The 72,089-nt window shown below is 42.2% G+C and overlaps 2 protein-coding genes across 3 annotated transcripts; both read right to left on the reverse strand.

The window, feature by feature from the left end:
• Positions 1-16,385: 16,385 nt before the first annotated feature.
• Positions 16,386-16,887, reverse strand: sf3b5 (splicing factor 3b, subunit 5). Its single transcript, XM_072580102.1, has one exon. It carries the CDS (start codon positions 16,680-16,682, stop codon positions 16,422-16,424), a length of 261 nt encoding a protein of 86 aa, XP_072436203.1. The 5' UTR covers positions 16,683-16,887; the 3' UTR covers positions 16,386-16,421.
• Positions 16,888-33,448: 16,561 nt separating this feature from the next.
• oprm1 (opioid receptor, mu 1) lies at positions 33,449-44,556 on the reverse strand. 2 transcript variants are annotated; one of them, XM_072580279.1, is made up of 3 exons: positions 43,705-44,556; positions 38,256-38,608; positions 33,449-37,581 (listed from the first exon to the last, which is right to left on the reverse strand). In XM_072580279.1, the coding sequence occupies exons 1-3, from the start codon at positions 43,977-43,979 to the stop codon at positions 37,049-37,051; spliced, it is 1,161 nt and encodes a 386-aa protein (XP_072436380.1). In that variant the 5' UTR covers positions 43,980-44,556; the 3' UTR covers positions 33,449-37,048. The 2 variants fall into 2 exon arrangements, with proteins under 2 accessions (XP_072436380.1, XP_072436381.1); XM_072580280.1 differs by lacking the exon at positions 43,705-44,556 and adding an exon at positions 39,163-39,209.
• Positions 44,557-72,089: the final 27,533 nt, after the last annotated feature.

The following is a 72,089-nucleotide window of genomic DNA, read 5'->3' on the forward strand; positions in this document are numbered from 1 at the left end:
AATTTAAAAGTCAACCTGGGAATCTGGTTGTAATTCAAAACAGTTCGATGATTACAGCCAGATGACTAGGACTATGTCTATAGAGCTTGACTGTGTTTGTAAATTTAGGAGTATCTGGAAGGGCTTGTTTGCTCTAGTCAGTGGTGTTTCCATAACACAAACAAAATGGAGGAACACGCAGGATGTGAAGGTGCTGACATTTGCAGAATTTGCACAAATAGCAATCACTGTATCGGTTCAGTCTTCTCACTCATTACACACAAAGAAAGGGCCAGATGTTCATGATCTCACGATATTCTCAAGCAATTCTGGAGTTTATCCCTATTATACTGTAGGAAATGCAGCAGCAAGTTAGGAACATAGGAACAGGAATAGAATAGAATAGAACATTCAGCCCCTCGAGCCTGTTCTACCATTCATTAAAATCATGGCTGATCTGTGACCTAGTCCCATAAACCTGCCTTTGGCCCATATCCCTTAATGCCTTTTGCTTAACAAAAAATCAACCATCTCAGATTTAAAATTAACAACTGATCCAGCAGCTACTGGCATTTGTGGAAGAGAACACCTCCCACCCTTTGTGTGTTAAAGTGCTTCCTAACATCTGAACAGTCTGGCCTGACTCTCAGACTATGCCCTCTCGTTCTCAAATCTCCAACCAGTGGGAAATAGTTTATCTTCACCTACCCTGATTTTTCCTGGTAATGTCTTGAAGATTTTGATCGGATTACTCCTTGATCTTCTAAATTCTAGAGAACAAAGGCTGAATTTGTGTGATTTCTCCTCAAAACTTAAACTCTGAAGTCCAAGTGTCAGTCTTGTTAACCGATATTGTTCTCTCTCGAAGGCCAAACTTTTATACACAGCCAGCTCTGACAATGAGATAATACTTAGATGGTTTGTATTTTGTGAAGCTTGCTGAAGGATAAGAACTTATTGGGATTTCAGGGAGAATGGCATTGCTTTGTTTTAACAGAGGTGTCTGCTCCAATGACCCTCTGTTGCAGAAGGTAAGAGGGTTACAACTGAAATCAAGCTTAACTCTTCCAGTGAATATCCAATTATTTAACATGCCCTGGTTATTACCCTATCAGATGCATCCATTATACCTCATGAAGGTAACTTCCTCCTATAACCCCAAAGGATTGTGTGCACTTGTGTCAAGCAGGAACCTATCAGTCTCCAAAACGAATAGTGTTACAATTGGAGAGGGCCCACAGCCTGAATGTTCTGAAGCAGGGTCACTGAACCTGAAACATTAACTCTGTTTTCTCTTCAGATACTGACAGATCTACTGAGCTTTTCCAGAAATTTCTGTTCGAATCTTTTCTTTACTTTTCGTGACAAGGGAGAAAGCTATCTCAGGATCTTGAGCCTCAGAGAGACATGCCACTAAATTGTACACCGATCAAAGTTGATCACAGTGAATATTGTAATTGTTATTCGGTGACTCATATGTTACAATGATGATAAAGTTCTTCACAAGATGTTCTGGACACCTAAACTTGTGAAGACATCTATCAAAATGAAAATTTTCTTTTTTGAAGCTTTTTAAAAAAATTCTGTTGATAATGGGTAGGCGTGTTGTGGGTGGTAATTTCTGTCAATTTGTCCCTCTGGGTGATATATTTTTGGTGTGCCCCCTGTCTTTTTTTTAAAGGAACACTTTCAAGGAAAAGCAATTGATAAATCTATCTCAGGCGAAAGGGAAAAGAGGTTTTTTCACTCTTCATCAAGTTGTCCTGCAATGTTTGCATCTTGTATACTTAAGACTAAATTAAAACAGTACTAATTTCACACAAGATGTGCACTGATATGTTGCACAGGAGAGTTGATTGAAAGCTTCATCAGCAAGATGGATTTAGGAATATTTAGATTTTTATTGTTCAAGAGGTGTGGGTGTCACTGGCAAGGTTAGCATTTATTGTCCAGCTCCAGTAGCCCTTAGACTGATTGGCTATAAAGGCTGGCTGAATGTTAACCAATGGTGTAAGGTGAAGAGAAGATTAAGAGTAGGCTGAATTTATCAATAGGAGTCTCATTGTCAGGGGAGCGGATACATTGAGGAATGATGGAGTGGATATGTGAGAGAGGCATGGAGGTCCTGAGAGTGTGGGGAGGAGGGAGATTGGAGAAAAATGAATATTGTTATGAAGTTGAAGGTGTGTGCTGTACCTTTAAGTGAAAGAGAATGCTGTTCTGAACTGAGAGCTTACAAGCACCTGTGTACATGACTAGACAGCAGAGTGTCCTGGAAATTTGAAAATATCTAACATTTGACTGTGAAATGGATACCTGAGTATTGATTGTTGTTTTAACAACAATTCTAATTTAACCAATCAGTTTGAATTATGCCCGAGGATACTAAAACCCAATCGAGTTTGAATTTGTTGTTTTGTCAACATTGAACCAATGAGATGATCTGATGTTAAAAATGCAGACATTTTGAAAATTGGTCAGACAGCAACTGTCATAGAGAGACCTAATTGCTCATCTAACATCTTGCTCTCCAAAAATTATGAAACACTCTATCAAAAGTACCTTTTCATGTGATGTGAGCATAAGAGGTATAGTTAATAAGTTTGCAGGTGACACCAAAATTGGAGGTGTAATGGACAGCAAAGAAGGTTACCTCAGATTACAACAGGGCCAATTGGCTGAGAAGTAGCAGATGAAATTTAATTTAGATAAATGTGAGGTGCTGCATTTTGGGAAAGCAAATCTTAGCAGGACTTATACACTTAATGGAAAGATCCTAGGGAGTGTTACTGACAAAATCCCCAGTTCAGGTTTCTATTTGACAACAAGAACCCAGCGCATGTATACTATAGGTTGAAACTGTTTTCAATTCTGCAGGTAAGTAAAAATTAAAAACAAAACAAATTCCATGAATTCATTCAATGTAACAAATTTTGTTTTAGTAGGCTCGATTAACAATAAGTTAGCTTCACTTAATTTTCATCTGCAACTGTTCCATTCAGGGAAAATAGAACACATTGCTTATATATTTTACTAGTATATTAAAAGGTAACTAAATGCTGGATAAGGAATTATTTAATTTACACCAGCATTTCTTTTGAGGAGTTTAATTTAGAGAAACGTGAGGTGCTGCATTTTGGGAAAGCAATCTTAGCAGGACTTATACACTTAATGGTAAGGTCCTAGGGAGTGTTGCTGAGCAAAGAGATCTTGGAGTGCAGGTTCATAGCTCCTTGAAAGTAGAGTCGCAGGTAGAAAGGATAGTGAAGAAGGCGTTTGGTATCATTTCCTTTATTTGTCAGAGCATTGTGTATAGGAGTTAGAAGGTCATGTGGTGGCTCTGCAGGACATTGGCTAGGTCACTTTTGCAATATTGCATGCAATTATGGTCTCCTTCCTATTGGAAAGATGTTGTGAAATTTGAAAAGGGTTCAGAAAAGATTTACAAGGATGTTGCTAGGGTTGAAGGATTTGAGCTATAGGGAGAGGCTGAATAGGTTGGGGCTGTTTTCCCTGGAGCGTCGGAGGCCGAGGGGTGACATTATAGACATTTATAAAAGTATGAGGGGCATGGATATGGTAAATAGACAAGGTCTTTTCCCTGGGTGGGGGAGTCCAGAACTAGAGGGCCTAGGTTTAGGGTGAAAGGGGAAAGATATAGAAGAGACCAAAGGGGCAACATTTTCACGCAGAGGGTGGTACTTGTATGGAGTGAGCTGCCAGAGGATGTGGTGCAGGCTGGTACAATTGCAACATTTAAAAGGCATCTGGATGGATATATGAATAGGAAGGGTTTAGAGGGCGATGGGTCAAGTGCTGGCAAATGGGACTAGATTGGGTTGGAATATCTGGTCATTATGGATGAGTTAGACCGAATGGTCTGTTTCCATGCTGTACATTTCCATGACTCTATGAAAGAGAGCTTGGAGTGCAGGTTCACAGCTCCTTGAAAGTGGAGTCGCAGGTAGATAAGATAGTGAAGAAGGCATTTGGTATGCTTTCCTTTATTGGTCAGAGTATTGAGTACAGGAGCTGGGAGGTCATGTTGCGGCTGTACATTGCTGAGGCCACTTTTGGAATATTGCATGCAAATCTGGTCTCCTTCCGATCGGAAGGATGTTGTGAAACTTGAAAAGCTTCAGAAAAGATTGGAGGACTTGAGCTATAGGACAGGTTGAATAGACTGAGGCTGTTTTCCCTGGAGCATTGGAGGCTGAAGTATGACCTTATAGAGGTTTATAAAATCATGAGGGGCATGGATAGGATAAATAAACAAGGTCTCTTCCCTGGGGTGGGGGAGTCCAGAACTAGAGGGTATAGGTTTCGGGTGAGAGGGGAAAGATATAAAAGAGGCAGCTTTTTCACGCAGGAGGTGGTATGTGTATGGAATGAGCTGCCAGAGAAAGTGGTGGAGGCAAGTACGATTGTGAAATTTAAAAGGCATCTGGATGGGTATATGAATACGAAGGGTTTGGAGTCATATGGGCCAGATTGGGTTGGGATATCTGGTCGGCATGGACGAGTTGGACCAATGGGTCTGTTTCCGTGCTGTACACCTCTATGACCCTATGACTCTATGTGAAACATACATGCAGTAAAAAGAAAGAAGATGATCCAGGGAGATCAGCCAGAAGAAGGAAGACACAGAAGAAGACAGAGACTGTGTAGTTTTGAAATTAAGTTGATGTAATTTTAATAAGTGTCTTATTAGAACAACATATTGTTATAGAGTTGGAAGCAGGTAGTAAGCAGTTAAGAGAAAGTGGGGCTTAGATTTGTGAATAGTTTTTGTTTAATGTTTACTTTTAGGGTTAGAAAAGAAATTGCTGTTATTTTAATAAATAGTGGAATTTTTAAGTTTTCTATCACTCAGATTTTAACAGATTACGAGGCGAGATGAGCTTTTCCGGGTGTTTGCTTTAATCAACAGAAAAGGTTCGCTTCTGTGTTGTAACAATATCAAGATTTAAAATTCCATTTTCTGTGAGCTAGTGCATACTACTGAGATATCGTGGACAGACAGACCGTGTTAAACATGTGCAATCTAATGCTCCCCAACATAGTCAACAGGAAGGTGAGATCCTCAATTCATTAGCGTTCTTCACAGGAAATTTGGGCTCAAGCCTCACTCCAGTGACTTTATCATTAGCTCCTGGCTGATACTCACTCACTTCGGTTTGGCAGCAATAGAGTGCTGCACTGTTGGAGCTGCTATCTTTCAGATGAGAGATTAAATTAAGTTCCTATCTTCCAACAGTGTAGTAAAATAATTCCATTATCAAAGAGAAGCAAGAGAGATCCCACGAATACATAATTCTGAATGAAATTGTCTGCAAATTCTCCAGGTGCAGTCTCAGTAATGCCATGATTAGTTGCAGCAATACCTACTTTTATACTCCATTCCTTTAGCAATAAGTGCTGAAGTTCTATTTGCCTTTCTTGTTACCTGTTGTATCTGCAGACTAGTTTTCTGTAATTCATATACAAAGACACCCGGATCCTTTTGCACTGAAGCACTCTGAAGTTTCTCTCCATATGGATAATAATTTGCCTTTGTATTCCTCTGAACAAATTGGATAACCTCACACTTATCCATGTTAGACTTCATCGACTAAATTTTGGCCTATTTACCTAATCCATCCATATCCACTTGTAAGTTTATTATTCCTCCATTGCATCTTACTTTCCCATCTATTTTAGCGTCATCTGCAAATTTAGCTGTAGCACTTTCTATGCCTGCATTTAAGTTAATATAGATTGTAAATAGGGTTTAATCTTCAGGTCTCAATTTTGACACTCCATTAGTTCTGCCTTGGCTAACCAAAAAAGTCTCTTTTCTCTGACTCTGCTTTCTATTGGTTAGCCAGTCTTCTAGCCAAGCTAATAAATTAGCCCAACCCCATGTAAACTTATCTTGTGTGCGGCAGCTTATCAAATGCTTTCTGGAAGACCAGACATGCTACACCAACAAGATCCTTGTTATCCACAGGCTGGAGACTCTAGAATTGGGCAGCTTAGTCTGAGAATTAGGGCCAGAGCGTTTAGAAGAAATGTTAGGAAGCTCTTTTACACACAGAGGATGGGAGAGGTTTGGAACTCTCTTCCACAAGTTGCCAGTTGTTAATTTCAAATCTCAGTCAAACAATTTTTTGTTAAGCAAAATTATATTAAGGAGTATGAGCCAAAGGCTGGTACATAGAGTTAGGTCACAGATCAACCATGATTTCACTGATAGAACAGGCTTGAGAGGTGGAATAGCCTACGGCTGTTCACAAATTCCTATTTCCAGGATGGTGAGTGGCTTGCAGAGGTGCTCACAGGTGGTGCTATTTGCACTCTTTCAAACACCGATAATTTTAAAAAAACAGCTCTTTTCCATTTCAGTCGTCAGTTTTAAAAAAGCACAAAATTTTAAAATACCACAGTCCTTTATACCAGGAATTGATAGTTAAGGAAGGCGTATTTGTAATACAGTGCCGCTTCGACTTACGAACTTAATCCGTTCCGGGACCCGGTTCGCGAATCGAAAAGTTCATGAACTGAATCAATTTTTCCCATTGTTCGGATAGTGTTCACAGCGCACGCTCCGAAGACGAACTGTGCATGGTCCAAAGACGAACTGCTCGTACCTTCGCTCGTACCTTGAATTTTGTATGCATGTTGAAGCAAAGTTTTATGTACAATGCTGTTCGTAAACCGATTTGTTCGTGAACGGGGTTGTTCGTATGTTGAGGCGCTACTATATAGTCAAACATGAAATTGCTCAATTCGTATATGCTGCAAATAAAATTTGCAAGCAATTTCTCTATGAAAGACCCTTCACCACACATGTTTTGAATAAGTTTTGATCTTATACAGAGTGAGATGAGGTGAATGTGACTGCCCTTGACACCAAATTGACATTTGACCATGTATGGCATTAAGCTGCCCTGAACAAAACTAGAGTCTGTGGGAATTTAGGGGAAAATTCTGATTAAAATCATACCTGGCACAAAGAAAGATAGTTATAGTTTTTGGAGACAACTCGGCTCAGCTCCACGATATTGGTGCAGGGGTTCTTCAGGGGGGTATTCTAGGCTGAATCATCTTCAGTTGCTTCACCAATGCTCTTTCCTCCATCACAAGATCAAAAGTGGATGTTTGCCAATTATGCAATATGCAGCACCATTCATGACTCCTCAGATACTGAAGCAATCCATGCTTAAATGCGACAAGAGATTTAAATAAGTACATTAATGGGAAAGATCTGGAGGGATATGGGCCAAGGAAAGGCAGATGGAGCTAGTTTAGTTTGGGAATACAGTTGGTGGGGACTGGTCAGACTGAAGGGACTGTTTCCATGCTATATGATTGTATGACTCAATGACTGCAACAATCCAAGAAGGCAGCTCACCATCACCTTCTCCGCAGCAATTAGGGATCGGCAATAAATGCATGTACATCTCATGAACAAACAAAACAAAATCTTGACAGCAAGACTGATGCATTTATTCCCTACACCACAAAGATCAATGGCATGTGGTAGGGAAAACTCCTGGACCACCATCTGCTGGAAAGAATGTTGGAGCCTCTGCCATTAATATGCTCCTCTAGACCACAGCATGCGTGTAAATGTGTACATTGCTACAACAACCAAGGACGTCTTGAGGGCTGGTTGTCTCATTTGTCTGAACAACTGCTGTGGATCAGACTGGTACCAACAGCACAGGGTTCAGTCTCCTTTCTGGTTGGGCTGGACTAGACCGGTCTCTTTGCTCCCCCTGTGGTAGAGACTACAATGCTGTGGGCTAATGCTGCCTTCAGGGAGTGATCTCAAAAAGAATTTCATTTCATTTCATTTGAGGAGGCACCAGCAGTGGTTTACAAGACAGCTATTGAAATCAAGACTGATCAGTGGGGCTGTTAAGTATACCGTTAAACAAATGATTGGTACAGAGCATCGTTACAGGCTGGTTAGGAAAGGGTTAATTAACTTGCCAGATTGATGCAGAATGGAGTGAATGCCCTATTTGTGAGTTTCATTTATTTTAAATCAGAAAGAAGCCCGAGCTGAAATTAATGCTTCATCATTCTTTATCATCAGAGGCACGTTAACGCTTCTATTTTGCTCCTTTCCTAACTGCAAGAGGATTTATTCTGCTCCATGTTTCCCCAGCTGTCAATCATCCTTGGGATCAAGCTCTCCTTTCCCTAGGGAATGGCTGTTACTATCCAGAGGTTTGAATGAACCAAACAGACCCATTCAGAGCAGTGCTGCCTGTCTGCATATTTGTAGCAGCTCCATCAAGAGCATGTGTGACCCAAAAACGTACTAAAACCACATTCACATCTGTATTTCATTCCAAGATCATCTATTACCTACATTCAGCACTCATATTGAATTCCATAATACATCATGAAGCATTTACAATGGAATTATCCCTTAAATTGTTAGCTGCCAAACTACTGAAATTAACTTTAGTCAGATTATTGGGTAAATTCAAGGAAAAGCTCACAAGAATCAAGAGCAGGAGTAAGCCATTTGATAAGATCATTGCTGATTTGATTTTAGCCTCAACTCCATGTTTCTGTCTGCTTCCCAATAATCCTGTCTTCTTCATCGACCAGAGAATGTCAACCTCAGCCTTGAACATATTTAATCATCCTGCCTCCACTGTTCTCTGGGGAAGAGAATTTAACAAATCAAAGCCTTGTTTCAATTTGCCCTCAGACTACAATTTCATGAATTATATTTGATGAGTAAGGGGCTAGATAGACTAAATACTAAGGCTATCTTCAGTTCTGTCAATTTAAGACTTTGAGAACTTCTTGTGCAGTTTTAAATATGTGGAATATGCTCTCAGGTAAAAATGATTAGGAATGATCAACATCTCTGGCAAAATAGATCACAAATTTCAGGTTTGGAAAAACAATTTATAAGCATATAGAGAGATTTTACTTTTATTAATATACGTGAAAACAAGGTACAGGAGCAAATTATTGCAGATGCTAGAATCTGTACTGAAACAACAAATGCTGGCGATCACAGTGGGTCAGGCAGCATCCTGCTGTGATTGCTAGCATTTATTGTTTTCAGTATAAATTACAGTATCTGCAGCAATTTGCTCCAACATTTTGTTTAATCGACTACCACATCTCTTCGAGGAATGCTTAACCTGAAGAAGTTTTGCTCTTCCCATGAAAGGATATCCTGTTGACACTCAATGTCAGCTTGCTCTATCCCCATAGATGCTGTCTGGCCTGCTGTGATCACCAGCATTTGTTTTCAATACATTAAAACAAGGTTTGGAGGACACATTGAAGTGTGTGATACTGACACAAGAAAGACAAAGGCAAAAACTGAGAGGAAATTGGTCAAGGGATTGGATGAACACCAAGGAGACTTACCCACACTCTTCTTTAGAATAATGAATCTTCTCCATCAACTTGAGAGGGGGGAAAATGGAGCATTAGTTTTATATATATATAGCTGACAGTATAGCACTCCATCACTAGTGCATTGGGATTGTCAGCCTGGATTTCATCCTCAATTTTCTCGGGTGGATTTTCTGAATCAACTCGGAGGTGAAAGCATCTCCAACTAAGCCATTCCTGGTTATATAATCAGCAGGAATGAGTGTGGTCAAGGACAAGAAAGATCTGTTTGGAAATTTGTTTTTGTGACTAAGGAATTATGTACACATTACCATGCGAAGCCACTATGACATGCAAAGCTGGAAAATTAGAGCACTTATTAAGATGTGTGGTGAAACACAAATGCTTCTAGACCATTTCAAATGTATTATTAGACTTCCAGGAGGGCAGAGACGTTACTCTTTGTTTCCTTCCATTACTACCAAGACTGTGCACCAATGGACTTGTCCAACTTTATGAAAAGGATTAGAGCTTTTCATGCAGTAAGTATATGTAACACGGGATAATATATTTAGTCTATACTAACACTTTTTGGGACAAGTTTCTCCTCATGGCTTTGACCACTTTGGAGGGATTCTTGCATGCAGAGTTGTTGGAGGCCCTTCTTTGGATTTTCAGTCACCTGTTATTCAGCTTTGTCTTCATCATCTTACAGGGTGTTGGACTGTTCATCGATTATCTGCTTGTAATGAGCGATAAAATGCACCCAAAGTCTCGAACATGGCATCAGTGTGACCAGTCAGAATAACCACTGTGATTCCATGCCCCAAAGCATCTACCTGGGTTTCTGGTTTTAATCCAGCACGGAAGGTTTGAAATGCAATTAGACATGCTTCCAGAATCAACTCAATTAGAGGTAACTAAATCAGCACACATTCCTGAAGACACATACTCACTGAAAATATGAAGATAAATCTGAAACTTTTAAATTTGAAAGTGCCAAAATGGAGCTGATGCCAATGGATTTTTTTCAATTGCTTTTAGGCAAATCGATTTCAAGACAAATAGTAACCCTCAGCAACTCAGCAAACACTGCATGTAGATTTTACCAGGGGACTTTGTTCAAATGGAAATTTGACCAGAGATTTGCTAAATGGTGATCAGTAGTTGATGACAATGCGAGCCTGAACTGCTGTGCTCTTCCAGCACCACTAATCCAGTATTTGCTTTCCAGCATCTGCAGTCATTGTTTTTACCTCATTGATTTTAACCTGACTGCGAATCCTCTTGCAAGGATGCCTGCCTTGAAGAAGTTTTCCTCTTCTCTCTACAAAAATCTCAGGGAGTCCCTCTCCCACTGCAACTCCCAGGTCATTTCCTCTGCTCTGAAGCTCTTCATCTCTTCCCCCACTCACCTATTGTACTCTATGCTACTCTGTCCCCACCCCCACCCTCCTCTAGCTTATCTCTCCATGCTTCAGGCTCACTGCCTTTATTCCTGATGAAGGGCTTTTGCCCGAAACGTCGATTTCACTGCTCGTTGGATGCTGCCTGAACTGCTGTGCTCTTCCAGCACCACTAATCCAGTATTTGCTTTCCAGCATCTGCAGTCATTGTTTTTACCTCGACAAAAACTTCCTGTCTGCCAACTACTCTGAGTGGTTAAATACTAAACAAAAAACAAAAGAACTGTAGATGCTGGAAATCAAAAACAAAAATAGAAATTTCTGTAAGATTTTAGCAGGATTAGCAACTCTGCAAAGAGAAATCACAGTTAATGTTTGGGTCCTGTGACCCTTCCTCAGAACCTCACACTGAACAGCTATGAGGTGTGAACACTCAGGTCAGAAGCTATCAAGCCTCAGGAAAGAGTTGCTTTGTCTCTGTGGTAAAAAAGTGATTATTTCCCTTCATTACTCTCCATAAACTGTGACTTGTAACTGGATTAGTGGTGCTGGAAGAGCACAGCAGTTCAGGCAGCATCCAAGGAGCAGCGAAATCGACGTTTCGGGCAAAAGCCCTTCATCAGGAATAAAGGCAGAGAGACTGAAGTGTGGAGAGATAAGCTGGAGGAGGATGGGGGTGGGGAGAAAGTAGCATAGAGTACAATAGGTGAGTGGGGGAGGGGATGAAGGTGATAGGTCAGGGAGGAGAGGGTCGAGTGTATAGGTGGAAAAAGAGATATGCAGGTAGGACAAGTCATGGGGACAGTGCTGATCTGGAAGTTTGGAACTAGGGTGAGGTGGGGGAAGGGGAAATGAGGAAACTGTTGAAGTCCACATTGATGCCCTGGGGTTGAAGTATTCTGAGGCGGAAGATGAGGCGTTCTTCCTCCAGGCGTCTGGTGGTGAGGGAGCGGTGGTGAAGGAGGCTCAGGACCTCCATGTCCTCGGCAGAGTGGGAGGGGGAGTTGAAGTGTTGGGCCACGGGGTGGTGTGGTTGATTGGTGCGGGTGTCCCGGAGATGTTCCCTAAAGCATTCTGCTGGGAGACGCCCAGTCTCCGAGGAGAAAGTGAGGACTGCAGATGCTGGAGATCAGAGCTGAAAATGTGTGGCTGGAAAAGCGCAGCAGGTCAGGCAGCATCCAAGGAACAGGAGAATCGACGTTTCAGGAAGGATTCCTGAAGAAGGGCTTATGCCCGAAACGTCGATTCTCCTATTCCTTGGATGCTGCCTGACCTACTGCGCTTTTCCAGCAACACATTTTCAGCTTGGCGCCCAGTCTCCCCCAATCAACCACACCATCCTGTGGTCCAACAGTTCAACTCCACCTCCCACTCCAATCCCATCAATGTGGATTTCAACAGTTTCCTCATTTCCCCTTCCCCCACCTCACCCTAGTTCCAAACTTCCAGATCAGCACTGTCCCCATGACTTGTCCTACCTGCCTAGCTCCTTTTCCATCTATCCACTCCACCCTCTCCTCCCTGACCTATCACCTTCATCCCCTCCCCCATTCACCTATTGTACTCTATGCTACTTTCTCCCCACCCCCACCCTCCTCTAGTTTATCTCTCCACGCTTCAGTCTCTCTGCCTTTATTCCTGATGAAGGGCTTTTGCCCAAAACGTCGATTTCGCTGCTCCTTGGATGCTGCCTGAACTGCTGTGCTCTTCCAGCATCACTAATCCAGAATCTGGTTTCCAGCATCTGCAGTCATTGTTTTTACCTTGTGACTTGTAACTACAAGGTCAGAGATCTTTACTCGGGTAAACCTGTCAGGTTGTGCCTCTTACAAACAATGAAAGTACCTGCAGAAGGAAGATCAGATTAGACTAGAATACTTAGTGTGGAAACAGGCCCTTCGGCCCAACAAATCCAGGGCTTTTGCCCGAAACGTCGATTTCGAAGCTACTTGGATGCTGCCTGAACTGCTGTGCTCTTCCAGCACCACTAATCCAGAATCTGGTTTCCAGCATCTGCAGTCATTGTTTTTACCACACCGATCTTCCGAAGAGCAACTCACCCTGACCCATTCTCTTACATTTGCTCCCTCACCTAACACGGTGGGTAATTTAGCATGGTCAATTCACCTAACCTGCACACCTTTGGACTGTGGAAGGAGACTGGAGCACCCGGAGAAAACCCACACAGACACGGGGAGAATGAACAAACTCCACACAGACAGTTGCCCAAGGTGGGAACTGAACCCACTCTCTGGTGCTGTGAAGCAGCAGCGCTAACCACTGTGCTACCGTGTTGCCCTTACTATGAGAACTATGGTCTGATTAGTAAAAGGATAATCTCAGTGAACTCTGTGGATCAGACCTACTCAACTGCCTTCCCCATTTTCTCCTCCACCCATATCATCACATTTCTGTGCGTGTAGTGAGTTCTATATGTGGATTAGACTTTTGACAAGTAGAGTTTTACATTTTAATAGTTTAATAGGAATTACTGTATTATAGATTTAAGCTAAGTACAGAAACTAGGCCTGAGCTCAGTCAACCTGAATCAAACACAGGTAAATTGGGGAAATCTACATGTTTTTAACATTTGATATGGTTGCAGGAAAGCAAGGCTGATTTTGCAACTTGATTTCCTGTGCACTGTAACACTGGGTTAGTCATGATTGGGGTTAGAAGAGCAAGTGACCACTTGATTGAAGTTTCTATGATCGTGAATGGTCTTGACAAGGTGGATATGTTTACTCTTGTGTGAGAGACCAAAACCAGGGACTTCTGAAAAAAAAATTAGCAATCACTTTAGGTCAGAGACAACGAGTAATCTTTTGAGGCTGTGTGACTTTAAAATTCTGTGTCAGAAGATGAAGGAGGTGGGGGTTATTGAGTACTTAAGGAATTTTAGCTTTCCTGTGCCAAACAAAAGTCTAAAGTAACTGGAGTAATAGAAATGTAAAATAAAGGAACGGAACGGAACATCTCAACCATAGTTTATTGAATAGCAGAGCACATTTTGAAGGGCCAAATGGCTTAACTCTCCTAATTCATATATATATTTGGAATACACAAAAAAGGACAAAAAAAATTGTGTTCTATAAATCCAATGCTCTTTGACCAAGGACCATCCATTTACCTCTGAAGTATAACATGCCGAGTAACAAAAAGAAAAATGCCAAAACAACAGAAGTATTAAAAACTCAATTAACTGAGCCACAGATAGCATAATGATATACATCTAAGTAAAGCAGTTTGTTTCTCCAGTTTAATCAAAATCCTTTACAAATTGCAATTTGTAGAATTAGAGGTCCCGCAAAACCAGAATAGGAATAAACTGGCAACGCAAGAGGTCCAAAACCCTCACTTCTGAATGAAGAGAGATTTTCTCAATGACCTAGTCATGGTTGAGGATGCTTCAAACTTGGCTGAACAATCACTGTTGAAACAGTACTGTTTACATAACAAATTCCCAGAACATCGTCCAACATATCACAAATGTTTTATGAAAAATCACTTGATAGGTTTCGCTATTTTCAATCATTCTAAAAATCAGTGACATTCCAAGTTAATTCAACTTAAATAAAAAATAAGTGGCCATGCTTGTCATCATGCATGGGTTTCAAGGAATTTTTCTACTTTGTTTGCAACCATTTATTCACATGCTAATATAAAGGCTTTTTCTAAAGTTCAGTGACTGGGGAGGGCTCAACATTGCTGTTGATCCACATAGTTTTTTACTCCGATGGGCAGTCTTTATACCATTTACGAGACAAATCATTCTTGGAAGCTTTTTCATGCAGTAACCATCTGTGTAGACACTAAGTATTTTTAAAATTCTCATTTTAAAGATTCTTTCAAGGCCTTCATAACAGCATTGGGCTTCAGTTTCAATATCAGCAGCCACCTCCCAATAGACAAAGTCAAGCATAAAGCTCCTCACTGATGGAGGTGTGTGGAGACCATTCCATTTAACTGGCAGGAAAGCAGATAGTCTTTATAAGATTCCTTTTCCTTAGTTGCTTGAGGTCACATTGCCAAAGTGAGTGCAAATCACAAGTAATTCATTGGATGTATTCAGATCATCTTGAAACGGTGAAATTTCACTTCTGTTGACAATGACAAAAATGTCACTTGTGAACGCAAATCAGATGGACAGCCGCTTTTGCAACAGAATTTAGTGGTCTGCGACCATTTACCTATAAAATAATTCCATTTTTCAAAACAGTCATCTGCTTTTATAAAGACAATATTTCAGATGAATAACAAAGTTTTAAATCAAATGCAAGTCCTTGTATTGACAGAGCTCTGAGACAAGTGTGGACTCCCTTGCTGCTGGAGAAAGATGAGTGGATTCCTTTGCTTGTTGCAGAGAGAGAGAGGATGACTGAAGAACCTGGGGAAGGCACAGAGGTGGATCCACCTGGACAAGACAGGATACAGTTCTCAAGAATCATATCGAATTTGAAACCTTAACTGTTTTTTTCTCCCCACAGATATTGCCAGACATGTTGAATTTTTCTAGCATTTTCTATGTTGGTTTCAGATTTCCAGCATCCTGCAATATTTTGCTTTTATTTGGGTACAGGAACGATGCCATGCTGGAAATGGGTTGGATCAATCCCTCAGTTGTTGACAAAGACATGTGGTGGCAAATGGGAGGGCCAAAATTCAAGCCAGAGTTTTGGAGGGGAATGGAGCACAAGCACCATTTGTGCCCTAAAGCCACATCACTCCTCCCCAACAGCCACAGAGTAGCTCTCCCTCATAAGCCAACCTTCACAAATATCCTTATCCAACTCAACCCTCCTCCCTCCAAGTCTCCTTTGCAAGGATTTATAGGTGGAGTGCAATCTCCCATACTTCACCCAAATCCCTCACCCGTTCCCTTCTCATACAACTCCATTCCTCCAGCCACATCCATCCCCCCCTCTAAACACATCATCCCTCAGTTAAAAACAATGACTGCAGATGCTGGAAACCAGATTCTGGATTAGAGGTGCTGGAAAAGCACAGCAGTTCAGGCAGCATCCGGGTATCATCCCTCAGCCTACACCTGTAACCATCCCAAACTCAGTATCTTTCTTATCCTCCAGCTGTATTCCCCTTTTCCTCCACCAGTATCCTCCACGTAACTCCACACATATCCCAGTCACCCTCCACCCTAACACAGCACCGCCACATATCCCCTCCTCATCCTCCAATCATTTGTCCCCACACCTAATAATGCCCAACATCTCCTCCTGCACACCTACACCCCACATATCCCCTTCATGTCGCCACACCAATACACCCCCCATAGTGCCTTCACTTAATCCCCCAACTCCCCACATATCCCCTTCACATCTCCAGACCAATACACCCCCCAAACTTCCCCATAGTCCCTTCACATCAATCCCCAACCCCTCACCCCCACATCTCCACACCTCAACCCCCCATATCCCCTTCACAATTCCACACCTAAATCCCCCAACTCCCCACATTTCCCTTTCACATCTCCAGACCAATACACCCCCCCCCCAAACTTCCCCATAGTCCCATCACATCAATCCCCCACATTTCCCCTTCACATCTCCACACCTCAACCCCGCCCCCCCCCCAAGCTCGCCACATATCCCCTTCACGTCTCCATATCTATTTACCCCCCCCCCCCAATTACATCACCCCCCCCCATCCCACGCCCAGGCCCTCTCAGGCCTCCTCGGGCTTGTCGGGCGGGGGCCCGCACGGCTGCAGCATCTTCTCCATGAGGTTGAAGCGGACCCGGGCCTTGGTTTCGTTCTCGGCCACGGCGAAGTAGTTGAGGAGGTCGAAGTGGCCCATGTACGAGGCGTACGAGTCGCGGTGCTGGTTGACGAGCCACTCCCACTTGGTGGTGTCGGCGTGCCCGGTGCCGATGTACTTGGACTGGAGATGCTCCAGCTGGCTGTGGATGTTGTAACGGTCAGTCATTGCGATGGCGGCGGCTCTCCCCCCGAGAGATTCAAATTCGAATCCCAACCGTCAACCGCCCTCCGAGGGAAATCCAATATGGCCGTTGTTACCATGGTTATCTCCACGTGTCCCTCAAAAAAACAGCCACCAGTACAAATTGATGAAAACTAACTTAAAATTAAATCGTCATTTTGTTTCAACGTTAAACAAAATCTTGCTAAACTACGGTTTTAAAAATTATATATACTCTTGCGCAGGCGCATTAGGATAACATGCATAGAAGCCACGCCCCATTCCAGGCGACTTTTTTCACTTACTAATTTGAATTAAAAACCGAGCCTTACCAAACAAAAACACTGACGAGAATATGATTGGTTTTAACATAAAATATTTTTTTTTAGTGAATCGGTGTAACGAAGTTGAACGGTATTTGTGCGCAGGCGCATTGGCTGTTGAAGCCCCGCCCCGTGGCCGTTACAATCGCACTCTGCCCCCTAGGTTGGAGGACCGCTGCTGTGCGGTATTGCATTCCCATTCATTCCAATCCACCAACCGATTTCACTGCTCACCATAGCCAAGGTACATGTGACAATAATAAATTAAATTTCAGCTCGTACTTTTTATAGAATCTCCAGCATAAGAGGTACAGTTAGTAATTTTACAGATGACACCAAAATTGGAGGTGTAGTGGACAGCGAAGGAGGTTACCTCAGATTACAACAGGATCTGGACCAGATGGGCCAATGGGCTGAGAAGTGGCAGATGGAGTTTAATTCAGATAAATGTGAGGTGCTGCATTTTGGGAAAGCAATCTTAGCAGGACTTATACACTTAATGGTAAGGTCCTAGAGAGTGTTGCTGAACAAAGAGACCTTGAAGCGCAGGTTCATAGCTCCTAGAAAGTGGAGTCACAGATAGATAGGATAGTGAAGAAGGCATTTGGTATGCTTTCCTTTATCGGGTCAGAGTATTGGGTACAGGAGTTGAGAGGTGATGTTGCGGCTGTACAGGACATTGGTTAGGCCACTGTTGGAGTATTGTGTGCAATTCTGGTCTCCTTCCTATTGGAAAGATGTTGTGAAACTTGAAAGGGTTCAGAAAAGATTTACAAGGATGTTGCCAGGGTTGGAGGATTTGAGCTATAGGGAGAGGCTGAACAGGCTGGGGCTGTTTTCCTGGAGCGTCGGAGGCTGAGGGGTGACCTTATAGAGGTCTACAAAATTATGAGGGGCATTAGGTTAGATTAGATTACTTACAGTGTGGAAACAGGCCCTTCGGCCCAACAAGTCCACACCAACCCGCCGAAGCGCAACCCACCCATACCCCTACATTTACCCCTTACCTAACACTATGGGCAATTTAGCATGGCCAATTCACCTGACCTGCACATCTTTGGACTGTGGGAGGAAACCGGAGCACCCGGAGGAAACCCACACAGACACGGGGAGAACGTGCAAACTCCACACAGTCAGTCACCTGAGGCAGGAATTGAACCCAGGTCTCTGGCGCTGTGAGGCAGCAGTGCTAACCACTGTGCCACCGTGCCACCCTTGGTTAGGATGGTTAAGCATGGTTAGGATAAATAGACAAAGTCTTTTCTCTGGGGTGGGGAGTCCAGAACTAGAGGTCATAAGTTTAGAGTGAGTGGAGAGAGATATAAAAGGGACCTAACGGGCAACTTTTTCACACAGAGGGTGGCTCGTGTATGGAATGAGCTGCCAAAGGAAATGGTTGAGGCTGGTACAATTGCAACATTTAAAAGGCATTTAGATGGGCATATGAATAGGAAGGGTTCGGAGGGATATGGGCCAGGTGCTGGCAGGTGGGACTAGATTGGGTTGGGATATCTGGTCGGCATGGACGGGTTGGACTGAAGGGTCTGTTTCCATGCTGTACATCTCTATGACTATTAATCTATACAGTGCAGAAAGGCTCTGCACAGACCCTCTGAAGACCATAAGACCATAAGACATAGGAGTGGAAGTAAGGCCATTCGGCCCATTGAGTCCACTCCGCCATTCAATCATGGCTGCTAGGCACTTCAACTCCACTTACCCGCATTCTCCCCGTAGCCCTTAATTCCCCGAGACAACAAGAATCTATCAATCTCTGCCTTGAAGACATTTAGTGTCCCAGCCTCCACTGCACTCTGCGGCAATGAATTCCACAGGCCCACCACTCTCTGGCTGAAGAAATGTCTCCGCATTTCTGTTCTGAATTTACCCCCTCTAATTCTAAGGCTGTGTCCATGGGTCCTAGTCTCCTCGCCTAACGGAAACAATTTCCTGGCATCCACCCTTTCCAAGCCATGTATTATCTTGTATGTCACACCCAAACCCAGTCCCTTACCCTAAACCTGTAACTCTGCATTTACCACAGCTGATGCACCCAGCCTGCAACATCCCTGGACACCATGGACAATTTATCATGACCAATCCACCTAACCCCATCTTTGGACTGTGGGAGGAATCAGGAACATTCAGCAGAAACCCAGGCAGACACAGGGAGAACATGCAAACTCCACACAGAGAGGGAATTGAAACCAGATGCTTGGCACTGTGAGGCACCAGTGCTAACCACTGTGCCACCCTTGATCAGCATGAAGAATAGTCCTACTTAGATTGGGACGATAAACAATTGCCTCTCCTTTGCAATAAATATCAAATCATCTTCAAGTTGCTTCATCAATGAGCTTCACTCCATCATAAGGTCAGAAGTGGAGATGTTCGCTAATGATTGCACAATGTTCAGCACCATTCATAGCTCCTCAGACACTGAAGCAAACCGTCTTTGAATGAAACAATATCTAGGCTGACAAGATCTAGGTATGATCTTTGCAAAGCCATCAGGAACACTAAGAGACAACCCCAGACTAAACCAGAGTCCTAGACTAACCAGAGAAACACATGTCGACTGTGGCAAGGCTTACACAATATAACAGGCTACAGAGCGAAGTCGAGTAGAATCACTGACAACAATGCATCCCTCTCCAGTGAGCTCAATGCATTCTATGATCATCTTGAAGAGAAGGGGATAAGATGGCACTTGCCCTGACATCCTTGGATGCTCCTGTACCCACAGTCACCTCAGCAGATGTCAGAATCGCCTTCTTGAGGGTGTATCCATGGAAAGCGATTTGCCCGGATGGGAGTCCCTGACTGTGAACCCTGATCCTGCCCAGACAAGCTGTTGGGAGTATTTGCAGACATCTTTAACCTTTTCTTACTGCGATGTGAGGTCTCCCCTGCTCCAAGAAGACCACTATCATCCTAATGCCAAAGAACACTCAGGCAGCATGCCTTAATGATCACAACCCAGTGGTTCTGACATCCATCATTCTGAAGGTTTCAAGAGGTTAGTAATGAGACAAAGCAACTCCAGCCTCCCAGATTTCCTTGATCCACTGCAAGTTTCGTATCGTCACAATAGATCCACGGCAGACACCATCTCCTTGGCCCTACACTCATCCCTGGTACATCTGGCTAACAAGGAGACCGACGTCAGACTCTTACTTATTGACTTTAGCTCTTTCTTCAGTACTATCATTACAACAAAACTAATCTCCAAACTCTGAGACCTAGGAACCTGCTCTTCCTCCTGTAACTGGATCCTGGACTTCCTGACCCGCAGACCACAAACAATAAGGATAGGTGACAACCCTTCCACAATAATCCTCCATAGTGGGTTGGATCTCAAACAACAATGAGACAAAGTACAGGAAGGAGACAGTCAGTTTAATGGCATGGTTTAAAGACAAATATCCCTCCATCAATATCAACAAAATGAAAGAACTGGTCATTAACTTCAGGAAGTGGAGTGGAGGACATGCCCCTTTCTGTATCAGTGATACTTAGGTGGAGGTGATGGAGAGCATCAAGTTCCTAGGAGTAAATATCCCTAACAATCTATCTTCATCCACATCAATGCTAGTCAAGAAAGTAGACCAATGCCTCTACTTCCTCAGAAGGCTAAGGACATTCAGCATGTCTACAATGAAATAAACCAATTTTACAGATGCACTGTAGAAAGCATCCTATCTGGATGCAACACAGCTTGATATGGAAAAGCTCTGCCTAAGACCACAAGAAATTACAGAGAGTTGTGAAGGTGGCCCAGTACATCACAAAGTTTAGATCAAAGTGGTGCTGGAAAAGCGCAGCAGGTCAGGCAGCATCCGAGGAGCAGGAAAATCGACGTTTCGGGCAAAAGCCCTTCATCAGGAATAGGTACGTCACAAAACCCAACCTTCCAACCATTGAGTCTACAGTTTCCACTGCCTTGGGAAAGCAACCAACATAGTCAACCACCACCCCCCTCACTGTCACTAGGTCAAAATCTTGGAACCACCTCCCTAAGAGTCAACCTACAGCATATAGCCTGCAGGGGTTTAAGAAGGCAGCTCACTACCACCTTCTCAAAGGCAACAAGAGCTGAGCAATAAATGGCTGTCCAGCCAACGACAACCACATCCCATGAGTGAATAGAGAAAACATACCTGTTAGACCTCAACTGGAGTATTTGTAAAATTGCCATCGTGCTGCAGAAGACTGCGTAGCATCATAGAATCTCTACAGTGCAGATAGAGGCCATTTGGCCCATTGAGTCTGCACAGATCCAATGAAGGGCAACACATGATTATTTGGATACAAATAATTTGTGTACATGGGATTATGGGCAAAAGGCAGCAGATTAGCATTAGGTAATGATGCTTGTTTGAAGAACAGGTGCATGCATGATGGGTCAAAATGGCTTCCTTTGGTCCCATAACAATTTTGTGATTTTGCAGTATTATCCTATATGATGTAGGCCATTTGGCCCTTTGAATCTGCTCTGCCCATTCAATGGCTGATCTGATAATCCTCAACTCCACTTCCCTGCCTTTTCCCCATAACCCTTGATTTCCTTACTGAATGACAATCTGCCTATCTCAGCCTGTATATACATAATGACTTAACCTCGACTGTCTTCTGTGTTATAGAGTTCCACAGATTCATTTCCCTCTTAATTAAATGGTCTGGGGCTTCAAGCCATCCAGTTACCAACGCACATACACACAAATATAATTTATTTTTAAAATATCTCATTCACAAAAGCTAATCATTTTGTTAAATTGAATCAGTCTCATCAGTGTTTGCTAAGGTTGGTTTTTATTTGATATTAAATTGAAAAGAGTATCTACATCATCAGCTTCAATTCACTGGTTCCCAGTGCATATGCACATGAAATGTATATATATATTTATTAAGAATGTTTTTTAACCAACATTCTGCTTTCCCCTTAACCTTTCTTAAATGGGTGACCCCTTACTCTGAGATGATGCCCTCTGCTCCTAGACTCTCACAAGGGGAAGTAACCTTTCTGTATCTATCCTATCAAGTCTTGCATGTTTCAGTAAGGTTACCTCTCACCCTTCTCTATTCCAATGAGTACAGGTTTAACCTACACAACCTCTCCTCAGAAGGCAGTTCCTGCATACTCAGGGTCAACCTAGTGAACCTTCTCCACTGACTGCTCCAGTAGTAGCATATCCTTCCTGAGATAAAGAGCATGAACAGTTCACTGTATTCCAGCTGTGATCCAACTACTGCTTTTATCATTTTTGCAATAATTCACTTTTTGTATACTCCATTCTCTTTGAAGTAAAGGCCAACAATTCATTTGCTTTCCCCATTACTTGCTGAACTTGGATGCTAGCTTTCTTGATTCATGCCTCTGTACTGCAGCTTTCCTCAGTCTTTCACCTTTTCAATAATAAGCAGCTTCCTTATTCTTCCTGCATGACTTCCCACCTTCCCACATTATAGTCCATATGACAAGTTTTTGCCCACTCAAACTCTATCTATATCCCTCCGCAGTGTCTCTGTGTCATCCTTATGGCTGGCTATCATTCTTCCCTGTGATGGGTCATCACTTGTGGAACATAGAACAATACAACGCAGAACAGGCCCTTCGGCCCTCGATGTTGCGCCAACCTGTGAACTAATCTAAGCCCGTTCCCCTACATTATCCCATCATCATCCATGTGCTTATCCAAGGATTGTTTAAATCTCACTAATGTTGCTGAATTAACGACATTAGCAGGTAGGGCATTCCACGCCCTTACCACTCTCTGAGTAAAGAACCTGCCTCTGACATCTGTCTTAAATCTATCACTCGTCAACTTGTAGCTATGTCCCCTCGTACAAGCTGATGTCATCATCCTTAGAAAAAGACTTTCACTGTCTAGCCTATCTAATCCTCTGATCATCTTGGGTGTCTCCATCAAATCCCCTCTTAGCCACCTTCTTTCCAAAGAGAATAGACCCAAGTCTCTCGTAAGACCTTCCCTCCAGACCAAGCAACATCCTGATAAATCTCCTCTGCACCTTATCCAATGCTTCCACATCCTTCCTGTAATGGGGTGACCAGAAATGTACACAATTTTCCAAGTGTGTCCACACTAACATTTTGTATAGTTGCAGCATGATATTATGGCTTCGGAACTCAATCCCTTGACCAATAAAATCTAACACACCGTATGCCTTCTTAACAGCACTATTAACCTGGGTGGCAACTTTCAGGGATTTATGTACATGGACACCAAGATCCCTCTGCACATTCACACTATCAAGAATCTTTCCATTGACCCAGTACTCTGCCTTCCTGTTATTCTTCCCAAAGTGAATCAGCTCACATTTATCTGCATTGAACTCCATTTGTCACCTCTTGGTTCAATTCTGCAGTTTATCCAAGTCCTCCTGCAACCTGCAACATTCTTCCACACTGTCTGCTACTCCACCGACTTTAGTGTCATCTGCAAATTTACTATTCCATCCACCTATGCCTGCATCCAAGTCATTTATAAAAATGACAAACAGCAGTGGTCCCAAAACAGATCCTTGTGGCACACCACTAGTAACCGGACTCCAGGCTAAATATTTTCCATCAACCACCACTCGCTGCCTTTTTACAGAAAGCTAGTTTCTAATCCAAACTGCTAAATCACCCTTAATCCCATTGCCTCTGCATTTTCTCCAACAGTTTACCATGTGGAACCTTATCAAAGGCTTTACTGAAGTCCATGTACACCACATCAATGCTCTACCCTCATCCACATGCTTGGTCGCCTTCTCAAAAAACTCAATGAGGTTTGTGAGACATGACCTGCCCTTGAAAAAACCATGTTGACTATCTGCAATCAAATTATTGCTTGCTAGATGATTATAAATCCTATCTCTCATAATTCTTTCCAAAACATTTCCTACAAAAGACGTAAGGCTCACTGGTCTATAATTACCTGGGTCATCTCTACTGCCCTTCTTGAACAAGGGATCAACATTTGCAATCCTCCAGTCCTCTGGTACTAAACCTGTAGACAATGATGGCTCAAAGATCAAGGCCAAAGGCTCCAACACCTCCTCCCTAGCTTCCCAGAGAATCCTCGGATAAATCCCATCCGGCCCAGGGGCTTGTCTATTTTCATTATTTCTAGAATTGGTAACACCTCTTCCTTACTAACCTCGATCCTTTCTAGTCTAATATCTCGTACCTCATTCTTTTCTTCTACAATATTTTCCTTTGCCTGAGTGAAAACCGATGAGAAATATTCATTTAGCACTTCTCCGATCTCCACAGGGTCCACACACAACTTCCCACTTCTGTCTTTGACTGGCTCTATTCCTACCCTGGTCGTCTTTTTATTCCTCACATACCTATAGAAAGCTTTAGGGTTCTCCTTTATTCTACTTGCTAAAGACTGTTCATGTCCTCTCTTTGCTCTTAACTCTTTCTTTAAATCCTCCTAGCTACTCTGTAACTCTCTATCGCCTCATCTGAACCATCTCGCCTCATTGTCACATAAGCCTCCTTCTTCTGCTTAACAAGAGATGCAATTTCTGTAGTAAAACACGGTTCCCTTACCTTATCACTTCCTTCCTGCCTGACAGGGACATACCTATCAAGCACACGCAATATCTGTTCCTTAAACCAGCTCCACATTTCGATTGTCCCCATCCCCTGCATTTTGCTACACCATTCTATGCTTCTTAAGTCTTGTCTAACCACATTATAATTGCTGCTCCCCCATTGATAACTCTTGCCCTGTTGCATGTTCCATCGCTAAACTAAACGTAACTGAATTATGGTCACTTTCTCCAAAGTGCTCACCTATCACTAAATCAAACACTTGGCCTGGTTTATTACCAAGTACCAGATCCAGTGTGGCCTCCCCTCTTGTCTGCCCTTCGACATACTGTGTCAGGAAACCCTCCTGCACACATTAGACAAAAACTGATCCACTTGAAGTCCCCCATAATGACCACCCTGTTCCTATCATTCCTACCCAGAATCATTTTGCCAATCCTCACCTCCACATCCCTGGAACTCTGCGGAGGCCTATAAAAAAACTCCCAGCAGTGTGACCTCTCCTCTCCTGTTTCTAACCTCAGCCCAGACCACCTCAGTAGACGAGTCCTCGTCAAAAGGTCTTTCAGGCACTGTTATACTGTCCTTGACTAACAAGGACACACCTCCCCCTCTTTTACTGTCTTCCCTGATCTTGATGAAACCCTGGAACCTGCAACATCCATTCCTGACCCTGCTCTATTCATGTCTCCGAAATGGCCACAACATCGAAGTCCCAAGTACCTATCCACGCAGCAAGTATCCATACCTTATTTTGGATACTTCTGGTGTTGGAGTAAACACACTTCAAACCAGCTTACTGTCTGCCAGCACATTCCTGTGGCTGTGAAATCCTGTCCATGCTCTCCCTACTCTCATCCTGTGCACTGGAACTACACTTCAGGTTCCCATCCTGTGTTGTCCTGATTATCATAATCTGGAATTTTGGGATGTGTCCAGCCTTTCTGGAATGCCCTTTGTTCTGGGATTTCTTCAGGCTTTTTGTTGGGGTATGTTTGAGCTGGCAACACCAGATACTGGGTAGCCATAGCCCCACATCAAGCTCCATCCAATCCCAGCACCTCCCTCCCTTGTTTGGAAACATAGAAAGTAGGTGTGGGAGTCTATTAATTAATGCTAACGTATAGATTTTCATAAGATAATGCTTTATACCAATCTTTTCTGGACACAGCTAGCTATTTACTAAACCAAAACCATTGCCTATGGACAAAACATTCCTTTGCCCACCTCTTCTCTGTGACCTACATAAGAGCATGCAAAGCAGCAGCAGGTACAAGAGCTTACCCAACCTATGGGCACTGCAGTTGGCACAGACCCATTAAGGGTGATTAAGGTTTCATTAAATTCCCTTTCTGTTACATTAGACATCATGTTTAAATTATTCTATTTGTGGTCTTGACCTGGTGCATGTGGAAAGGATGTGGGAGAATTTAGAACGAAGGGACATTGTTTAAAAATAAAAACTGCCCCAATTAAGACAGAAGAGAGGACGTTTCTCATTAAGAATCATGATCTTTGAGACTCTTCTTCCAAAGTCAGTGGAAACAGAATCTGAACATTGTTCATGCAAAGGTAGTTAGCTTAATGATAAACAAGAAGGTTGGAATGTGCAGATATCAGATTGTATTGAGTGATTGAGCAGGCCGGAGGGGCATAGAGATCTCCTCCTGTTCCTAATTTCTGTGGTCGTATGTATTAACTCCACCTCCTCATTGTGGACAGACACTTGGAGAATTCTTTCTCTCCCCATAACTGAACAGACTCTGGGTCACCCACAGCTCAATTTATAGAATATCTGCATCATTCTTATAGTTCACAAGTGTGGTCCAGAAATTACCACAAGAAGTTAAGACATACCTGGGAGCTGTTAACTAACATTATATCTGTTTGTTAGCAGTCAATATCAAAGCTGAGTTGTCCACTGCATTATTTCTAAGTCAGAACATTGAACTATTCTGGTGCAGTGTTTGAAAAGCCTTGCTTTGTGGGAGCTGCTGCCTTTTGGATGAAAACAGACTGGAGAAAGCATTTCACATATCAGTGCATGTAAAGAAATTACTCTATTTCACTTATCCTTAAATGAAAGAAATAATATCACTTACGTGGCTCACCAATAGTTCATTCCAAATCTATTGCTCAACACTAACTCTAAAAATGGTTGATCTGATTGTTGATCACTTTGATGGTTGTGGGAGCTTACTAGTGCAGCTATGTTTCCTACATAACAATCATGTCTACTCATTAAAAGTACTTTGATAACATAAGAATATAGGAAATGGGAGCAGCAGTAAGTCATTCAGCCTTTTGAGAGTACTTGGTTTTTCAATGATTCATGGCTGATCCTCTACTTCAATACTATTTTCCATACTCTCCCCAGATCCCTCAATGGCATTACTACCTAGAAATATATCAATCTCAGTCTTGATCATACTCAGTGGCTAGGTCTTGCCCACCTTCTGGAGCAGATTCAGGGTTTAAGATGCTTTGGGACATTGTAAAAGGTTCCATACAGATATAACTTTTCTTGCGATGAATTTCTATTTATTTCCAAATACCTAATTGCCTTTGAAAGCAGCTGAAAATTCTACAGTCCACTTGGTGGTATGAGCAGTTACGGTGCTGTTTAGGAAAGAGACTCTGGGAATTTGATCTGGGAAGAATGAGGGACTTCCAAGTTTTGTCTTCATTGCGCAGACCTTTGGGTTTCGGAGCTGGGATGTTATGTTGAGGTTGTACAGAGTATTGGTGAGGCCTCCTCTGGAGTACTGTGTCCAGTTCTGCTCTCCCTGTTATAGGTGAAATATTATTAAGCTGGAGAGGATCCAGAAGAGATTTATCAGAAGGTTGCCAGGAATGGAAGGTATGAATTATAAAGTGAGGCTTTTTTCACTGGAGTATAAGAGGTTAAGAGGTGACCTTTATAGGTTTATGAAATCATGAAGATTATAAATAAGGTGAATGGCAAGTGTCTTTTCCCTAAGGTGGCAGATTTCAAGACCGGGGGCATATTTTTATGATGAGAGGTGGAATATTTTAAAAAAGACATTTAAAAAGGCCAATTTGTTTACACGTAGTGGTTTCTTGTGTGGAATGAACCGTCAGAGGAAATGGGTACAGTTACAACATTTACATGACATTTAGATAAGTACATGAAAAGTAAATGTCTGGAGAGATACGAGCCAAGCACAGGCAGGTGGGACTAGTTTAGTTTGTGATTATGGTCGATATGGATTGGTTGGACCGAAGGGTCTGTTTCCGTATGACTGTGTGACTCTGAATTAGGATCGTGACAGACCTCCAAGAGCATTTTGTTCTTTTTGCAGACAACAAGGAAGAGAGGTGCTGCTGGAGTGCATTGCATTTTTTAACCAGCCATATTGTAGGCACCGTGGGCCAATGAGGAAAGGATTGCAAATTAAGTTCAGTGGTAGGGCCATCCAACAGGCTGTATCCTGGGGGAGATTCTACAGTTTTATTGTGACTGGGCATTATCAAGACAACTGGTGAATATTCCATCACTAACATGACCTGAACCTCGCTGGCTCTGCTATACCTGAACATTCGCCTGAAACAGCACACTTATGTGGAAAACTCCATCAACATTTTTCAGTGTCACCGCAGGTAATACACAAATCCCTCCGTTCCCCCCAAAATTGTCCGAATTCCTGAAGATAGTACAAGACCATGTAATCATTGTTTGTCACAGGATCCTTAAATAGACCTTAAAGAGATCATTGACAGAGAGCAGTAAATGAAATCATGGGGATTACATATACTCTTATAATGTGTTTATTCTACTGTAATATCACTTCAAAGTCAACGAAAACAGTCAGGCATGCATTGAATTGTGCAAAGTACAGATATTAATGTACAAAATTATTCGGTCCAGTGTTAATAGTCATATTGTTCTATTGCAAATCTGAATACACCACCAATAAAACAGACTCCATTTCGGCATTTCACAGTCCTGAACCTGAATCTGAAAAAAAAGCTACAGAGTCAAAATCAAGTATCAAAATCTCCTTCTATTATCACTCTTCAGGAATTCTATCAGACTCCTTATCATTGATGGTATTGTTTCAACAATAAGTAGAGAAAATAACCTGGCTATTGATGGTTGGGCCAGCACTTGTTTCTCATTGTAGTTACCCTTAAGAAGGTGGTGGTGAGCTGCCTTCTTGAACTGCTGTAGTTCATTTGCTGTAGGTAGACCCACAATGCCCTTAGAAAGGGAATTCCAGGCTTATGACTCAACGATGCTGAAGGAATGGTGATATATTTATAAATGGGATGATGTTTGGCAGTTTCTGTCCCTAATTGTAAGTTATTTTTCTTATTTCCTATACTGACAGACCTGCTGTATATGTCTACCATTTTCTGTTTCTTTTTGATATTTTGTTAAGTGTTAAGGGTTTTCACTGTGACAAAGTTGACTGTGAAAAATATGAATATTGACATTACTGAAAATTTAATGTGTGCAGTATGAATATGTGAACTCACAAGTTAAGTATCAGTTGACATTCGAACATAGGAAATGGGAGCAAGAGGAGACCATTCAACATTTAAAAGGCATCTGAATGGGTACATTAAATAGGAAGGGTTTAGGGGGATATGGACCAAGTGCTGGCAAATGGGAAGTAGATTGATTTAGGACATCTGGTCAGCATGGACGAGTTGGACAAAGGGTCTGTTTCTGTGCTGTACATCTCTATGACTCTCAAGAGTGCGCTACGCTTCAAGATGGCCACAGCTAATGCTCAGTCTCAACCCAACTTTCTTACACTGTCTCCATATGCCTTTGTGGTCAAAAACCAATCAACCCCTACACGGAACTGTGGATGCTCAATCATTGAGTCTATTCAAGGCTGAGAAGTCCTCAGACACAGGAAGGGAAAAAGGATGAGATTCTGAAGGGAGAATACAGAGAGTTAGGCAGGAATTTATAAAGGAGGTCCTCAAGAGTAGTAATATCTGGAATACTCCCGGTGCTACAAGCTAGTGAGGGCAGGAATAGGAGAATAGAGCAGATGAATGCATGGCTGAGGAGCTGGTGTATGGGAGAAGGATTCACATTTTTGGATCATTGGAAGCTGATTTGGGGTAGAAGTGACCTGTACAAGAAGGACATATTCCACATAAATTGGAAGGGGACTAATATATTGGCAGGGAGATTTGCTCGAGCTGCTTGGGAGGATCTAAACTAGTAAGATGGGGCAGTGGGACCCAGGGAGAAAGTGAGGAAAGAGATCAATCTAAGAACTGGTACAGTTGAGAAAAGAAGCAAGCCAAACAGTCAAGGCAGGCGGGGACAGAGCAGAGAAAAAGGTAGGACAGATACATTTAAACTCCATTTATTTCAATGCAAGGGGCCTAACAGGGAAGACAGATGAACTCAGAGTATGGTTAGGAACATGGGACTGGGATATCATAGCAATTACAGAAACATGGCTCAGGGATGGACAGAACTGGCAGCTTAATATTCCAGGATACAAATGCTACAGGGAGGATAGAAAGGGAGGCAAGAGAGGAGGGGGAGTAGCATTTCTGATAAGGGATAGCATTACAGCTGTATTGAGGGAGGATATTCCCAGAAATACATTCAGGGGAGTTATTTGGTTGGAACTGAGAAATATGAAAGGGGTGATCACCTTATTATAGACCCCCTAACAGTCAGAGGGAAATTGAGAAACAAATTTGTAAGGAGAGCCCAGTTATTTGTAAGAATAATAGGGTGGCTTTGGTAGGGGATTTTAACTTTCCAAACATAGACTGGGACTGCCATCGTGTTAAGGGTTTAGATGGAGAGGAATTTGTTAAGTGTGTACAAGAGAATTTTCTGATTCAGTATGTGGATGTACCTACTAGAGAAGGTGCAAAACTTGACCTACTCTTGGGAAATAAGGCAGGGCAGGTGACTGAGGGGGAGCACTTTGGTGCCAGTGACCATATTTCTATTAGTTTTAAAATAGTGATGGAAGAGGATAGACCAGATCTAAAAGTTGAAGTTCTAAATTGGAGAAAGGCTAATTTTGACGGTATTAGGCAAGAACTTTCAAAAGCTGTTTGGGGGTAGCTGTCCGCAGATAAAGGGCCTGCTGGAAAATGGGAAGCCTTCAGAAATGAGATAACGAGAATCCAGAGAAAGTATATTCCTGTTAGGGTGAAAGGAAAGACTGGTAGGTGTGGGGTATGCTGGATGACTAGAAAAATTGAGGGTTTGGTTAAGAAAAAGAAGGAAGCATATGTCAGGTACAGACAGGACAGGAGAAAGTGAGGACTGCAGATGCTGGAGATCAGAGCTGAAAATGTGTTGCTGGAAAAGCGCAGCAGGTCAGGCAGCATCCAAGGAACAGGAGAATCGATGTTTCGGGCATAAGCCCTTCTTCATATGTCCGAAATGTCGATTCTCCTGTTCCTTGGATGCTGCCTGACTTGCTGCGTTTTTCCAGCAACACATTTTCAGCTACAGACAGGATAGATCAAGTAAATCTTTAGGAGAGTATATAGGCATTAGGAGTATATTTAAGAGGGAAATCAGGAGGGCAAAAAAGGGACATGAGATAGCTTTGGCAAATAGAGTTAAGGAGAATCCAAAGGGTTTTTACAAATACATTAAGGACAAAAGGGTAACTAGGGAGAGAATAGAGCCGCAGGAAATGGAGGAGATGCTAAACGAGTATTTTGCATCAGTGTTTACTGTAGAAAAGGACATGGAAGATATAGAATGTAGGGAAATAGATGGTGACATCTTGAAAAATGTCCATATTACAGAGGAGGAAGTGCTGGATGTCTTGAAATGCATAAAAGTGGATAAATCTCCAGGACCTGATCTGGTGCATCCTAGAACTCTGTGGGAAGCTTGGGAAGTGATTGCTGGACCTCTTGCTGAGATATTTATATCATCAGTAGTCACAGGTGAGGTGCCGGAAGACTGGAGGTTGGCTAATGTGATGCCATTATTTAAGGAAGGTGGTAAGGACAAGCCAGGAAACTATAGACCAGTGAGCCTGATCCCAGTGGTGGGCAAGTTGTTGGAGGGAATCCTGAGGGACAGGATGTACATGTATTTGGAAAGGCAAGGACTGATTAGGGATAGTCAACATGGCTTTGTGTGTGGGAAATCTTGTCTCACAAACTTGATTGAGGTTTTTGAAGAAGTAACAGAGAGGATTAATGAGGGCAGAGCAGAAGATGTAATCTATATGGACTTCAGTAAGGTATTCGACAAGGTTCCCCATGGGAGACTGATTCGCAAGCTTGTGAAATACAGGGAGAACTAGCCATTTGGATACAGAACTGGCTCAAAGGCAGGAGACAGAGGGTGATAGTGGAGGGTTTCTTTTTCCAGATTGGAGGCCTGTGACCAGTGGAGTGCCACAAGGATCGGTGCTGGGTCCTCTACTTATTGTCATTTACACAAATGATTTGGATGTGAGCATAAGAGGTACAGTTAGTAAGTTTGCAGATGACATTAAAATTGGAGGTGTCATGGACAGTGAAGAAGGTTACCTCAGATTACAACAGGATCTTGACTGAATGGGCCAATGGGCTGAGGAGTGGCTCATAAATGCGAGGTGCTACATTTTGGGAAAGCAAATCTTCGCAGGACTTATACACTTAATGGTAAGGTATTAGGGAGTGTTGCTAAACAAAGAGACCTTGGAGTGCAGGTTGCAAGCTCCTTGAAAGTGGAGTTGCAGGTAGATAGGATAGGGAAGAAGTCGTTTGGTATGCTTTCCTTTATTGGTCAGAGTAGTGAGTGCAGGAGCTGGGAGGTCATGTTGCGGCTGTACAGGACATTGGTTAGGCCACTGTTGGAATATTGCGTGCACTTCTGGTCTCCTTCCTATTGAAAAGATGTTGTGAAACTTGAAAGGGTTCAGAAAAGATTTACAAGGATGTTGCCAGGGTTGGAGGATTTGAGCTGTAGGGAGAGGTTGAATAGGTTGGGGCTGTTTTCCCTGGAGTGTTGGAGGCAGAGGGGTGACCTTATAGAGGTTTATAAAATCATGAGGGGCATGGATAGAATAAGTAGACAAAGTCTTTTCCCTGGGGTCGGGGAGTCCAGAACGAGAGGGCAGAAGGTGAGAGGGGAAAGATATAAAAGAGATCTCAGGGGCAACATTTTCACACGAAGTGTGATATGTATATGGAATGAGCTGCCAGAGGAAGTGGTGGAGGTTGGTACAATTGCAACCTTTAAAAGGCACCTGGATGGGTATATGAATAGGAAGGGTTTGGAGGGATATGGGCCAGATGCTGGCAGGTGGGACTAGATTGGGTTGGGATATCTGGTCAGCATGGACGAGTTGGACCGAAGGGTCTATTTCCATGCTGTACATCTCTATGACGAGGACTATGACGCTATTACTCACAACTTTCTGACTGAAACAATTTAAGCAAGCAATCTCATGAAATTCTGTTACTCCTTCTCTAAAGCAAACACATCATTTCTTGGTTAATTTGGCCATTAATGGAAAGCAAGATTCAAATACAGTTTAAACTGGGCAACTGATCTCATTATACATTTTTTATAGGGGGCTGATTGGTGAACAAATCAGAGTCTATTTTCCAACTAATCAGTACCCTGTTTCTCATGTAGGTTAAATTTCTGTTCCCTTTGAAATTTATTCATCTTTCCTGATGGATGCAGGACGGAAAGCTTCTACAGCTTGTTTTTTTTTAATAGTCATGATTTAGAGATGCAGGTGTTGGACTGGGGTGTACAAAGTTAAAAATCACACAACACCAGGTTATAGTCCAACAGGTTTAATTGGAAGCACTAGCTTTCGGAGTGCTGCTCCTTTGTCAGGTGGTTGATGATGAAGGAGCAGTGCTCCAAAAGCTAGCACTTCCAATTAAACCTGTTGCACTATAACCTGGTGTTGTGTGATTTTTAACTTTGTTTTTTAAAGCAACACTTGTGTTTCTTACAACCAAGAAACTGCTTTTGTGTTTTTATTTCTGTATTTTATTTCATTTTCAGTACCTACAGTTTTCCAATATTACCATGTCAAAATTAATTCCTTGCAATTTTGTCCTCTTATTTCATTGTAAGACACTATTCTTGATAAAGATAGGGTTTTACTTATTAATGGCTAGTTATTTATATTGTAAATATTTACTTATACACTTAATTGTAAGATCCTGGGGGGTGCTGCTGAACAGAGACCTTGGAGTGCGCATTCATAATTCCTTGAAAGTAGAATCGCAGGTAGATATGATAGTAAAGAAGGTGTTTGATATGCTTTCCTTTATTGGTCAGCGCATTGAATATAGGAGTTGGGAGGTCATGTTATAGCTGTACAGGCCACTTTTGGAATATTGCATGCAATTCTGGTCTCCTTCCTACCGGAAAGATACTGTAAACTTAAAAAGGGTCTGTTTCCATGCTGTATATCTCTATGACTCTGTCGATTATAGCAATTAATAATTGCGTGGTTTGAGCACATTATAACTGCATTGTTAGGTGGGAAGCTGATATATATGATGCTCTATTCTGGAAATAAATGTAAGATCAAGAAAAGTATTCGTATTTAAGTATTTTACTTTACCAACTATCTTGGATTGTATTAATATGACTGGACAATAGCAGTCTATCTCAAATAAAGTGGCCCAGACAAATGCGAAGGGCTGGAACAATTCAAAGAACTGTGGATGCTGGAGATCTGAAACAAAAACAGAGATTGCTGGAGAAACTCAGCAGGTCTGGCAGCATCTGTGGGAAGAACTCAGAGTTAACGATTCGTCAGTTCTGATGAAGCATTACTGGACTCGAAATGTTAACTCTGCTGTCTTCCCACCGATGCTGCTAGACCCCCTGAGTTTTGCCCGCAATTTCTGTTTCAAACAATAAGGGCTGCACAGGTACTGAGTAATGGTGCAACTCTTAGAACAACCTTTTCACTCTCTCTCAAGCAAATAAGTGATGACCTTTCACTGTTGTTATGTGTGAATGTGCTTCAACATTAGGGAAAGAAGCGAACAGTGCTGACCTGCTGACATTAGCGGTGGAGTGAGTGATTACAGGTGGGATTTCTGAAGAGGAAGGCTTGTGGCAAGTTTGTGAAAGACTGTGAAATTAAGATGAAAAATGGTCAGTGGGGAACATTAAGTGTCTGAACTGCAGTGGATAAAGATAAAAAGCAGGAACAAGGAGAACACAACACAAACCAAAAGGCATTAATTTCTAAACACATAGTGAGGGACAGCTCATCAATCCCTACAGTGTGGAAGCAGGCCATTCAGCCCACTGAGTCCATACCAATCTCCGAAGAGCAACCAGTCTCAGTAACCCTGCATTTCCCATGGCCAATCCAACTAACCTGCGCATCTTTGGATTGTGGGAGAAACATATTCCACCCAGATGAAACCCACACAGACACGGGGAAAATATGTAAAGTCCACACAGACAATCAACTGAGGATGAAATTGAACCCGGGTCCAAGGTGCTATGAGGCTGCAGTTCTAACCACTGAGCCACTGGGGAAAATGGAATATTTAAATCCATTGGTGTTGGGATTAATTTACAGAAAGAAATTTAGTAATGATCAAAACAAACAATATAAAAATCCCTCTCCTACCATTCATGCAATTTTAAAAAAATCCTGAATATGTTTATGTAATAATTTCTTGTGCACTATTTCAATGAAGTCACTGGCTGTTTATTGCATTTTGGTAAGTGCCAATTATGAACAGCACAAAGGAAGTGGGTGCAAAGGATTTAAAAGAAACATGAACACAGAATATTAATCCCCATTATGAATCATGAACCACAAGATGATGTACAACAACATTTTCTGTCTTCTCTCCTTCCAAATGGCCTCTCCTTTCAGGTAATTGTTAGATATTTGCTGTGGTTTGTTTTCACTGAATCTTCCAAACCCATAATAAACTATGACAGTGAGTGTTGAAAAACTATCCGACTGAGCAGTTGGGTGTGGCATGGATTTGTCACCGTTCAGCTTAATCCCATCTTCAAACATTTCAATGAGAGATTACCAACCTTTCTGTTCCTTGACCCAAACCCTGGGGTGGAGAGACCCACTTTAATGCCTCCACCCCCAACTCAGATGAAAAGATTTGCCTTTTTTCTTCTTTTATCAGATACGGTATTACTGGCGAGGGCCAGCATTTATCTCCCTTCCCTAAATGTTCATCAACTGAGGGGCATTTGTGAGTCCAACATGTTGCTCTGGGACTGGAGTCGGATGTAGGCTCACCTGGGTAAAGATGGGAAAGTTTCTTCTATAAAGGACGTTCGTGAACCAGATGAGTTTTTACAATACTCATAATAGTTGTCATCGTCACTATCATTCCAGATTTATTAAAAAAAGTTTAAAGTCCATTAATGTTAGTGGCATATGAGCCCATGTCCCCAGGTCATTGACCTGGACCGTATACAGTACATTACTGTTGAGTCACTGTCTCCTCCAGACCAGTCATTTCTGTCATTCACTGGATACAGAAGTTATTTCAATGAGAAAGCTCCAATTTTATATTCAACCTGGAGGGTTCACCATTCATGATCAAGTGTTGAGGCTGAAGACTTTCTGCTGTTAAAAAGAACATTTTCCACATTTTGTTTTCAGGATATTTCCTCTGTTCCATTCCCTTTAGAGTACATATAATTTAGTTCGCACAGCATGCTAGAAATCATGTTGTTATCACTGAGGATTTGCATTTTCCCTCCTTAAAATGGGTCGAGTTCACCTCAACGAGGGTGAGAGAGCATCCTGTTAAGAAAGAATCTGCAATAAAGGTGCAAACGTTCCTGGAGTCAAAGGAAAAATAAAATACCAAACGAGATAAAGGTTTGTAATTGTTAAAAAGCAAACAGGAATGGCCTTTCTACTGATCCAGTAGTATAAAAGAGATAATATGTACTGTGGAACAGAACTCAGTACAAGGTTGGTAAATCCCATGGACATTTGGCCCATAACCTGTATGCAGATAACATGGGAAATCCAAAGTTTATCTGTGGGACTTAGAAGGGGTTGGGTGGCTGGGTGAAAAGATTGGTACCAGCCAGGGTTCCTGGTTCTGATAAATATCCAGTCACCAAACAAACATTCTTTTGGTGGAAATTCTAGCATGGGAACACCCACACGATTGAATAGTCTGTCGTCATGATTGACTTATGAAGGAGAGGCAGTTGGATGAGGTGCAGGGAAGGCACTCCCAATGGTTGTGGATCTGTACCCCAGTGCCACAGTTCAGTAAAGGAAAGGCAGAAAATTTGGAAGGATGTGAGTGGGACGGGGGTGGGAATAAATATGAAGGATTGTGGTTCCCATTGCAAGTTTTTCTCAGTTAATAAATGCGAAATCACTAAGTTCTGGCAACGATCAAGTATGGGTATTAGTTCAGTTGTCCAAATGGCTGTCTTTCCCCAGTTACAATCCTGTTGTGATTTGGGTGAGTTCTGAGTTGAGGTCCTCTCCCTGGTGTGAGTGGGGTACCAGGGACATTTGCATGCCTAGTCATACCTGGTGGTTAGTCCTATCAGCCGTGTGGATGGTGGATGGCAGCTCCCGGGCATGGTTCCGAACCCGGTTGGAGCCCTGGTACTGAATGGTTGAGGAAGTTGGCACGCAGAACTCCCGGAAACACCGCTTGAAATTCTCATCCAGGAAGGCGTAGAGGACGGGATTGAGGCAGCTGTTGGTGTAGCCTAAGGCAATGCAGAAGTGCCAGGCAACTGCTGCGAAGAGAGTGGATGGGATCTTCACCAGGGCCCTCAGGATGACGTAGATGTGGATGGGCGTCCAGCAGATGATGAAGACAGCCACCACCACAAGAACCATCCGTGTAATTCTCCGGAGGTTCCTGTCCTTCTCCTTTGAGCCGGAGAGCATCCGAACACTCTTCAGGCGCAAGATCATCAGGCCATAGCACACAGTGATGATCAGGACTGGCATAACAAAGGCAAAGATGAAGACGCAGATCCTCAAGAGGTTGTCCCAGTACCAGGAAGGGTGTGGGAATTTCAGTGTACAATCTGTTACTCCTAAAACTGAAAAGGATGAGAAGGATTAAAAAAAAAACAAACAGTTAAATTGTGGCTTGTTGGCCATACCCTTCAGATTTCCATAACAACATTCCATAGATAAGCATTCCATGATGACGGACAGGATCAGATTTTCTGCTTTTTGTTTCTGGGCTACAGGATTGCAAAGTCTTCTGCAACCCAATATAGAGATTCCAAACCATGGGCTAGATATTACAGCTCTGCACTGGGTGAGAACTGTGATAATAAGCTAAAGAATGAAGACAATAAAGCAGGTCATCCTTCCACCAACTCTCACCCACCCTGACTTGTCTCCCATGTTACAGATGATAAAGGCAACTTATTTCAGCAGCAGATAGAGGGAGGGTGGTCCAACGACCCCAACTGTGTGGCCTGCTATCAGGCAGCAAGAGTGGGATACCTCCTTTGGGGGTCTCCTGTACTCATTGGAAGCTCACTAAAATCAAACCCCATCCTTAAACCTAGCCCAGGCATTTAAAGACTCTTAAATTTGATTTTCCAAAGGACCTTGCTCTGTGTGATCTTGTGGGAGAGAAAAGAAACGAGGCCACAATAGTGACCAGAATTGGGTGGCAAGGTGGACTTGCCTGGGAAATGTCTCCTCGGGAAGAGTGAGACCGATGCTCTAGGTGTTGGGGCACCCATTGCCCGGCACTTACCACTGTCAAACCTTATAGTTGCCATTATCATCACGGGCAGTCCGATAGCTGAGGACAGGATCCAGATGCAGACATTGACAATCTTGGCATTCCGTGGTGTGCGAAAATCCAGAGCTTTGACTGGGTGGCAAACAGCAATGTAACGGTCCATGCTCATGGTGGTGAGGGTAAATATACTGGTAAACATATTGTAATAATCAATGGACATGATCACCTTGCACAACAGCTTCCCAAAGGGCCAAGTTCCCATCAGGTAGTTGACACTTTGGAAAGGCAGTGTGCTGGTGGCCAAGGCATCAGCCAGAGCAAGGTTGAAAATGTAGATATTGGTAGCTGTCTTCATTTTAGTGTACCTGAAAATCAAAATAGGGAAAATATCAGGAGGTCTGTGCAGTGAGCAACAAGAGTATCCATGGATGATCAAAGCAAAACATTGTCGATGCTAAAAATAGAGTTCTAGAATCTTGCAGCATGGAAACAGAGCCTCCAGTCTAACTTGTCCATGCTGACCAGGTATCCCAAACGTAACTAGTCTCATTCACCTGTGTTTGGCCCATATCATTCACCTCGACCACTTCCTCTGACGGCTCATTCCATACAGGCACCACACTGAAAAAGTTGCCCCTCAGGTCATTTTAAAGTCTTTCACCTCTCACTTTAAACCTACACTGACTAGTTTTAGTCTCCCTTACACTTGGGAAAAGACTCAGCTATTCACTTTATCTATGCTCCTTGTGATTTTATAAACCTCTATCAAGTCACCCCTCAGTCTCCTAAGCTCCAGGGAGAAAGGTGTCAGCCTGTTCAACCTCCCCTTATAACTCAAACCCACTAGTCCTGGTAATATTCTTGTAAATCCTTTCTGCACCCTTTCTATTTTAACACTATCCTTCCTATTTTAACTTACCTGCTTTTACCAGCCTCAGGCAAATGTTTGTGTGGAGTTTGCACATTCTCCCAGTGTCTGTGTGAGTTTACTCCTGATGCTCAAGTTTCCTCCCTCAGTCCAAAGATGTGCAAGTTAGGTGGATTGGCCACGCTACAGTTCCGATAGTATCCTGGATGTGCAGTCTAGGTGGATTAGCCGCAGGAAATGCAGGGTTACAGAAATAGCATAGGGGGCTGGGTTTGGGTGGAATGCTCTTCGGAGCATCGGTGTGGATTCAATGGGCTGAACGGCCTGCTTCCACACTGTAGGGATTCTACGATTCTACAGCAAGGCAACCAGAAAGGTATGTATTATTTCAAAAGTGACTCCACTAATGGCTTGTAAAGCCACAACATGATTTCCCAAATCCTATACTCAATGCTCTGACCAACAAAGGCAAGCACCCTGTCTACCCTGATAACATGTAAGTTGCTTTCGAGGAACTATGACCCTGCACCCCTAGGACTCTTATTCTACAACACTCCCCAGAGTTCCATGATTAACTGAGTACATCCTGCACTGGTTTGTCCAACCAGAATGCAACACCATGCATTTTATTAAATTAAACTTCATCTGCCACCTCTCGGCCCATTAACCTCTCTGATCAAAATCTCTTTGTACTCTTGAATAACCTTCTTTGTTATCCACTGTACCATCAATTTTTGCTGGAGAAACTCAGCAGATCTGGCTACATCTATGGAGAGAGAAATAGTGTAACTATTTTTAAGTCTAGTATGACTCTTCTTCAGAATCCTTCCGTTCTTCATCAGTTCTGAAGAGGAATCATATCATACTCAAAAAGTTTCTGTTTTTCTCTCTATAGATGCAGCTAGACCTACTGAGTTTCGCCAGTGTTTTCTGTGGGAATATCCATAGACCAGTGATTACCACTATGGACACTCAGGGCACAACAGCACAAAATGCTTCTTCAGCCTTCATCTTACCCAGTCCCTCAATGAGTTAGTTCCTACTACACTCAGTTCATTAGCAGCACAGATTAGACACCAATTGAAGTTCTCCACATGCTCTCAGACATTTTCAGGGCACGTAATGCACAGATTAAATATGTCATAAGGTTCCTTCTACACTGGCTCATCAAAAACTTTCAGGGCAGCTACCACACTGGGTGAGGTCGGATGAAGTTCCCATCAAATGGTCCCCAGAATAAACATAGAATTGTGGAGAAACTCAGCAGATCTGCTAACATTTGTGGAGAGAGAAACAAAGTTAACATGGAAAATTGGGTCTCTAAAGAAGGAGGCCATCTGGTGTGTTCTGTGGAGGAACTGGTCCTCCTGGGAGCAGATACAGCAGAGGCAGAGGAATTGGGAATATGGGATGGCATTTTTGCAAGAGATAGGGTGGGAAGAGGTGTAATCCAGGTAGCTGTGGGAGTTTTGGTGTTTGTAAAAATTGTCAGTGTCAAGTCAGTCGTCATTAATGGAGATGGAGAGGTCCATGAAGGGGAGGGAGGTGTCAGAGATGGTCCAGGTAAATTTAAGGTCAGGGTGGAAGGTGTTGGTGAAGTTGATGAATTGCTCAACCTCCTCGCGGGAGCACGAGGTGGCACCAATGCAGTCATCAATGTAGCAAAGGAAGAGGTGGGGAGTGGTGCCAGTGTAATTACGGAAGGTCGACTGTTCTATGTAGCCAACAAAGAGACAGGCATAGCTGGGGCCCATACATGTGCCCATGGCTACCCCTTTGGTAGGGAGGAAGTGGGAGGATTCGAAGGAGAAATTGTTAAGGGTGAGGACTAGTTCGGCCAAACGAATGAGAGTGTTGGTGGAAGGGTACTGTTGGGGACGTCTGGAGAGGAAAGAAACGGAGGGCTTGGAGGCACTGGTCATGGCAGATGGAGGTGTCGAGGGATTGGATATCCATGGTGAAGATGAGGCGTTGGGGGCCAGGGAAACAGAAGTCTTGGAGGAGGTGGAGGGCGTGGGTGGTGTCTCGAACGTATGTGGGGACTTCCTGGACTAGCGGGGATAGGACAATGTCGAGGTAGGTAGAAATGAGTTCAGTGGGGCAGGAGCATTCCACAACTAGGGATATATTTCCCTCCCCACCCCTTTCCACCTTCCACAAAGACCGTTCCCTCCGTGACTACCTAGTCAGGTCCACGCCCCCTATAACCCACCCTCCCATCCTGGCACCTTCCCCTGCCACCGCAGGAAATGCAAAACCTGTGCCCACACCTCCTCCCTCACCTCCATCCAAGGCCCTAAAGGACCCTTCCACATCCATCAAAGGTTTACCTGCACATCCACTAATATCATTTATTGTATCCATTGCTCCCTATGCGGTCTCCTCTACATTTGAGAGACTGGATGCTTCCTAGCAGAGCACTTTAGGGAACAACTCTGGGACACCCGCACCAATCAACCACGCTACCCTGTGGCCCAACATTTCAACTACCCCTCCCACTCTGCTGAGGACATGGAGATACTGGGCCTCCTTCACCGCTGCTCCCTCACCACCAGACGCCTGGAGGAAGAACGCCTCATCTTCCGCCTCAGAACACTTCAACCCCAGGGCATCAATGTGGACTTCAACAGTTTCCTCATTTCCCCTTCCCCCACCTCACCCTAGTTCCAAACTTCCAGCTCAGCACTGTCCCTATGACTTGTCCTACTGCATTTCTCCTTTTCCACCTATCCACTCCACCCTACTCCCTGACCTATCACCTTCATCCCCTCCCCCACTCACCTATTGTCCTCTATGCTACTTTCTCCCCACCCCCACCCTCCTCTAGCTTATCTCTACACGTTTCAGGCTCTCTGCCTTTATTCCTGATGAAGGGCTTTTGCCCGAAACGTCGATTTTACTGCTCCTCAGATGCTGCCTGAACTGCTGTGCTCTTCCAGCACCACTAATCCAGAAACTAAACTGGACTCATCATATAAACCCAATGGTATTACAAAAGCAGGTCAGAGACTAGGAATACTGCAATGAGTAACTCACTTTCCGACTTCAAGCTTGTCCACCATCTACAAGGCTGAAGTCAGGAATGTGATGGAATACTCCCAAAACACTCAAGAAGCCTGACAACATCAAAGACAAAACAATCCACTCGATTAGCACCACATCCAAAGCATTCACTCCCTCCACCACCACTCAGTAGCAGCAGTGTGTACTATTTACAAGATACACTGCAGAAATTCACCAAAAATGTTCAGATAGCACCTTCCAAAGCCAGGACCTCTTTCATCTAGAAGGTCAACAGCAGCAATACATGGGAACACCACCACCTGCAAGTTCCCTCCAAGCCACTCACCATCTTGGCTAGGGAATATATTGCCATTCCTTCAGGGTTGCTGGGTGGAAATCCTGGAATCCCCTCCCTAAGCACATGGACTGCAACAATTCAAGAAAGCAGCTCACCACATCCTTCTCAAGGGCAACTAGGGACAGGTAATGAATGCTGGTCAGCTTGCTGTGCCCAGATCCCATGAGTGAATAAAAAAGATAATGAGTAGTGGGTGGATTTTGGGTGATTATTAAATTGAAAAAGAGAATAGCTGAAAATAGGGAATGAGAAGGATTTTTTATTTTCCAGCACTTTTCAGTTCTGAAGAAGTCATTCTCAAACTCAAACCATTAACTTGATTTCTCTCTCCACAGATGTACTGCTAGATCTGCTGAGTTTTTCTGGCATTTCAGATTGACTCTTTCAAATTTACTGGTAGTCTGAGATTGTGTCATTTTTCTTTGGCTCTTGATGACCTAGCCTGAAGTGTGGTGTGTAATTGGTTGCCACCTCAGTGTTAAAAGTGTAATTGGTTGAAACGAAATAGGTGTGATTTTCTCTGTCAGTATGTCACGATGTCATTCGGTCCTTCCGCTCCGGGTAGCACTAGTTTCACCAATGGATATGGATGGGGTGGGGAAGACGGAGCGGGAAGGGGAAGATGGGGGAGTTGGTACTCACGTTTCGAGGAACTTATAAAAGGATGTTCCTATTGAAAAGGCATTTCGATAGGGAAAGGCATTTGTAAAGGGGTCAAACGTACACTGAGGATTAACTGCACGATTTGAAGTGAGGGTTTAGACGCTGCACTCCCACAGTTACCGGTTAGATGGCGCTGTTTGAGCAACTAAGACAAGTGACAAACCAATCCTGCCCCATAGGTATCTATTAAATACAGATATTAATCCATTAACAGCCAATTAGTGCACAAATACAAATTATTGATGTGAAAATCGCGCAATTAATCTCTACAACATTGCACTGTGCCGAACTTCTCTTCCAATCCATGCGAAAACATTAAATGTGTCATCAACAGGAAAAACACACAAGGACTGTAATTTTGAAGGTTATGCACATTGTCTTATATGTTTACAAGATTGCACTGAAGTTAGACCCCCAAATTATCAATGAAATGAGGCGGGTGGGAAGGATGCTACTCGAGTCGAGTCAAAACCCGTTGATGTTGGGTAGAGGTTTCACGACAGAGAGAGAGAGAGAGACAGAGACAGCGAGAGTGGAAGAACGGGGGTCAAGTTAAGAGTGTATCTTACCTGACAATGACATACATGACCAGGACATTGCCCACCAACCCCAGCACACAGACAATGGAGTAAAGAGCAGTAATGATGATGGCGATGATGATTGAAGCCGAACTCTTGCTCAGAGGGACTCTCTCGGTGCCGTTACACGGGTTCGAACTGGAGTTGATGCAGAGATAGGACCAGTTGGCTGAGCCCAGGCTGGAATTTATGGTGGTTAGGCTAGTCTGGCAGAGCTGGGACCCGTTCGCAGCTAGATCACCGCAGGGCTGGGCGAGTAGGTCCATTGCTAGGTTTTTGTACTGCTCTTGGCAGAACGTACGGGATTTTAAAAAAAAACCCAAAATAACAGAGCGCTGTCGATTCAAAACTTCAGCAGATCCTCAGACGAGAGAAGTGTGACGCCAGTGCAATGCTCTGGATGAATTGAACGCCCTCGAGGCAGCAGTAGAGAGAAGCTCAACCTTCCTCACGCTATTTGCAAAGGGGACACTGTGGGTCTCTGGGCCCCCGGGCCGTCTGAAGCAGTGGCTGATCTATCTCCTCTTTGCCTGATCCCTTTTTTTTATTCTGGCTGTGATTCGCCGTTTTATTGGAGGGGGGGTTGACGTCAACCCCTCCCCCCTCCCCTCGCCTGTGATTGGAGGGTTGGAGCCAGCACCTGGTCACAGTGTCAGGTACACAGGTAAGAGTTGAAGACCAAGGTGCCGCTGCCGCTGTCCACGGTGCTGAAACGGCTCAGGCTGCAATGCAACTGGGGGCGAGGTCACTGAATCGTCGGGAAGCTACTGGATCGAGTTTAAAGACACAGGACAGAGAGAGAGAGAGAGAGAGGAGCTAAACGAAAGCGTCCCCAGCACCAGCTCAGTCCCATGATGCTTGAGAAGTTAGCCTTTGATACAGCGAGATGCATTCGTCAAAGAGAGAGGTGGAGATTCAATGGAATCATAGCCATTGGAATGGGTGTTCAGGTGAAACTGGGAAAGAGTTTAATTATGTTGAAGACATTTTCTGCCACAGTTACAGACACGGTCATTTCATGCTGACATGTGGGTTAGTGTGTTTAGTAGCTGATCCTTGGCCAGGATCCTCTGTAGTCTTTCACTTGGACATTTTCACAGGAACAATCAGGCAGTCGCTCGCCATATTCAATAAACACAGGTTCTACAGATTTTCCTTTATGAATCCTTGGGATGTGTGGTGATTACAGTTTTGAGAAGATTGCTCTAGTTCATAATCGTTCACTGCTGTGCATTGTTGTACCCCAAACTGTCCTGAACAGAGTGGTGCAGGATCTGTAACTTGCAGGTCATTAAACTGTTATGCAAAGTAAATGCAAGGAACTTGTTTCTTTGAGAGATGTAAACCATCTGAGTTCTAAGAGAATTAATGGAAGACTGGCATTTTTACAGCATCTTTTAGTGACCCAGGACATCCCAAAACAGTTCTCAATCATGGATGTCTATTTAGTATGTAGTCACTGTTGGAATGAAGGAACCATTGCAGTCAATTCATAGCAAGGTCAGTGAGATGATGACCAATTCTTTTGCTTTTAGTGACGTTGATTGAACAATAATTATTGGTTATGATACACAAAAAACACTCCACTGCTGTGACTGAAATAACCTTAGATCATTTGTATTCACCTCTAATAGCAGACAGTGTCTTGTTTGCATGTTGTACCTGAAAAGCAGAACTTCGGTGGTTGAGCACTGCCTGTGTCAAACTAAGTAATATGGTCAAGCTTGTGGAGTGGAATCTGAACAGAACAACCTTCAGACACTGCAACATTATCCACCAAACTGTTGACAAAACAGCATGATGGGTTACTCACCCCTCCCCCCCCCATACTCAGTGACATGCTTCTTTTATTTCTACATGCTCAGTAATCTGCTATGGACTACCCACGTTTCTTGATACCTTTTAGATTTGAAAGCTTCACTTTCTCTGTTGTAAATGTTCATCTGACAAAGCTTTAAGCTGAGATGGTAAAAGGAATCTTTGACTTCCTTAGGCAACCTCAGTGACAGGCATCAGCCAAAAGGGTGCAAGGAAGTTCTCCTTCTTGACCTGAGATAGTTCTGAAGACTGAGAATGAATCATTCTATGCGAGGAGAGAGGAAGACAGCAAAGCTAAGCCATATAACCCATTCTAATGGTGCCTGCCATTAAAAGCAGGTAGAGAATTCTGAAAGACATCTGCTACCTTCTATGGCATACTTAACTTCTTTGAAACTGGATGATTGGTAACTTATTGTGTAGAGTTTTGTTCCATTTATCTTTCCAACTCTACTCTCTTTTTGATGTTGACAATAGATTAGATTCCCTACAGTGTGGAAGCAGACCCTTTGGCCTAACAAGTCCACACCAACCCTCCGAAGAGTAACCCACCCAAACCCGCTACCCTCTGACTAATGCCCCTATAGCTATGGGCAACTTAGCATGGCCAGTTCACCTGACCTGCACATCTTTGGATGGTGGGAGGAAACCGGAGCGCCCAGAGAAAACCCACGCAGACACGGGGAAAATGTGCAAACTCCACACAGACAGTCACTCGAGGCTGGAATTGAACCTGGGACCTGGTGCTGTGAGGCAGCAGTGCTAACCACTGAGCCACTGTGCTGCCCAATTGGAAAAGGAATCAGAGGGGAGATGAGCAGATTTTCTTTTAAGTATTGAGTTATTGTGATCTGGAATGCACTTGTTGTAAAAGGACAGTGGATGCAGATTCAATAGTAATGGTTAACAACAAATTACAGACAGGCAACTATGGTGTGAGTGCAGGAGTACTTTGGGGCCAATGGTCATGATTCTATTAATTTTAAAATAGTGATAGAAAAGGAAAGACCGGAGTATAAGTTAAAGTTCTAAGTTGGAAGAAGGCCAATTTTAATGGTATCAGGCAAGAACTTTAAAAAGTTGATTGGGGGAGAATATTTGCAGGTAAATGGATAGCTGGAAAATTGGTAACCTTCAAAACTAAGATAATGAGAGTTGAGAGACCAATATGTTCCTGTTAGAGTGAACGGCAAAGCTGGTAGGTGTAGAAAATGCTGGATAATGAGAGAAATTAAAATGAAGAAAGCATATGTCAGTTATGGAGAACCGAGATCGAGTGAATCCCTAGAAGAGTATAAAGGCAGTAGAAGTATACTTGAGAGGGAAATCAGAAGGGCAATAAGGGGATATGAGATAGATTTGACAAATAGGGTTAAGGAGTTTCAGGTCAAAGGAGTATTGAGGCAGAGAATAGAGCGTCTTAAAGATCAGCAAGGCTGACTACGTGTGGAACTGTGAGAGATGGGAGAGGTAATAAATGAGTATTTAGTGTCAGTGTTTACTGTGGAGAAGGATATGAAAGGTAGAGAACTTGGAGAAATAATTAGTGCGATTTTGAAAAGTGTCCATATTACAGAGGAGGACGTGTTGAAAGTCTTAAATCACATAAAGGTGGTTAAATCCCCGAGGCCTGATCATGTGTGGCCTAAAACTCTGTGGGAAGCTAGGGGAATTATTGCTGGGTCCCTTGCTGAGATGTTTGAATAATTGCTAGCCACAGGTGAGGTACTGGAAGACTGGAGGTTGCCTAACGTGGTTCCACTATTTAGGAAAGGTGGTAAGGAAAAACTCGGCATTATAGACTGGTGAGCCTGGTGTCAGTGGTGAGCAAGTTTTTAGAGAGGATGCTGAGGGATAGGATTTACATATATTTGGAAAGGCAAGGACTGACTAAGGATAGTCAGCTTGGCTTTGTGCATGGGAAATCCTGTCTCATGAACTTGATTCAGTTTTTTGAAAAAGTAATGAAGAGGATTAATGAGGGCAGAATAGAGGATGTGATCTTTATGAACTTCATTAAGGCATTCAAGAAGATTCTGCAAGGTTAGCAAGATTGTGTCACATGGAATACAGGGAGAACTAGCCAGAACTAGGCTGAAGGTAGCAGACAGAGGGTGGTAGTGGAGGGTTGCTTATCAGACTAGAGGCCTGTGACCAGTGGTATGCCACAAAGATTGGTGTTGGGTCCACTGCTTGTCATCATGTAAATAAATGATTTGGATGTGAACATAGGAAGTATGGTTTGTAAGTTATCAGCTGACACCAAAATTGGTGATGTGAAGAAGGTTACCGCAGAGTTCAATGGGAGTTTGATCAGATGGGCCAATAGGCCGAGGAATGGCAGATGGAATTTAATTTGGGTAAATGTGAGGTGCTGCATTTTGGGAAGGCAAGTCAGGGTAGGACTTACATACTGAATGGTAAAGTTCTGTGGAGTGTTGCTGGGCAACGAGACCGTGATGTGCATGTTCATAGTCCCTTGAAAGTGGAGTTGCAGGTAGACAGGATAGTGAAGAAGGTGGTTGGTATGCTCACCTTTATGAATAAGTGCATTGAGTATAGGAGTTGGGAGGTCATGCTGAGGGTGTACAGGGCATTGGACAGGCCACTTTTGGAATACTGCGTGCAATTCTGGTCTTCCTCCTATAAGAAGGATGCTGTGAAAATTGAAACGGTTCAAAAAAGATTTACCAGGATGTTGCCAGATTTGGAGGGTTTGAGATATAGGGAGAGGCTGAATAGGGTAGGGCTATTTTCCTTAGAGTCTCAGAGGCTGAGGGGTGACCTTATAGAGGTTTATAAAATCATGAGGTGCATGGATAGGGTGAATAGACAATGTCTTTTCTCCAGGGTGGGTGCGTTCAGAACTGGAAAGCATGTTTAAGGTGAGAGGGGAAAGATTTAAAAGGGATCTGTGACCAATTTTTCATCCAGAGGGTGGAGCTGCCAGAGGAAATGGTGGAGGCTGGTACAATTGCAACATTTAAAAGGCAACTGGATGGGAATATAAATAGGAAAATGGTTTAGAAATATATGGGCCAAATGCTGGCAAATGGGACAAGATTAATTTAGGATATCTGGTCAACATGAACAAGTTGGACCAAAGAGTATGTTTCCATGCTAGACAGCTCCATGGCTCAATATTTATAAAGCAAATTTTAACACAATGAAATTCCCCAAGGTGCTTCTGAAGAGGATTATGAAGTAAAATTTGACACAAATTCACCTAAGAAAAAATTAGAGCAAATGAATAAAATGTGGATCAAAGAAGTGAACATTAAGCAGCAAGTTAAAGAAGATTTTACCTGGAAAGGTGGCAGTGAGCTGTCCTCTTGAACTACTGTAGTTCATTTGATGTACATCAATCCAAAATGCTGTCAGGGTTGTGTTACTGAATGGTGATATATTTCCAAGTCAAGATGGTGGGAGACTTGAACTGGAAATTGCATGTGCTGGTTAAGGAACCTTGGTGAAGTTCTGCAGTGTATCATGTGGATGGTACACACTGGTGCAGAGTGCCAGTGATGAAAGGAGTGATTGTGTGTGGATGTGGTACTAATCATGTGGGCTGCTTTATCCTGGTGGTGTAAAGCTTCTTGAGTGTTGTTGGAGTTTAACTTGCCCAGGCAAGTGGGAAATATTCCATCACACACCTGGCTTGTGCCTTGTAGATGGTGGACAGGCTTGCTTAATCTCTGTCCTACTCTTGTATCCACTGAATTTGAATGGTTAGTTCAGTTCAATTTCTAGTCAATGTTTCTCGTCAACCTAGATGCTCATCATGAAGAATTCAGAGATGGTAGCACCATTGAAGGTCTAAAGATGATTGTTAAGTCTTCTCCTGTTGGAGATGATCATTATCTGGCACTTGAGAGGTGAGACTGTTGCATGTCACTTGTCAGCCCAAACCTGGCTTCTGTCCAGTTCTTGCTGCATATGGACATAGACTGCTTCAATTTCTGATGAGTCATAAGTGGTGCTGAACATTTTGCAATCTTTAGTGAACATTGCCACTCTGACCTTATAATGGAGGGAAGGTCATTGATGAAGCAGATGAAGACTGTTAGGCCAAAGACTCCTCTCTTTAGCTGCTTCATCAATGACATTTCTGACTGAGTGGATTAATCAAAAATGTCTTTCAAATTTCTGCCAAAGCGAAGATGGAGCAGACTGGCATCCGCTGTAGAGTATCATTCTATGACCAGAAATTTATCAGGGTTAGCTCATTTGCAATATGAGGTGTAAAGATCTTTTTGCATCCACTTGAAGAAGAGGAGAAAGAGGTTCAGTGGTATTTAGTGATTGGCCACAAATGCTGACCTTGGCAGTAATATCCACATCCCATGAATGAGAAAAATATCACATTCTCGCACTAGAATTTGTGCTTTATTATTGTTTTAACTAGACCTATTTGTCACTGACAAAAGTTATATGGCTGAAACACTGCCTTTCTGGAGAAGTTCAAAGTGAAAAATATGAAGTGTGAGGCTCAACCAATCTACGGAATGAATTGTTAATTTCTACAGAACCCAATAATTTTTAATGGAGCAAGTCTGACTTTGGTCAGAGGGAGCTGGAGGTTGGATGCATCAGTTTCATGGCAAAACATTTTCTTTCAATCTTCCAATTTTGGCTAAATTTGTTTTGAACCTTGGTAAGATCATAGTTTTGGTCTCTACAAAATGTTTACAAACATTTAGTTAATGGGTTTTAGTTCACACATTGACTAGGCCAGTATTTATTATCCATCCATAATTACCCAGAGGGCAGTTAAGATTCAACCACATTGCTGTGGGTCTGGAGTCACATGTCATTCAGATCAGATAAGTATGGTAGGTTTCCTTCCCTAACAGGGATTAATAAATCAGATAGGATTTTATGACAATTGCCATTAGGTCATCTTTCTATTGATTTTATTGAATTTGAATTTACCATCTTCCATGGTGGAATTTCCACCCATGTTCTCAGGACTTTAGCTTGGGATTCTGGACCTCTGGTCCAGTGGCATTACCATTTCACTACTACCTCCCCTATCCATAGGACTATTGGAATAGAAGGTGTTTTTTCAATACCACATGCCTTTAGCTTGCCATCAGTTAGATTGTGGAGAAGCTGAATCACAACTGCATTTTTAATCCATATTGTATCTCTTAATACCCTTGCCTAGCAAAATATAAAGTGTCTTAATTTTAATTTTAGTTTTGCTTTTAAGCTTCCATCTCTAAGAGGGTTTGAGGAGAGAATCTCTAAGATTTCCACAAATCCTTTGGACTGAGGAAGTGCTTCCTGATCTCAACCCTACACCCTGCCCCACCAGCCCTCCCACCCCTCCCACCACCCATGGGATGTCTCTCTATCAATTCTGCCACTTCCTTCAATAAAAACCTCAAGTAGTCACCCTTTACCCCTGTACACGTACATACTTTTCAGTTTCTGTAATCTATGCTCGAACAGATGAAATTGGCCTGGGTCTATTGCAGGCACAGGCTGAATATCTGCAAATTCTTTCATGGGATGTTGGTGTCATGGGCAAGACTGGAATTTTGTTTTTGCCATGATTAATTGCTATTCCTGGTGAATTTGGAAATTGTTTCACATCATGCCTGGTGCTTTTCCTCAATTCTCATAATTGAAGTAGATAATTTAATCTCTTTTGGTATGTCCCAAGCAGTTTTATTGCCAACTATATACCAAGTTGTTAATCTCTGCTGGTTCAGGGTCATTGATAAATTACAAGTATACAGCTCCTCTGACATAATTCCAAAAGACTGATAACAAAGAAGTAAAAAAGGAGGTAAAAACAATGACTGCAGATGCTGGAAAGCAAATACTGGATTAGTGGTGCTGGAAGAGCACAGCAGTTCAGGCAGCATTCAACGAGCAGCGAAATTGACATTTCGGGCAAAAGCCCTTCATCATGAAGGACTTTTGCCCGAAACATTGATTTTGCTGCTCGTTGGATGCTGCCTGAACTGCTGTGCTCTTCCAGCACCACTAATCCATGATAACTAAGAAGACCAAGCTAGGTTGGAGGGGTTGGGTGTATGGGATTTACCCAGTCACTCTCCAAGTGGTATTGACCAAGATGTCAAGGATAATCTCCTATAATGAAACAAAGAACTGTGGATACTGGAGAACTGAAACAAAAACAGAAATTGTTGGAGAAACCCAGCAAGCCTGTCAGTGTCTGTGGGAAGAAAGCAGAGTTCAACTTTTCAATCCAGTGACTCTTCATTAGGAAGGATGGTCTACTGTTCTTCTTGAGATAGTGCTACTTAAGGTAGCTGTTGAGCTATTAATTCAACATCTCTTTGAAAAGACTGCACTTCTGACCATCAGTTCTCCCTCAGTTTTACACTTGACTTACATCCTGGAATTTAACACACGTGTTTTGATTTTTTTGTACAATTTAAATATGTACTTTCTGACTTGGAGTTAAGAGTGTTACCCACTGTGTCAATTAATCATTATTCATATGGATGCTTGGATACTGATTGTTGCTGAGTTATCTGAGTTGTCTGTGAAATTCATTATTTTTTCATACATTCTTACACGTGCACTTTTCTCACTGAAAATAGCTACTGAAACAAGATCATTGTCTGATTTTATTTCCCATTCCTTTACTATCATTGGCCAGTAGAAATAAATTTTAAATTCCCAGCAAGGATTGACAAACTGCTTGCAAGTTGTTGTCAGATATGTGAATCTTTCTGATTTATGCAATCCATCATCTCACTGGATAATATGCTATCATGAAATGGGGGAGGGAGGGGCAAGGGTCCCTAAGAATTTTACATCCTTTTAAATAATAATCATGCTTTATTAGTATTGAATGCTCTGTTAGCCAATTCTGAATCATTTGAATATAGTCACGTTTCTCACTATGCATCTAATTCCATTTTTGTTTTACACGTATATGAATCACTTTAACAATTTCTTTAACATGTTGAAACATTCAGATTAAAGTGCAATTTTGCAGTATGATGTCAGTGTAAGGAAATTTAATAACTGAGGTGCCCATTTATCTAAGCTGCATTTTCAGAAAAACGATTACAAAGTGTTTTTAAAAATGATTTGGAGGAGCAGGTGTTGGCCTAGGTGTACAGAGTTAAAAATCGCACAACATCAGGTTATAGTCCAACAGGTTTATTTGGAAACACTAGCTTTCAGAGCGCCGTTCCTTCTGACAATCACCTGATGAAGGAGCAGTGCTCCAAAAGCTAGTGCTTCCAAATAAACCTGTTGGACTATAACCTGGTTCTGGATGTAGGTTTACTCGCTGAGCTGGAAGGTTCCGTTTCAGACGTTTCGTCACCATACTAGGTAATATCGTCAGTGAGCCTCCGGATGAAGCACTGCTCATGATTCCTGCTTTCTATTTATATGTTTGGGTTTCTTTGGGTTGGTGATGTCATAGATCTATCAACAAACACATTGAACTGGACCCCATTTACCACCCCTGAGAAAAAGAACGGGAAATGACATCACCACAGGAAGTGACATCACAAACCAAAGAAACCCAAACATATAAACAGAAAGCAGGAATCATCAGCAGTACTTCGTCCAGAGGCTCACTAATGATGTCACCTAGTATGGTGATGAAACGTTTGAAAATGAACATTCCAGCTCAGTAAGCAAATCTACATCCAGAACCTCAAACTGAGCAACAAATCTTCTCAAAACATGTTAACTATAACCTGGTGTTGTGTAATGCTTTAAAAAAGACATTTTTGCACTGAGTGAAGTTATTTCCTCAGGCCTACTTGCACTTCACTGATATGTTTATTGAATAATATTGAGACGTGTTGCTATTCACCTTGAAAAAGAAGTCTAACATTTTCTGAATGTTAGATGTTAAGCCACCCTTCGTATACTTATCTTTTTTTTGTCTCCTGTTTTGAATAATGGTGTCACATTTGTGGTTTTCCAATCCTCTGAGACTTTTCCAGAATAGGAATTCCTGAAGATTACTACCAGTGCATTCACTTTCTTTGCTGCTGCTTTGTTTAGGATCCTAGAAAGCAAACCATTTGGATTCAGGGGTCTTATTGTCCTTTACATCCATTAGTTTTCCTAGTGCTTTTTCCCTAGTGCTATTCATTGTCACTAAATTGTCACTTTAATTCAAACACCAGGGATTTTAAAGGCATTGTTTTCATCATCAGCCACATTCTCTGTTTCCCTGACTGGACATTGTCACAACTGGAACCAGATCATTCACCTCATTATGGCCTCATATATCAGACTGAGTTGAGCTTATCACACGGGGATTGGTGGTATTTGTATAATGTCACCGGAGCTAATGATCCAGTGACTGAGGTCAAAGGCCTGGGAGACACACTCAGTAAATCTGGATTAGAAACCTAGTCTCAGTCCCAGGAAACAACCGAGTGATGCTTTGCTGTCTTTCATCCAAATACGCAAGTCAGCTTCACAATGGTCATTATCGTCATTATCTACCCAGACTCTTTCCTCTTCAGTGAATTTTTATGGAGTTAGCTTTCAAGATATTACCTCACTCTCCATCGCTCTCTCCCAAATCATGGGGTCTGATCTTCCCTTAGGCTACACTCAGTGCTGCTGTTGAACCTTAATGTCTTCTTCAGTTCAGGTGTGAGATTCCAACACTATACCTAGTCAGTGGTGATGACTACAGTGAAATTCTTTGTTCCTGTTCATCTGTCTTCCTCCTTCATTGTAGGGCCTCTAATCCCCAGTTTTCTAGCGCTGATGATTGATTTCTGACACTACATTTGGCAGTCTGTTCACCTCTACCATTCACAAACATTTACTACCATTCAGCTAAATTATTACTGTTATTGTCTAACCCTGCACTCACACAATGTCAAGACCTAGACTTCCCCAGTCCCTGCTTTTGACTTTAAAGCATTATATCCTGATTTTCAAGATCCTCTATGGCATTGTTCCGCCCAACCTAAGCAACCATTCTCAAGTTTCCTCCTTATACTAGTATGTAGTTAATTCACCTGGCATTTTAATCTGACATCTCCTTACCGTGTGGTATTATGTATACAATGTAAACTATTTGAACCCCTCAAAGATGTAAATTGGAGTGTGTACATTTGTTGCTTTACATCTATACTTTTCCTAAACACCTCTCATGACCTCAAATGCACTGCTTGAATATCCACAATCTTTCTCTAAATAGCTTCTGAACCCTGAGCAATTCTTTTCATAATTTATGAAAAGAGAGAAAATAGGAATAGGGCAAAAGACATGAATAGTTATCATGGAAACGCAAGTATCATAGCAACCAGAGCCATAGATACACATAGATACACTGGCAAAATCTGTAATGACAGGCATGTCACACAGAAAATTGTTAACAAAGTCAATAATAACTTGGAAAAGTTAACAATATGAACAAATAAATATTAATTTTAAATCAATTTCTCAGCTGAAGGTTTATAGTTAGATTCTTGTAGATTTTCTGTTCCTGAAATTTGTATCAATCAACAAGGAACTGATCCCTTTACAGGTTAGGTCGAATTCATGATTCTATTACTTCCTCAGGGTTAATAGTGCCATCAGTTTGTTAGGATGGCATTCCTTCTGGAGTTCTCAAAATTTTGTTAGGCGTTTCCCATGGTTCAAACAGCGCTCAGAGATCTGACCCTTCAGTGCAGTACTGAGAATTTCCATTTTTCAGTGGAAATTTTAAATTGAAATCCCTGCTACCCTCTCGGATGGATATTACTGATATCCTGCCTAATATGTACTTCTCAAGCAAAATCACTGACAAAAAGCTCAGATAATCTGGACATTGTTACACTGCTGTTTCTGACAAGGTGCTGTGTGTAAATTGGCTGCCATGTTGCCCCCATTAAAACAGTGGCTATGCTTAAAAAGTATTTCATTGGCTGTAAAATACTTGAGGCACCCTGGATTTTAGATAAAAATTATATCAAGCTGTTGATAATAAATTATAATTAGATTTATTACCAATTTCATTACAATGTAATGAAATATTAAATGAACTCAAATCTGTATTTGCAATTGAAGCCTAAGAAAACAATAAAACACACCATAGATTTTTTTTCTTAAATATGAAAATTAAAATTTCAACTCATTTATTCAAGCATGTCGCATTTAAGAGCCTGTAGTCAGGGCTGTTTATCAATTTTTAATGTGACATCTACAGATGCCAAGAAAATACTTTCAGTGAAACAGAAAACAGAGCTGCTTTTAGTTAGTGTAAATGAAGCAAGCAAGTGCTCAAAAAATTACATTGAAGTTATAAAGTATGTGTTGTGTTTGTTTGAAAAATTTATAGCAATTTGAAGAAAAATGTGGAGAAAGTTCTATTTCAATAATCTTGCAGATAACGTTGCCTCACGAATTTTGGACTGTTCTAATGGGTAAAGCTTCCTTTGCCTGGGGGACTAGAGAGGAGATTAGAACAACTCATTGAAATCAGGTGCATTGTATTGCTCCTGTATGCAATATTTGGCAGTCTGTTCACTGGCGCACAATTTGGGTTTTCAGCAATTGGTTTACCAACATCAAGTTGACTTCAGCTGTTCAAGAATGCAGCTTACTGCCACCTTCTTAAGAGTAATTAGGGATGGGCAACAAATGCTAGTCCAGCTAGGAATGCCCATATTCCTTAAACAAAAGTAAAATACAGCAGGTTCATGCATTGGTGCTCATGTCGGGTGCTTCTCTGGGCAAAAATAGACAGGGAACCATGGATCAGTAGGGATCTCACAAAGTGCGTACAGTCTCAATCACGTTCTAAAGAAGGAATTAAATGCATTGGAGGTGGTTCAGAGGAGATTTATTAGATTAATGCCTGCAATGGTTGGGTTATCTTCTGAGGAAAGGTTGGACAGACTGCGCTGATTTCCGGTAGTCTTTAGAAGAGTGAGAGATGACTTGATCAAAGTGTATAAGATACTGAATGGTCTTGGCAAGGTGCATGTGGAAGGGATGTTACCTCTTGTGGATAAGTGTGAACTAGGTAGCATTGATTTAATATTTGGGGCCACTCCTTTAGGATAGTAATGATGTGAAAGCTTTTCTTTCATCAGGGTATACAACTTTGGAACTCAGAAAGTGGTGAAGGTGGGTCATGAGGTGGAAATTGATAGGTTCTTGTTAGTCAAAGGTCATCAGGGATAGATGCGAAAGTGTATTTGAGACATTACTAGATCTTATTCAATGGTGAAGCCGTTTTGAGGGATAAAATTGCTTGTTTCCAATCTATACGTTTGTATGTTTGATATATTTTGTTGTGCTAAACTGCACGCTGATGGATTTAGTTTGTGCAAGCTATCCCATGAATCCAAGGGAATATGATTTTTGCTCTATCCTCATTTATATTTTTGTGTTTCATTCACTTTTTTCACTTCTTTCTACTTAAAGACCTATTCTTGCCTTACCACATTAGAGCTTTGAAATGCAACAGTGCTCTTTTCAGCAACCTGTCTACAGTTATAATTGAATAAAATGCTCTGTATCCAAAATGTGTTCCTCAAGTAATCTGTATATTTTCTGCACATTGCATGGTTTCCCCATGTCTGTTCAGAGACTCTGCTGAGCTTCACTGGTCTAACACTGAAGCTGCTACAAAGCATAGAATATTTGTAGGTATTTCTTTCATGGCAGGACTCTTGAATATTAATGCTGAGAACATTAACGGTTAGTATTAATCATCTATCTCCTGCATTAATTTAATGCCCACCAGCTAATGATTCCAGCCACCTTACACAATGTGTGTGGATGTGTGCACAATTAGCTGATGTTCAATAGAGCAGAACTAAGTTGAGTTCTCAAATATTATATGCTCCAGTTGGTAAACATGCTTATAAATAAACAATCAGATTGGAAAATGGGCAGGAAATTCATTGCTAAAGACACAGAAAAATAGGAACACATAGCTTTAGAGACAGAAAAATAAAGAGAGATAATTATATCGTTGTTGAAAAATCAGGAGCATGTGGGCCTCTGCAGGTGAAGAAGACACATTTTCAGTTCAATGCAAAGTGTGATTGGCAGCAAATTTAACGTTGCAAATCAATATTTTTAAAAAGATTGAATTAAAGATTTTAGCTAACTTCACAATTTATTAGCCCCTTGAAAGTAGAATTGCAGGGAGATAGGATAGAGAAGAAGGTCTTTATATGCTTTCCTTTATTGGTCAGAGTATTGAGTACACGAGTTGGGAGGTAATTATTGCAGCTGTACAGAACATTGGTTAAGCCACTTTTGGAATATTGTGCGCAATTCTGGTCTCCTTCCTATCGGAAGGATGTTGTGAAACTTGAAAGGGTTCAGAAAAGATTTACAAGGATGTTGCCAGGGTTGGAGGATTTGAGCTACAGGGAGAGGTTGAATAGGTTGGGGCTGTTTTCCATGGAGTGTTGGAGGCTGAGGGGTGACCTTATAGAGGTTTATAAAAGCATGAGGGGCATGGATAGGATAAATAGGCAAGGTTTTTTCCCTGGGGTGGGGGGAGTCCAGAACTAGAGGTCATAGGTTTAGGGTGAGAAGGGAAAGATATAAAAGAGATCTAAGGGACAGCTTTTTCATGCAGAGGGTGGTACATGTATGGAATGAGCTGCTAGAGGAAGTGATGGAGGCTAGTACAATTGCAACATTTAAAAGGCACCTGGGTATGTGTATGAATAGGAAGGGTTTGGAGGGATATGGGCTGAGTGTTGGCAAGTGCTACTAGATTAAGCTGTGATATCTGGTCAGCATGAACAAGTTGGACTGAAGGGTCTGTTTCCATGCTGTACATCTCTGTCACTCTATGGGAATTCAAATATTGCAATAATTTGAATTTACAAATGCAAGGTAAATGAAAAATTGAACTGTTCCTTGCTGTTGAATTACAATGGCTCAGCTGTTTTAGTATTTTTACATTTAATTTCCATTAATAATGACAATTTAGATTCCGATAAATAGTGCTTGCAATTCCTGTAAGGAGACACAATTCTCACTGATTCAAAAACATTAATTTATGTCAAAAATCTCTTTGTTTTGCTAGTTTGCATTGTAAGCTTAATAGACTTCAGGCAGCTTGCTTAAGCAATGATATGTTTATGAGAATAAAATATTACAATTAACACTGAATGGATTTGCAATTTTTTTATTGAACTGACTCCACCATTTTTCATTCATGTCACTGTTTCCAAATAATTAATAAGCTTGGATTAGGAGTGAACCCATATAAAAATCTGACTTGCTTTAATGAAGATTAGCACCACAAAGCACTATCATCTGTACCACTGTTGGGACCCTGATCTTCATGGGCATGTGTAAGAGTTGACTAATTGGGTGCAACTTCTCTTCTGAGTCCAATGATTTTGTGTTTAACCTCACTTTAGAATTTGAGCTTATAGTCAGGAGGCAAGCATTCCAGTGTTGTATTCAGGCAATACAGCAGTGTGAGATGTACCATCTTTCTTATCCAACTTAAACCAGAGCCCTATTTACCCAAGAGCCATTCAAAGAGTAGTGCCATGAGTCAGCATTGTATGCATTCAAAATTCTTTCAGAACTTGATAGAATAGATGCAAGCGTGATGTTTGTTTCTTCATCAGAGGAGCCTAGAACCAGGGAACACAGAATAAGGAATAAGCCTTTAGGACTGAGATGAGGAGGATTTTCTTCACATAGAGAGTGGAAGATCTTTGGAATTCTCTACCCTAGAGTGAAATGGATACTCAGGCACTGCATCTGTTTGAGACAAACAGTAGATTCCCAGACACTAAACATATCAAGCAATATGGAGATAATGTGGGAAAATTATATTGAGATAGAATAATTGGTCCTGATCTGGCTGAATACTGGTGTAGGCTCAAGGTGATGAATGGTCTCGTCTGGCTCTTATTTCCTATTTTCCTATGTTTCTCAAACTAGTGATGACCTGGTCATGATTTCACTGCTGACTTAAGGATATTGCCACCATAAATTGAGCACCATGTTTCCCTGTTTTAAAATAATACCTACATTTTCAACATATCTCAAAGGGATGTTTTGGGATAAGCTGACGTTATGTTATATAAATATGAGTCTGATCTAATTGCAGAAACAATCTAATGCCAATATTTTTTTTTTGAATTTGCAAATCATTTACATTTTCCACTCAACTGCTTCATAATCTCTGATTGAGTTGCAGAATATTATGCTTTACGTTGGCCTCACTCACTGTATACTCAATCTTTTAGACCATTCAGTGAATATTGCTATCTGTCCAAGGGCCTGAGAATCATTTATCCCATTTCACCCACATGGTCAAAAGTCCCCCAACACATTGCACTTCCACATCGTTGCCATTCAGATGCACTTAGATAAAAGGCAAATTGAGTCCCTGTCTAAATCATGTCATCAACTAAATCATGTCACCAATTCACTCTAATTTGTTCAACCATTTCCTTGAAGGTATAACAAGTGGTGGCAATTCTTAATTCTCCTGGCATTTTATTAAAGGTGTGAACATTGGACAGTGGATACCTGGGAACACCGTCATCTGCAATTTCCCCTCCAAGACACTGGACATTCTGACTTGGAAATATGCTGCTGTTCCTATAGTGTTGCTGTGTCAAAATCCTGGAAGCTCCTCTTTAGCTGCACTGTGGGTGTATCTACAACAAAAGGATGCAATGGTTCATGAAGACCCACCAACTCTTCCCACCAAATGTCTACATCTTGCAAAAGAATATTATAAAAGGTCAGTAGATTCTCTTATAAATCATTCAAATATAGTCCAATTTCATTGTCGTCATCAAGGGTTGAAAGGAAGTGTTGGGCCAAATCAAAACCGACTCCCTGGCAGAGACCGCGATTGGAGCAAATTCTCAACAAGGATAAGCAAACCGAACGTTTCGAATTCAGATTGAGCGCGAATTGACTCGAAACGTGAACTCCGTTTCTCTCATTACGGATGCCAGCAGACTTGCCGAGTTTCTCCAACACTTTCTGTTTTTATTTCAGGTTTTCGGCATCCATGGTGTTTCCCAAGAGAAATCCCTGCGGGGCTTATGATCTCAGCACCATGGACAGCAGCCCGGTCAGCTTCTCTCGTCTGCAGCCCCCAGGCTGCAAGAACACAGTTGTCAGCCTAATAATTGACCTGGTTACATTGTCGGAGTTCTAACACTGGGACATGGGACAGGATGGTCACCCCAGGTGGCACCAAGATCTGCCACTCTGTCACCAGCCCCTTGGACCCAGAGCCAGAAGCGCACCAACCGCGTCTCCACCCACCGCCCCCCCGCCCCCCCAAGTCAGTAGCGATGTGAGATGCTTTTCAGCAATGCCGTGGGGTTTGGGTTCAGCAATCCCGATGGGGGCGCACTAACCACAGAAAGGGAGAGGGGCGCTTTGACTTGCCGCTGAGTCTCTGTATCTGTCTGTGCCCACGGCTGTATCTTTCTGCCCCGCTCAAACGGTGATCATCCAAGATGACAATCACATTCAGAAACACAGTTTTTAAAACCCTGTCTTCACACTGCAGCTCATCCTTCCCCTAGTCCTCAGTTATAGCCAGAGGCTGGAAGCAGGGAACAATTCACAGAGAGTCAGCAATAACGTGGTTTTGATTCATCCTGTTGCAAACCGTGTACGGATGTAATTATCTCTTTCTCAGAGTGCTATTTAGTTCAATAAATATATAAAGACATTTTCAAATTGTTGTCAATGAAAAGGCAGCCGGATAAGTGTTTATGTTCCTTTGCTGTAGACATGTCTGCAAAACCACTTCATCTTGTATGGTTTCAGAATGACTCTCAAGACCCTTTATTACATTTTGTTCATTAAGAGACACACCAATCAAATCTCTGGTCAGCCATTAGCGAAAAAATATTTAATTGAAAATACTGCCTATTTATTTTCTCCAGAAACCTCTGATTATTTCCCATTGCCCTCCAAACAAGCGCCAATTTTAACATGAAGGAACTGAATTTCACATCTGTCTCAAAGAACCCCCAATAGAACTGAGGAGCAGACAAAGTTCCTGCACTCCTTGTTGGTTTATCAACCTTCCTGGCCAAGAGATTATTCTACATGAATCCTATGTTTGAACACTCTCACTCTCTCCAGCTTCTTTCCCTGCAATCAGTAGGTACTTGCTATGATTTGTAATTGCTGGATGTGATAATATAAAGGGAACTTTCCTGTGCTCTCTACCTGTGGTGTGTGATAATTGTGGGCTTTATTATCAGGTGGCCCCACAACTTCTTCAGTAGCTCTGCTCCAGAGGACTAAATGGCATTTTCTGTCCCCAGTAACTCAATGCAACATATTCTATAATACAGTGAAAACGTGGGGAACAGTTAGGTAAAATACTGCAGCTTCTGAAAATCTAACAAAGAAGGCAGAAAATGTTGCAAATATTGAGCAAGACCGGCGGCGTCTGTGGTGAGAGAGAAGGGAAAAAAAACAAGTTCCATTTAGATGATCTTTCATCAGAACTGACTCTTCTTGAAGGTCAATGCCCTGAAAGGTTTGGGCAAATCTCCTTTCCTTGGAAGTATGACTGAAATTCTGAACAAAAGGGATTTTCAAGGATCTAAATTTGTGACTCAGGAGCCTAACCTCTGTGGTCAAAATCTCTGGATGGAGCCTAAGGTCAGGTATTGGATCAGATGAGGAGAGAATGGTTTACATTGCTGAAGCCTGACTAGAAATTAGGTCTTTAATGGACAGCTTTAGATTCTATGTATGTTGAGAGCATTTTGAGAGCCAGCAAAGGTTTTCAAAACAAAATGGACATCATCTTATAGAATACCAACATGTGGAAGCAGGTCATTTGGCCCATCAAGTCCACACCAACTCTCTGCAGGGCATTCCACCTCTCCCTCATCCCTGTAACCTTGCATTCCCTATGGCTAACCCATTTAGCCTGTACAATTTAGCATGGTTAATCCACCTAACCTGCACATCTTCTGACTGTGGGAGGAAACTGACAGTCAGCTGAGGGTGGAATCAAAGCCAAGTCCTTGGTGCTATGAGGCAGCAGTGCTGACCATTGAGCTACGATGCCACCGTTGACATCTACAGCCTGTGAAAAGGATGACCAAGGCAGTCATGAAAGCTTATACAGTTATTGGTAGGTCCTGGGTAGTGTTGTTGAACTGAGAGACCTAGGGGTGCAGATACACAGTTCCTTGAAAGTGGCATCACACATAGACATTTGGTGAAGAAGGCATTTAGCATGCTTGTCTTTATCGGTCAGAGCATTGAGTATAGGAGTTGGGACATCATGTTATGACTGTACAAGATGTTGGTAAGACTACATTTTGAGTAAGTGAGTAAACAGTCTGATCAGATTAAAGTCTTTTACTGGGATACAAATCTGCACGAGGCTGATTGGTGAGTGAAATTCTGGGTTAAATGAAGAAATAGCAAAATTAAGCTTGTACAATTGTCTGATTTGAATAGTTTACACAAATTCTGATCGCAAAGTAAAGATGATTTGCACATAGAACAATACAGCACAGGAGCAGGCCTCTCAGCCCACCATATCTGTGTCAACCATGATGCCATTGCTGACTATATTCCATTTGCGTGCACATGGTCTATATCCCTCTACTCCCTCAGCCCATGTAGCAAGTTTATAAAATCATGAGGGGCATGGATAGGATAAATAGACAAAGTCTTTTTCCCTGGGGTGGGGGGCAGAATTTGCTAGGTGCACCCAGGGAGGGGGAGTGGGGGTTGAAACAATATATAGATATACAGTTAGGAGGGTGAGAAAGGGTCATGAAATGTCCTTGGCAAGTAGGATTAAGGAGAATCCCAAGGCATTTTATACGTACATCAGGAGCAAGAGGACATCGAGGGAAAGAGTAGGCCCACTTAAGGACAAAGGAGGGAATTTATGTGTGAAACCATAGGAAGTGGGTGAGGTCCTGAATGAGTATTTTGCATCAGTATCCACCAAGGACAATGACATAGATGATGGCAAGTTTAAAGAAGGATTTGTTGATATTCTAAGGCTTGTCGATATTAAGAAGGAGGTGGTGTTGGGGTGGCTTCAGAAACAATAAGGTAAGTAAGCCCCCAGAGCCTGATGGAGGAGGCAAGGAGACTGCTGAGCATTGACAAAGATCTTTGTATGAGCTGAAAATGTGTTGCTGGAAAAGTGCAGCAGGTCAGGCAGCATCCAAGGAACAGGAGAATCGATGTTTCGGGTATGAGCCCTTCTTCAGGAATCGTCCAAAACATTAATTCTCCTGGTCCTTGGATGCTGCCTGACCTGCTGCGCTTTTCCAGCAACACATTTTCAGCTCTGATCTCCAGCATCTGCTGTCCTCACTTTCTCCTCAAAGATCTTTGTATGTACTTTATCAGCAGGTAAGGTCCACAAAGATTGGAGAATAGGCAATGCTGTCCTTTGCTTCAAGAAGGGCAACAGGGATAATCCAGGAAAGTAAAGGCGAGTGAGGGAAGTTACTAAAGAAGATTCTTACCAACAGGATTTGCTTGCATTTGGAGGAGAATGGATGTATTAGGAGTAGTCAGCATAGCATTATGCAGGGGAGGACTTGTCTCTCAAGCTTGATTGAGTTTTTTTGAAGCATTGACAAAGATTGATGAGTTAAGGCAGTGGATATTGTCTACCTGGACTTTACCAAAGCATTTGACAAGATCCCTCATCATAGGTTGGTCCAGAGATCAAATTGAATGGAATCCATGGTAAGTTGACAAGTTGGATACAACATTGGCTTGGTCAGAGAAGACAGAAGGTGATTGTGGCAGGGCTTCACTGACTGGAGGTCTGCGTGCACAAGAATCAGCACTGAGACCTTTGTTATTTGCAATACATGTCAATGATTCCGATGAAAACATTGATGGTCGGATTGGTACGTTTTCAGATGAGAAACAAATTGATAAAGTTGTGAATAGTGAGGAAGGTTGTCAAAGGATGCAGCAAGATATGGATCTTCTGAAAGGTGGGTGGAGGAATAGCAGATGGTAGTTCATCCGGACAGGTGTGATGTTATGCATGTTTAGAGGTCAAATACAAGAGGAAACTATACTGTAAATGGTCAGAATGTTAGGAGTATTGATACACAGAATGATCTTGGTGTCCAAGTTCATAGCTCCAGGAATGTGGCAACACCAGTGGGTGGATAAGGTCATAAAGAAGGCATACAGCATGCTTACTTTCAAGGCAATTGGTCAGGCATTGAGTATAAAAGTTACCAAGTCATGCTGCAATTGTATAAAACTTTAGTTGGGCCACATTTAAAGTACCGTGTGCAATTCTGATCACTACAGTAAGGGCGTAGAGGCTTTGGAGAGGGTGAAGAAGAGGTTTACCAGAATGCTGCCTGGATTAGAGTTTATGAGCTATTAAGGGCAGTCCTAGATTCAGAAGGTCATGCAGCAAGGAAACAAGCCCTTCAGCCTATCTTGGCCATGCCAACTAGGTTTTCTAAACTAGTCCCATTTACCTGCATTTAGCCCATATCCCTCCAAACCTTTCCTACTATCCAAATGTCTTTTAAATGTTATAACCTCTACCACTTCCTCAGGCAGCTCACACCATACACATACCACACTTTGGTGTGAAAAAGTTGTCCCTTAAATCCTTTTTAAATCTTTCCCCTCTCACCTTAAACCTATGCCCTCTACTTTTGGACTCCCCTATTCTGTGGAAAAGACCTTTGCTATTCACCTTATCTATATCCATCATGATCTTATAAACCAATATAAGGTTACCCCTCAGCTTTCTACCAGGGAAAAATGTCATAGCCTATTCAGCTTCTCCTTAACTCAAATCCTCCAGTCTCGGTAACAATCTTTTCTGCACCCTTTCCAATTTAATAACATCTTTCTTTTCACAGCACAAACAGAAGTGTATGCAATATCCAAATGTGGTCTTACCAATATCTTGTAGTCATAACATGATGTCCCAATTGCTATACCCAATGCTCAATCATCTAAGTCCCTGACACTAAGAAGTTCCAGTGAATATTGGGGAAAATAAAATCACCCACTACCAGAACCCTGTTGTTTTTGCATCTTTTTATTAGCTGCTTATGTATCTGTGTTTCTAATTCCACTAGCTATTGAGATGATGTAACCCAGTTGTAGTGATTTCATTTTTCTTATTCCTATTTCCTACCCATATTGCTTCTCTGGTTGAGCCCATACCACAGCTTTGATTATCTCCTTAATCTGTAATGCAACCCCTCCACTCCTTTTACATGCCTCTCAATCATGCCTGAAATATTTAAACCCAGGGTCCATTGAGTGTCAGTTCTGCAATGCTCACAATCAGCTCTAGTTCCCACAGGGAGTCAGAGGTTCTATGACAAATTGCACATTCTACATGCATTTTGTAATTTGAGGGTTTGGATAGTGATGTTTGTGGCTCCAAATTTTTTTTTCCTCAGCATTAGTCAGAGGGAAATGGGTCTGGGTGGGTTACTCTTGTGGACTTGTTGGGCCGAAGGGCCTGTTTCCACACTGTAGTGAATCTAATCTAATCTGGCTGACCAGGCTATCCCATTCTTAATGCCTACCACTGGCATGAAAGAATTGCAGTTTTAATGGCAGCCTGGAATGGGATTCAAAATTGAACTTCTAGCTCAGAGGCAAGGCGACTACCCACTGCACTACAAGATCTCGTCCAGTGACCTATGAGAAGTGAATGGAGGTAATGTATAAATATAAAATCAGAGAATCATATTTATAATGGGGAATTTTAATTTCCCCTTTGACAGGGAGAAGGAGAACAGTTTAAGTAATATGAACACTTATTTTCTAGCATCCTCAGAATGATTTCCAGTCTCCACAGTATTTTGCCTTTATTCAATTGTTTTCTATTATGTACTTGAGACATTTTCTCAGGCAATGAATTTTAGAACCAACAGGCGAACCAACAAGATATAGTAGTAAACAAGCTCATGAACCAGTTAGCCTTGTGAATAGTGACTTCATATGATTCATTTTGATTTTTTTAGCTCAAGAAAGAGAAGTGCAAAGCAAAAGAGATTGTGTTTTTAATGTAATTAAGAGAAACCTTTAAAGGATGAGAAATCTATTGACCAGAATAACCTGGGCTGAACTGCACCTAAAACTAGTTAAAAGTATTCTGAATAGTCTTTAGTTTACACCAAAGCAGACTCTAAAAGGCAGGGTTTCCACAGTGTGGTTCAACATCCATGTAAACAAGCTAATGGTCAGCATCAAGCTAAAACAACTTGTATTTATTTTGTTCCTTTATAGAGTAAATGCTCCAATTATCAAATAACGTTTAACACAAGTCTCCGCATGAGGAGGTATAAGGGCAGGCAGTCAAAATCTTGGTCAAAGATATGACAAGACAGGAAGGAGAAAATGCCAGATGCTGAGGACGCTATGTTTCAGTGAGTTTCAGAACAAAGTTGTAGAGTAATCACCAAGCTTTGTGGGTCCCATTTATTAAAAGTATGCACCCTCTGTTTGTAACTGAGCACCATATACAGGTTGCATGCAGAACTAGAACAAACAAATTGAGATACTTACGATCAATTTACAAGTTGGAGGGTTTGAGCTACAAGGAGAGGTTGCGTAGGCTGGGGCTGTTTTCCCTGGAGCATCGGAGGCTGAGGGCTTGACCTTATAGAGATTTATAAAATCATGAGGGGCATGGGTAGGGTAAATAGACAAAGTCTCTTTCGTGGGATGGGGGAGCCCAGAACTAGACGGTGTAGGTTTAGGGTGAGAGGGAAAAGATTTAAAAGGGAACCAAGGGGCAACGCTTTTGTGCAGAGGGTGGTACATGTATGAAATGACCTGCCAGAGGAAGTAGTGGAGGCTGGTACAATTGCAACATTTAAAAAGCATCTGGATGGGTATATGAATAGGAAGGGTTTAGAGGGATGTGGGTGATGTGCTGGCAAATATGATGAGATTAATTTAGGGTATCTGGTTGGCATGGACAAGTTGGACCGAAGGGTCTGTTTCCATGCTGTCTATCTCTATGACTCTATGACTCTATGTCAACCTCCTGGAGAAATAATTGTGATGACAATAATGAAAGATGCTTCAAGGGGGAATGGGTAATTTTTTTTTTCTTTATTCAATTGTAAGATGTGGATATCGTTGGCTAGACTAGTATATATTGCTGGCTGCTGTTGAGAAAGTGGTGATGAGCTGCAGTTCATCTGCTGTATGCTAACCCACAATGCCCTTAGGGGAGGGAATTCCCTCCCAGTGGCAGCAAACGAACAGTGATATATTTCCAAATCAGGAGGGAACTTGCAGTAGTATTTTTCCCATGTATCTACTGCCATTGTCCTTCTAGATGGAAGTGGTTATGAGTTTGGAAGTTCTAAATTACACATTAAATTATGAAAGACTATATAACTTATTTCAATGCTTATCTTAAATATCAGGTTTCTGCAGGTGTAATGAAAATACTGGTATAGATGATCCTCAGTACTCCATTGGCTGAGAAGTTGTTCTCCAGTCCATATATCCTGATTATGCCAAGATAGAGACTCATCTGCATAACTCCAGATGACATCCCGCACTCCGTGATTTATTTGCTGTAGCTCCCGCTGAATTGTAAATCTACATGAGTAATGTGTCATTTGGAAAGGAAATATAGTGCATGGGAATATTTCAAAAGTTGCCTTGTGGATGGCACAAAGATAGGTGGAGGAATAGGACATGTTAAGGAAGCAGGGAAATTGCAGAAGGACATGGACAGGCTTGGACAGTGGACAAGGAAGTGGCAAATGGAAAACAATGTGGGAAAGTGTGAAGTTATGCACTTTGGTAGGAAGAATAGAGGCAGAGAATATTTTCTAAATGGGGAAAGACTTCATAAATCTGAAGCACAAAAGTACTTAGGAGTCTTAGTTCAGGATTCTCTTAAAGTTAACTTGCAGTTAATTGTTGGGAAAGTAAGTGGGTTGAGAAACATATCAAAATGTTGGAGCAGACTCAATGGTCTGAATAGTCTAATTTTGCTCCTATACCTACTGGCCTTCACACAGATTTGAGGAAAAAAACTGGAAATACAAGTGGACCTTGAGACCTCTAAAAGTGATAAACTGATATCAAGAAAATGCTAAACGTTTTAAAGAGAGAATCACAAAGAAAACATGTGGTGGATATCAACGCTATGTGAGGAAACAATGTAAGAATAAATAAGAAGGTAAGGACACTGATTAGATCAAAACAATAAACCAAAAAATAACTCAAAGGTTGAATTGGGTACAACATGTTGAGAAATGTTTAACTTGGAAATAATGAGTCTAAGATAAAACCATCTGCAGAAGGTCTTTGTTTACACCCTGCCAAGGAGGTAGATCAGGAAATTAGAGGGCTGTAAATTTTATTCAAAATCGTTTAATTTCAGCAATTGTATCTTTCCACTGGGAAAATTCCTAAATTTCTCAAGCTGTCTTGATGAATATTCTTTTTTTTTCCAGTTGCATTTGGCATTTTATTTTCCTCATTCTGGTGTGACATTATTAGTGACATTATAGAAATGTAAATTGTGGCTCAAGACCATTATGGAAAGAAAGATAACTCTGGTTACACCACTCTGTCACTCCTTGAGAACATCCCAAAATGCTTCACAGATAGCAGATCAGTATTTTACAGCCTAGGTGTTGTTCGGCCCTTGATGTTGCGCTGACCTGTCATACCAATCTGAAGCCCATCTAACCTACACTATTCCATGTACGTCCATAGGCTTGTCCAATGTCGACTTAAATGTACTTCAAGTTGATGATGTTGCAGGCAAAGCATTTCATATCCTTACTACTCTCTGAGTAAAGAAACTACCTCTGACATCTGTCCTATATCTATCACTCCTCAATTTAAAGCTATGCCCCCTCGTGTTCGTGTTCACCATACTTGGAAAAAGGCTCTCCCTGTCCATCCTATCTCGCCCTCTGATTATCTAATGTGTCTCTATTAAGTCACCTTCTTCTCTCCAACGAAAACAGCCTCAAGTCCCTCAGCCTTTCCTTGTAAGACCTTCCCTCCATACCAGGCAACATCCTAGTAAATCTCCTCTACACCCTTTCCAAAGCTTCCACATCCTTCTTATAATGCGGTGACCAGAAATGTACACAATACTCCAAGTGCGGCTGCACCAGAGTTTTGTACAGCTGTAGCATAACCTCATCGTTCTGGAACTTGGTCCCTCTATTAATAAAAGCTAAAACACTGTATGCCTTCTTAACAACCCTGTCAACCTGGATGGCAACTTTCAAGGATCTGTGTACCTGAACACCGAGATCTCTCTGCTCATCTACGCTACAAGAATCTTACCATTAGCCCAGTACTTTGCATTCCAGTTACCCCGACCAAAGTGAATCACCTCACACTTGTCTGCATTAAACTCTATTTGCCACCTCTCAGCCCAGCTCTGCAGCTTGTCTATATCTCTCTGTAACCTGCAACATCCTCCGTCACTATCCACAACTCCACCGACCTTAGTGTCATCTGCAAATTTACTAACCCACCCTCTACGCCCTCATCCAGGTTGTTTATAAAAATGACGAACAGCAGTGACCCAACACTGACCCTTGCGGTACACCACTAGTAACTGGACTCCAGGATGAACATTTCCCATCAACCACCACCCTCTGTCTTCTTTAAGCAAGCCAATTACTGATCCAAACTGCTCTATCTTCAGGGGCGGCATGGTGGCACAGTGGTTAGCACTGCTGCCTCACAGCGCCAGAGACCTGGGTTCAATTCCTGCCTCAGGCGACTGACTGTGTGGAGTTTGCACATTCTCCCTGTGTCTGCGTGGGTTTCCTCTGGGTGCTCCGGTTTCCTCCCACAGTCCAAAGGTGTGCAGGTCAGGTGAATTGGCCATGCTAAATTGCCCGTAGTGTTAGATAAGGGGTAGATGTAGGGGTATGGGTGGGTTGCGCTTCGGCGGGGCGGTGTGGACTTGTTGGGCCGAAGGGCCTGTTTCCACACTGTAAGTAATCTAATCTCCCACAATCCCATTCCTCCGCATTTTGTACAATAGCCTACTGTGGGGAACCTTATCGAACACCTTGCTGAAATCCATATACACCACATCAACTGGTTTACTCTCATCTACCTGTATGGTCACCTTCTCAAAGAACTCTATAAGGTTTGTGAGGCATGGCCTACCCTTCACAAAACCGTGATGACTATCCCTAATCAAATTATTCTTTTCTAGATGATTATAAATCCTATCTCTTGTAATATTTTCCAACACTTTACCAACAACTGAAGTAAGGCTCACTGGTCTATAATTACTAGGGTTGTCTCTACTCCCCTTCTTGAACAGGGGAACCACATTTGCTATCGTCCAGTCTTCTGGCACTATTCCTGTAGACAATGATGATTTAAAGATCAATGCCAAAGGCTCGGCAATCTCCTCCCTGGCTTCCCAGAGGATCCTAGGATAAATCCCATCCGGCCCAGGGGACTTATCTATTTTCACACTCTGCAGGATTTCTAATACCTCTTCCTTGTGAGCCTCAATCACACCTAGTCTAGTAGCCTGTATCTCAGTAATCTCTTCGTCAACATTGTCATTTTCTAGAGTGAATACTGTTGAAAAATATTCATTTAGTGCTTCCCCTATCTCCTCTGACTCCATACACAACTTCCCACTACTATCCTAGATTGGCCCTAATCTTACTCTCGTCATTCTTTTATTCCTTAAATACCTATAGAAAGCCTTAGAGTTTACCCTGATCCTATCCACCAACAATTTCTCATGTCTCCTCCTGGCTCTTCTGAGCTCTCTCTTTAGGTCTTTCCTGGCTACCTTGTAACCCTTAAGCACCCTAACTGAGCCTTCACATCTCATCCTAACATAAGCCTTCTTCTTCCTCTTGACCAGAGATCCCACTTCCTTTGTAAACCACGGCTCCCACGCTCTACAGCTTCCTCCCTGCCTGGCAGGTACATACTTATCTAGAACACTCATGAGCTTTTCCTTGAATACGCTCTACATTTCTAGCGTGCCCATCCCTTGCAGTTTTCTTCCCCATCCTATGCTTCCTAAATCTTGCCTAATCGCATCGTATCTGCCTTTCCCCCAGCTGTAACTCTTGCCCAGTGGTATACACCTATCCCTTTCTATCACTAAAGTAAATATAACAGAATTGTGATTGCTATCACCAAAGTGCTCATCTACTTCCAAGTCTAACACCTTGTCAGGCTCATTACCCAGTACCGATTCTAATGTGGCTTTGCCCCTTGCTGGCCTGTCTACATACTGTGACAGGAAGCCCTCATGTACACACTGGACAAAAACTGACCCATCTGTAGTACTCGTACTGCAGTGTTCCCAGTCAATATTTGGAAAGTTGAAGTCCCCCATGACAACTACCCTGTCTTTCTCGCTCCTATCGAGAATCATCTTTGCTATCATTTCCTCTACATCTCTGGAACTATTCAGAGGCCTATAGAAAACTCCCAACAGGGTCACCTCTCCTTTCCTGTTTCTAACCTCAGCCCATACTACCTCAGTTGACGAATCCCCAAACATCCTTTCTGCAACTATAATACTGTCCTTGACCAACAATGCCATGCCGCCCCCTCTTTTACCATCTTCTCTGATCTTACTGAACTCCCTTATTCTT

Source organism: Chiloscyllium punctatum, chromosome 11 (assembly GCF_047496795.1).
Source record: "Chiloscyllium punctatum isolate Juve2018m chromosome 11, sChiPun1.3, whole genome shotgun sequence".
Classification (NCBI taxonomy): Eukaryota; Metazoa; Chordata; class Chondrichthyes; order Orectolobiformes; family Hemiscylliidae; genus Chiloscyllium; species Chiloscyllium punctatum.

What these genes read in the sequence shown, in the direction of transcription:
- oprm1 (XM_072580279.1), bottom strand. Translation starts at nt 43,979, where the DNA reads ATGGACCTACTCGCCCAGCCCTGCGGTGATCTAGCTGCGAACGGGTCC. An exon ending in GTCATGTATGTCATTGTCAG is followed by an intron (nt 38,609 to 43,704) that starts GTAAGATACACT and finishes TTTGATTTTCAG; the next exon opens with GTACACTAAAATGAAGACAG. An exon ending in AACTATAAGGTTTGACAGTG is followed by an intron (nt 37,582 to 38,255) that starts GTAAGTGCCGGG and finishes CATCCTTTTCAG; the next exon opens with TTTTAGGAGTAACAGATTGT.
- sf3b5 (XM_072580102.1), bottom strand. Translation starts at nt 16,682, where the DNA reads ATGACTGACCGTTACAACATCCACAGCCAGCTGGAGCATCTCCAGTCC.